This window comes from Coregonus lavaretus, assembly GCF_964263955.1.
Source record: "Coregonus lavaretus genome assembly, chromosome: 19".
NCBI lineage: Eukaryota > Metazoa > Chordata > Actinopteri > Salmoniformes > Salmonidae > Coregonus > Coregonus lavaretus.
The window spans coordinates 26,069,669-26,141,757 of NC_140006.1; the positions used below are offsets into that span (position 1 = coordinate 26,069,669).

At 41.6% G+C, this 72,089-nt stretch overlaps 1 protein-coding gene across 1 annotated transcript; it reads left to right on the forward strand.

Moving 5' to 3' along the window:
- Nucleotides 1-18,246: 18,246 nt before the first annotated feature.
- Nucleotides 18,247-43,717, forward strand: LOC311147099 (cadherin-10-like; the record flags this gene model as incomplete). The annotated part of the gene is made up of 11 exons (XM_084183724.1): nt 18,247-18,474; nt 32,716-33,010; nt 33,241-33,360; nt 34,252-34,425; nt 35,615-35,802; nt 37,392-37,648; nt 38,373-38,509; nt 38,696-38,817; nt 39,494-39,611; nt 39,922-40,173; nt 41,669-43,717. 11 exons carry the CDS (start codon nt 18,247-18,249, stop codon nt 42,166-42,168), a joined length of 2,391 nt encoding a protein of 796 aa, XP_084039850.1. The 3' UTR covers nt 42,169-43,717.
- Between the last annotated feature and the right edge of the window lie 28,372 nt (nt 43,718-72,089).

A 72,089-nucleotide genomic window follows, 5' to 3' on the forward strand; every position in this document is an offset into this window, starting at 1 on the left:
TTTAATGTTTTATTGCTAAGTTAGTTTAGCGGCCAGCTTGCTAAACGAATTACCGGCTGGGGGGCCCCCAAGTCTCACTCAGATATATTAAAACTGCAAACATTTCTCTCCACCCTATGGAAAAATGTGTAGAATTGCAGGAAACTAGCTGTAAAACATCAACAGATGATGATGATGTGTGAAAATATCACGGTGTAACTAATCAGCTGGACACCAAATGCGCACACATCAAGTATTATGCATAATTATTGAAGAACCATGTTAATGACAATATCAAGGTAAGGTGACTCTTTCGGTTAGAAGCATTAGATTTTGCGTTGGCATACATCATTTTGGATTTGTGTGCCGATGATAACTGTTTTCCCTCTGTAGCATAAGGAGACACAAAATGTTGCATATTACACTGCATATCTGAGATCTCTATACAAAAACTGTCTGACAGCTAGATCCAGGATTATTACAGGGTTCAAGATCAATCTCAAATTTAACTGAGTAATGCTTAATACATGATATAACGACAACTTACACTGCCATAAATGCAAGGACAGAAAAGTATTGTTTTATGTCACACGATTTTGGACAAATCCGTCAAGAGACCAACCATGATAAAGGGTTAAACATAGGTTTTAAATCAACTTGTGAATTTGATTGAATATAGCTACACGTGCCCTGTCTTGTTGTGTTTGGACCATGATAGTTTGTTGGTGACGTGGACACCAAGGAACTTGAATCTCTCGACCTGCTCAACTACAGCCCCGTCGATGTTAATGGGGGCCTGCTAGACTCGCCTTTTCCTGTAGTCCACGATCAGCTCCTTTGTCTTGCTCACATTGAGGGAGAGGTTGTTGTCCTGGCACCACACTGCCAGGTCTCTGAACTCCTCCCTATAGGATGTCTCATCATTGTCGGTGATCAGGCCTACCACTGTTGTGTCGTCAGCAAACTTAATGATGGTGTTGGAGTCGTGTTTGGCCATGCAGTCATAGGTGACCAGAGAGTACAGGAGGGGACTAAGCACAGGGCGGCCTGTCAGGAAGTCCAGTTGTAGAAGGAGGTGTTTAGTCCCAGGGTCCTTAGCTTAGTGATGAGCTTTGTGGGCACTATGGTGTTGAACACTGGGCTTTAGTCAATGAACAGCATTCTCACATAGGTGTTCCTTTTGTCCAGGTGGGAAAGGGCAGTGTGGAGTGCGGTTGAGATTGCGTCATCTGTGGATCTGTTGGGGCGGTATGCGAATTGGAGTGGGTCTAGGGTATCCGGGACGATGCTGTTAACGTGAGCCATGACCAGCCTTTCAAAGCACTTCATGGCTACCGACGTGAGTGCTACAGGCGGTAATCATTTAGGCAGGTTTCCTTCACTTCCTTGGGCACAGGGACTGTGGTGGACTGCTTGAAACATGTAGGTATTACGGACTCGGTCAGGGAGAGGTTGAAAATGTCAGTGAAGACACTTGCCAGTTGGTCCGCTTTGAGTAAACGTCCTGGTAATCCGTCTGGCCCTGCGGCTTTGTGAATGTTGACCTGTTTAAATGTCTTGCTCACATCGGCTACCGAGAGCGTTATCACACAGTTGGTGCTCTGATGCACGCTTCAGTGTTGCTTGCCTCGAAGAAAGCATAGAAGGCATTTAGCTCGTCTGGTATGCTCGCATCACTGGGCGGCTCGTGGCTGGGTTTCCCTTTGTAGTCCGTAATAGTTTTCAAGCCCTGCCACATCCGACAAGCGTCAGAGCTGGTGTAGTAGGATTCAATCTTAATCCTGTATTGACGCTTTACCTGTTTGATGGTTCATCTGAGGGTGTAGCGGGATTTCTTATTAGCGTCCAGATTAGTGTCCTGCTCCTTGAAAGAGGCAGCTCTAGTCTTTAGCTCGATGCGGATATTGCCTGTAATCCATGGCTTCTGGTTGGGAAATGTACGTACGGTCACTGTGGGGGGGACATCGTCGATGCACTTATTGATGAATCCGATGACTGAGGTGGTATAGTCCTCAATGCCATTGGATGAATCCCAGAACATATTCCAGTCTGTGCTAGCAAAACAGTCCTGTAGCGTAGCATCCGCGTCATTTGACCACTTCCGTATTGAGCGAGTCACTGGTACTACCTGCTTTAGTTTTCGCTTGTAAGCAGGAATCAGGAGGATATAATTATGGTCAGATTTGCCAAATGGAGGGCGAGGGAGAGCTTTGTATGTATCTCTGTGTGTGGAGTAAAGGTGGTCTAGAGTTTTTTCCCTCTGGTTGCACATGTGACAATCTGGTAGAAATTAGATAAAATGGATTTAAGTTTGCCTGCATTAAGTCCCTGGCCGCTAGGAGTGCCGCTTTTGGATGAGCATTTTCTTGTTTGCTTATGGCCTTATACAGCTCGTTGAGTGCGGTCTTATTGCCAGCGTCGGTTTGTGGTGGTAAATAGATGGCTACGAATAATATAGATGAGAGCTCTCTTGGTAGATAGTGTGGTCTACAGCTTATCATAAGGTACTCTACCTCGAGACTTCTTTAATATTAGACATCGCGCTCCAGCTGTTACTGACAAATAGACACACACCCCCGCCCCTCGTTTTACCAGACGTAGCTTCTCTGTCCTGCCGATGCGTGAAAAATTCCTCCAGCTCTATATTATCCGTGACGTCATTCAGCCACGACTCGGTGAAACATAAGGTATTACAGTTTTTAATGTCCCGTTGGTAGGATATTCTTGATCGTAGATCATCCTTTTTGTTTTCCAATGATTGCACATTGGCCAATAGAACGGATGGTAGTGGAGGTTTACTCACTCGCCTACGAATTCTCAGAAGGCAGCCCGACCTCCGCCCCCTTTTTCGCCATATTTTCTTCACGCAAATGACGGGGATTTGGGCCCGTTCCCGAGAAAGCAGTATATCCTTCGAGTCGGACTCGTTAAATATTTTTGTCCAGTTCGAGTTGAGTAATCTCTGTTCTGATGTCCAGAAGTTATTTTTGGTCATAAGAAACGGTAGCTGCAACATTATGTACACAATAAGATAAAAAAATAAATTACAAACAACACGAAAAAACTAATAAAATAGCACAGTTGGTTAGGAGGCCGAAAAAAGGCAGCCATCCCCTCCGGCGCCATTATATCCTGAATGCCATTCTATCCTGAATGCTGATTGGTTAAAACCACATTCCAGCCAGTGTCTATTCCACAAGTTACCATCGGCTAACTCTATGATGTTAAAATGCCTTTACTTTGTTCCATCTGACTGCGCAATCCACTGTCTCATCAGACCAGCCAGGCACTTTATAAACTTGATCTCCACTATAAAAAGCATCTAGACATTCTCACATTTCTTTTAGACTAACATTTAGATTTCAACAGTGGAGATTTGTATAAACCTTGCTGTCTGTCGCTCTGACATTTGCAACATTGTTTCAATATTCAAATTCTCAGCCAGTCTAAATCATGAATCAGCTGGCATCATTTTTATGGATATATACAAAGAAATGTCAATAATATATATTTTTTGCAAAAGTGCAGCTAGTTTGCAGTCTTTCCAGCTTCAGTTTGAAGTGATTGTGTTAGCTGTGTTGTTGGCTAGCTCCTCTGAAAAACAGTGTCCTGGCAGGCGAAATCGCACCTCATTAGCTCATTGTTATGGATGTGTCCAAGTAAATGTCACTAGAAAACAGCTTAAATAAATGAAAATGCAGCTACTGTTGTTATTCTGGCTGCACTGTTTGACGTGACTATAAGTTAGCCGTTGTTGGCTAGCTAGCAAGCAAGGGATAAAAACGTTGCCAGCCAGTATGGCAATGGAACATTTAGAACGAACGACTGGTACATCCATAAGTACAGAACAAAAAGACTGAACGACTGGGTCGCGTCTCTGGCAAACGAACCGATAGAACGACCGATCAGCCGGCTTGGGTAGCAACCCTAGATTTGTGTTTGGACTATATCTGGTGGAAGGATTAAATAGTATGAATAAATCCATCAAAACAACGTTTTTCAATGAAAATATGTCTATCATTATTTGAATATGTTTTAATAACCCGTTGTATAAAAGTGATAATGCCCTCGCACCAGTGCCAATATATCCTCCAAACACCGGCTTCTCTGGCATTACCACGTAAGTGGAAATGTCTAGGAGCAACAACGGCTCAGCCGCGAAGTGGTAGCCACACAAGCTCACAGAACGGGACCGCAGAGTGCTGAAGTGTGTAAAAATCATCTGTCCTCGGTTGCAACACTCACTACCGAGTTCCAAACTGCCTCTGGAAGCAACATCAGCACAAGAACTGTACAAGAACAGCCGCACAAAAGCCTAAGATCACCATGTGCAATGCCAAGCATCGGCTGGAATGGTGTAAAGCTCGCCGCCATTCGACTCTGGAGCAGTGGAAACGCGTTCTCAGGAGTGATGAATCACGCTTCACCGTCTGGCAGTCCGACAGATGAATCTGGCGGATGCCAGGAGAACGCTACCTACCCGAATGCATAGTGCCAACTGTAAGGTTTGGTGGAGGAGGAATAATGGCCTGGGGCTGTTTTTCATTGTTCGGGCTAGACCACTTAGTTCAAGTGAAGGGAAATCTTAATGCTACAGCAAACAATGACATTCTAGATGATTCTGTGCTTCCAACTTTGTGGCAACAATTTGGGGAAGGCCCTTTCCTGTTTCAGCATGACAATGCCCCCCTGTTCACAAAGCGAGGTCCATACAGAAATGGTTTGTCGAGATCGGTGTGGAAGAACTTGACTGGCCTGCACAGAGCCCTGACCTCAACCCCATCAAACACTTTTGGGATTAATTGGAACGCCGACTGCGAGCCAGGCCTAATCGCCCAACATCAGTGCCTGACCTCACTAATGATCTTGTGGCTGAATGGAAGCAAGTCCCCGCAGCAATGTTCCAACATCTATTGGAAAGCCTTCCCAGAAGAGTGGAGGATGTTATAGCAGCAAAGGGTGGACCAACTCCATATTAATGGCCATGATTTTGGAATGAGATTTTGGAATGAGCTTTTCGACAAGCAGGTGTCCACATACTTTTGGTTATGTAGTGTCCTTAGGACACAACTTAGAGGAGATACATATCTGTGATTACCTAATGATTACCTGTATAATGTGTATATCCTTAATTAGTTAGGATATACTGGCTGATGGCTTAATTGAGACTGTAATATGCTGTTTTGTGAATTCATTGATATACATTTGAAATCAACTCAAGCCGTTCAACATACTTTCGAGTTTATAAATGCATGAGATGGCTCTGGTCTAGCCAGTATGCATCTATTAACTTTCCACCAGCCCAACTGTTGTTCAGCCATCCATGTGTCTGTGTGTGTGTGTGGTGTAACAGTTCAAGGGCCAGTGACTCCCACTTTTAGGGCTTAAAAAAATATTTTGGTACATGCAGCTTTTCTGAACTGAACTCACCCACCACACTGACTTCTTTGATTTAAGAAATTATGTGTCATCATAAGCAGTGGAGTAGAATGTACCTCAGGCATGTCAAATAATGCATTTAGGTCATGTCAGGATTAAATCACATACAAAAAAATCAACTTAGTTTAAGTTTAAGCATCAGCCAATTAAAAGTAGTACACGTGATCAAAGGCTAGATATTACCTGGCACATTTAGCCCTATGCTAACCTCACCAGGTGGCAGTGATTATTTCCTGTAACAAATTCTGCATCAGACTATCAATGATCTTAAACTTTTTATCCACAAACCAATGGCTTTTGTTTTATGGTCAACTTGGCCACCAGAAGGATATATTTTAAACTTCCAAATTCAAGATTTACTTTTGTTTCCCTTCACTTGGTCTGTTTCAAGTGTAGAGTGCCAATATTGCATGATCATCACATCCTTGACTAGGCTACTTACTAACGTTACGTTAGACAAAGCTCGTTTTCGCATATAAGACAAAATCCATAGTTTTTGCTTATCCTTTTCACATACACTTTAACTACGGGTTCGACACCCCTCCTGTCAAGGCTTTTTGTTAAAGAACTGTTCACCACCGATCATCAATGCGATGCTCGATTCAAATTACGCATATGTGACGAAGTGGATGATTATAATAATGCATATAAGGGTGTTTTCACACTTGGTCCCTTTCAGACAATGTTTTTGAACTCAGTGCTGTTGGCTTAATTGTTTGTGCAGTGTGAACACTCCAAATGAACTCAGACCCCTCAAAAGAGCCGAACTGATACCATGTCGAGAGGTGGTCTGAGTTCGGTTCGCTTGAATTTCGCGGTCTGGTTCCCTTTTTTAGGGCAATGTGAACACAAAGCTCCCCAGGTTCGCTTGTCATTATTCCCGTACCACACACTAGAATACTGCAACACAACACCGCTTCCCCTGCCATAACCCCTCACATTGGTGCCACAAAAGAGAAAAGATGATGATGTGCAGGTTCGAGGAAAAAACGTGTGCTGTTTTTTGATATTGATTAGCGAATGTCAAGGTTGCACAGAAATTCAAAAATATGTGTGTAGTTTATAGCTCAAGATTATTTGTTTGCAATATGTGATCTATAGGCTAAGAAAGCTTCATAAGCTGTTCATTCGATTGTGGGGTTTGAATAGTGTGAGAAGACGACATATTTGGTGAGAATCACAACATAGGGTACAAAATCTATTCTAGCTCTTAAGGGGCAGCAGCCTAGACGGGGTGTACAATTTTTAATTACAGCATTATTTCATCTGCAGTTATTCTTCTGCTATTTATTCTTTTACCAATTATATTTACATGTTAATATTATCTTCTAATTACAATTATTATGTCTCATCTTTTAACTAAATGCAATCTATTAGCTTCCAAAATGTAAGTAGGTATATCTAGCTGTCCGACAACACATTCTGATAAAATGGCTTGTCCTGCACTGTTAAAACCCTGTTAAAACCCAGAGTGCATTGAGGGAATGTTGAAAAGAGATCTTGGTTTCTTTCTAAACATAGCAATGTGAATGCAAAGAGGACTCAGACCACAAAATAGGTGAAGTGAATTGGCAAAAGAGTTGAGTCCTCATTCAAAGGCAAGGGCAGTGTGAACACAAAGGAGAACTGAGTTATTTTGCTTTTTTTAACCGAGAGTTCACTTTAAAAGAGGACTGAGATCGGTTCTTCTAAAGAGGACTATATGTGAAACCACCTTAAAACGTTGTACATGTAATTGTAGCCTACATAAGAAATTAAGTGATGTTTTTGGTCTAACAGTAACATTATACTATTATATTATGGTATGTTAGTCCTATGTAAAATACTAATACATCAATAAGTGATCTTGCGAGAAATGGATTCGGCTTTGATCCAAACTTTATTAAACGAACACCATTCTGAAAAGTGGTGGAGCGTGGCTCTGGCATCGGCAGCACTTCACTTCTCTTAAGGACGCTTGAACAAGTGAACAAGTCACAACAAGTGTTGGATCATGTCCAACTACGTCAACAATTTTAATAAGCTGGTGAAGTTAGCATAATGGCTAAATGTGCCAGGTTATGTAATGGGAACAGCTAACATGTAGCCTTTGATCACGTGCAACTATGTCGACGATTTTAGTTTGATGATGCTAAACTTAAACACAAACTTAAACTTTTTCTAATATTCCCTAATATGGCCACGCTATGTTTAGTCTACTGCTACTGCCATTCCCTGTTGAGGCGATAACTGTAGATTCTCCACAGTGCACTGGGGTATGGACCAGAGAGGGGTTTTGAAGAGCCAGTCAGTGGGCCTGGGGGTAGGGATCAGTAGGGGTGTGCTCTGACTTCAGACTGTCCATTCAACATTGTAATAAATGAGCCTGGCTCTGCCGGAGCTTGTGGTGGGCATCCTAATTAGAAAGACATTTGTGCATCCCAAATAGCACCCTATTCCTTATATAGTGCAATACTTTTGACCAGGGAATATGTTGCCATTTGGGACTCAACCATTGGGTCAGCTAGCTGGAAGGGAATTGCTATATCAACTGGGTTATGTGTATTATTATTATTATCGATCTGCTACATGATCATTGTGTACATGTGTGACTGTTGAACCACCTGCATTAACTGGGCAATAAAATGTTTACTTTGTTTTAGATGGATTTATTTTACAAGTTATCCAGGCATGGTCATTGTGAGGTTGTGCCTCCTATCTCTGCATTCACCTCACATGTCACACTTTTAACATATTCTCAGATAACACTAGGTAACATATTCTCAGGTAACACTACATTCCGTTGTTCTCATACCTGTGTAGTAACACTGTAATAACAAAAGTAACATTGTATTACCAGGTGGTTACATCTTGATTGTTTGGTGTGTGTATAATGATATATTAATCAAATATTTCAGGGAAAAGGTTAATGTGAAAACAGGAATGTGTGTCTAGGTCACCAGAGAGAATCCTTCCTCCTCAAATATTAACAGAGTTACAGAGCTTGATACCCCTCTTTAAAACAAGTGATACCCCTCTCTAAAACAATGGCTGTCAAAGCCCAGAGCCCCAGAGCTCACACAACACACTGATGAGACTTCATAGGACATCACATGGAAGCTGTGATGAAGTCGCTGTCAGAGTGAGAAGCACATCCCTATGACCCTTTAGCCATTCTAACCATCAGGCAGTGACAGTGCTCAGGTGCCTTCCTCAACCACCCACCCAGTGTCTCAGAAATGCTGACATTTTCCTCTCATTACAAAATGCCTCCTGCATTATTTCATAAACAACAACCCCAGTCTATGTGGATCAAGACAGCTTGATTAAGGGCAGGTGGAAAATAGTGCATAGTGTGGGATATCTGACATTTACATGGCTAAACTCAGTGGTAGCAGCTGTATAGCTATAGGCTACAGAAGGACATTTTGTCCAATGCAATAACAAACTTCATTATTGAAATGCTCTCAAAACATTATCAAAGCATTGTCAAACTATCTTTGTATCTTTAATTGTTTCAGTGCTTGTGGAATATTAGCTTATTTTCAGATGTTAATCAGCTTTGAAAGGCAGGAGAACAACAGTATCCTGTTAGAATGGCTCAGAGGGAAAATATGTGCCCCTGTTGGAAATAGGTTGGAAAAACCCCTCATAAATATTGGTGATAAATTCGTAATTTTCACCTCAGCCTGTCCTTTAATCGTGGACCAGCGCGTGACACCCAATCAGAAGCAGCTAAGGTCCGATAACTTCCAGAGGGAGGGATGCTCATCATGAGCGAGAGAGAGAGAGAGAGAGAGAGAGAGAGAGAGAGAGAGAGAGAGAGAAAGAAAGAGAGAGCTCACTTCGCGTTCAGTGTGTCAGTCGCATACAACCGATTCACACAGGCGCACATTGATTGAACTTTCTGCTACGTCAAACCGTGGTAAGTGTCAATGGGTGTTTTATTTAGCTGTGGATGCCGAAATAGCGGTCTTGAAATATTGTCGTTTTGACGGTCTTTTACACTTTAAAGCATTCAATTGTTCGGTAGGCTGCGCTTCCTTCAGTTAGTTAAAAATAGCTGATAACTTCAACAAAGTTGCTTTCATTGGGTAATTTAGAGTTAAACTATCTCATAAATTGGTCGTAATTGATCTTTTCACGCTACAACCTGATTTCATGTAAATAATGAATGTTTTCTCGAAAATAAAAATGCACTTGCCATGCTTGGAAAAAGCTGCATATTTTCATGTTCCCTGAATAGTCTGTCATGATAAACTCAGACCCCTTAACTTAATTTAACCAGACTTAATGTTATCTATTTTATTTGTATCTTTAGTGGCAGTTATGTCTTTAGTGGTAGTGTTGGTGGCTCAAGGTGTGGGTTCCCGTTTTCATGTCGGGGAATTAAATCAAGGCTCCCTTGTAAAATATAATTGTTTTTTAGATTAAATGGATTATGATGACCATGTTTGTTGAATGGTCATGGAAGGTCTCATGATATAGTAGACTACTGTAGGTTACTGTTTATATTGGCATTGTATTAGTGGTAAAGCACTCATAGCCAACAGTGTAAACTTGTTGTATGTCCTATTAGAAATGCTTGGTGTGTATTGTTTTATTTATTGTTTAGACACTGGCACTCTATTGCTGTGGGCCTGGACATACTCTAATGTAGATGTGGGTGTTACCCTAAATGCAAGTCTAGTCCACCGGTTAGTACAGAGCTGAGGCAAGACTCCTGTAACTTACCATTCTCAGACTGCTACATCCATATGTGCAGTGCATGCCCAAGGAGTTTGTGAATTATAAATTATGTTTAAAAAAATGAAAATACAGGCAAAACATTTACCTTTATTTTCCACAGCAATAATCATCATCTATTTAACCCATGAATTCCAGGTGGTTGCTAAAGAGCATTTTTAATGACTGAAAAAAAAAAATCATTGTGTTAAAGAAACAATAAGCCTGTTCAAATTTGTCAAATATTTGTAAGTGTTTATTTCGGTAAAACATGACTGATTATTAACATACCTTCTTGAGCATATAGTACTGCATAGCCTACTGTACCAAGACAGGCAATGGGTCAAAAACAATTTCTCTGAATGTTAGAAGCCTGAAATACTGAAATGCTGTTGTAAGAAGCTTGCAATACTATTGGTTGATGATAATTATATTATCTTATAAATGACTGTTGTATGGATGTTGTAAATATACCCAACATTCTGAGTGTCTCCAGTACTATAGAAAGCCCAGCTCTACTCTAGTTTCCCACTACCCACCCAGGTCACTGTGACCTTTGGAACAAACTGCTTTCCACTGATTACTCCAGTAGAAAAGTATTGGTTATCCTACTGTCTTAAAGCTAGATTTTTTTTTAAATGATGTGAACCTTCACTTTAGGGAATTATGATTCATTTCTATGTCCACTATGTGGGGTGTTCCAATTTAGTCTAATTTGGAAAATTCACACCTCTTTAATTGTGCCCTCATGTGGTCACAGAGGAACATGCACACAGGAATGGATGTTCTTATATGGGTATATTGATCACACAGTTACGTTTTCACACCTATGTGTCTCTTGGAATAGCCCTTTTCTTAACGATCTTCATCTTACATATCTAAAAGTGTTATTGAGAGTGAGTGTGAATAGTAAATGCCATCCACTGTATTCTCAGAAGACCTATTCTTTATTCATATCATCCATCAGCAGTTTTATTTTACCATGACGTAATCCGAGTGCACTCACATTTGTCAAACAGCATAATCAAACAGAATTATATGAGGTCTGTATTCAAATGTGCCTAGAGTTTGTAAATAGTTTTGTATGCTAATTAGCTTGTGTGTTACCTCATTTGACAATGGGCCATTGTCCCGTGTGTTTGTCAAGCTAGCGAGGGGTTGGATTGCATTGACTAGCACAGGTGTGTTATCAGTTTCACAGGAACTTACCTATAAAGGTGTTTGTGATATTTTTATAGCTCAAACTCCTGAAATGTTGGATCACACCATGAATACTGGTCTTCTGAGAGAACAATGTACTATATCCAAGCCATTGAATAGCATAGGCAGAGCTATAATGAGTTGCAGAATTGTTACATTCAAATTAACAATTACTTTTGACAACAAAATCCGCTCTTCTGTCTGGAATAGAAGTATTAAATTATTTCGAAGACAACTTATGCCCCTTTTCAAACATTTTCATGCACTGTTTGACAGCCATGGCAATTATAGCTTACTTGAGAGGGAGCCTTATTTGCAGTCAGCATGTCTATAACAAGGCCTAATGTTGTCATTGAATCTCTTTGTTTTTTAACACTACTGTACCTGGAATGACAAGGAAAAAATGGTCTAAAATAACAACTTACATTCCCATGATAACATATCAATGGACTGAAAAAACCCACTACTGTACATTTAACACAACAAAAAGACAATAAATTGTCTGCTAAGATCAGTGAAGGCAAGGGAATGGATGTATTATTTTCAGATATGTTGGTGTACTACCAACAATGAAAACAAGCCCATCGATTTGTTGTAGATTGAGAGTTGCAACCTCTAGTACGAGTGTTATTTGCCACAGGCCTTATTTTGTATCATTGAAGGATTGGTTGTAAATGCGAGTTTGGTGTTTGAAATAGAGAGGAGCTCTTTCCCTGTTAAAGCTAATAGATAGTTTATTTCCTCCCAGTGCAGAATCCCCACCCAGAGTCTAACACACACCCTGGTGTTATACCCACACACAATCTCTTCTTTCCATTATAAATATTAGCTTTATTTGTTTGGTTTGTTCTCAGGCTTTGTCAAGCTTAATTGAAGGTGTAAATACTTCACAGAAAGAGATTTGAAAAGAGGGCATTGATGTAGGAAAGCTAGTTTGAAACAGAATTTCTAATGGCACCAGTCGCTCTATTAGAACGGCAGCTTAGTTTTCAGAAACACTCTTTGTGTCTGCCATTTCAATTATTGAATTTAAGAAGTGTGGAAAAGAATGAGAATTGGTTGGTAAAAATGAAAAGTAACATTTAAATGTTTATTTTGTGCTATAGCTTAACCCTTGTAACCATCAGCTGCATTGTGTTAACTGAGACAATATAGGTATTTGCTCTCCTATTGACCATTTGCAGGACATTTAGCTGTGTATACTGTTAGGCCTAACATCAAGTAGTTTATTGACCAAGCCTGTGGCATAACTCAAGATGGCCAGTGCTTCTTTCACATACATCTTAACCATGATGACACATGTTGACCTCTGGGGGTTATCCAGTGCTTGACCTGCCCTCCTCCCACTGCATTGCTTTCTCCCAGGGGATTCATCTTAATGCTGCTCCCTCTTCGGATGTGTGGGTGTTTACTGTTAACATGGAACAGGGAGTGGAAGGTCAAACATTTTAGACTTGAAATATTGAATATCCATTCGGCCCAACTCCCAGGCAAATTATTCTCTTGCATGAGGACAGTAGGAGTCGGTTGAATATGGACATGGTTTTGGCCATAGAATTAGATTATATTATATCATTATATTTATATGGTTTTGGCAATGGCTAGGAGTGTCGTGATTCCTTTATGGTTCATTATAGAAGCTGGAACACGGCCATAGAACAAGCCTACAGGGCACAGACGTCAATTCAACATCTATTCCACGTTGGTTCAATGTAATTTGAAATATTGAAATGACTTGGAAACAACGTTGATTCAGCCAGTGTGTGCGCAGTGGGAGACTCTCTTATACACACACACACACACACACACACACACACACACACACACACACACACACACACACACACACACACACACACACACACACACACACACACACACACACACACACACACACACACACACACACACACACACACACACACACACACACACACACACACACACACACACACACAAACAGTAGCTCCACCAGACGCTGGCACATTTGCATTGTAATAGAGAGGCAGCCACGTTCCAGTGCCTGGCCACAATGGCAGAGGGAAAGCTCTGACCTGAAGACTCCTGCTGGGTCTTTGCCCAAGCAGACCATAAAGCTGCCGTTCTCACGCTTTCTCCTCCTCCAAGGAGGAACCCCAAACAACCACCCACAACACACAAACACTGGGAGACACTGGGTTACACAGGAAGCCCCATTGACGAAGACGCCATAAATGAAAGACACACACAGGTTAAGAAGGTGTCATCTTCTTTAGTATCCAACACTAAAGCAATGAACCACTACACACGCATGGATGATTGAGGAAACAAAACAGCTTTGCGGGGTCTAAACAACACAAACACACACAAACGTATTTATTTATCTATGTTTGGGCGGAATTTATTTGTCCTCAAAATGCAATCATGTAAGAAGAGTTTCTGTAGGTGCAATGGTGTAGAACTGACATGCATGCCGCAATTCAAAGACTGACGGAAACGGGACCAATACATACAGAATCAGAGGTGGCACAATGTAATGTACGTTGCCTCCAAATCACATCATGCCTCTTTTCTGGTTACGTAATTAAGAGGTCCCATCTGGTATGAGCGTGACAGCGACCGACGCTCCCTGACGGTAATTGTGTTGATGCACATGGCAGTTCCATTCAGGAAAACGCACTCACTCAACATCTATTATATCCTCTTGTTAAGATTAGTGCACACATTTTGCTGGGGAGATTATAGTGGGAGTGGAGAGGGACTGGGACCCTTGTAAGTGATGGGAGATGAGAGGGGGGAGATGGGAGCAGGGATTAGCACCCATGTTGTGTAACAGTCTTCTCTACTCAGAGAATGAGCACTATAATAGTTGAACAAGCTCAAATCAGACTGCTCAATGCAAATGGAGTGTTTTTGTTTTTTTCCCGAAGGGAGGATTGCTATATTGAATAAGATATGTCAGGTTATCATTCATCATTTGATTTGCCTCATTGATTTGTTTTCAATGGTACAAAACAAAGAAACAACAGATGTTACATGAGAGGAGGACATCTTTATCACTTAGAGCAGACAAGTCAAAGAGTGTTGCAAGCAGAGCCAAGCAAAGTGATAGATAATATGGCATCCTGAAGTCTATAGTCTAGACAGACTCCCCTCCCTAAACAGACAGAACAATAGGCAATTCCCCTGGGGAATGACAGTCAGCTGCTTGGATGCCTATCGAGTGGTGGCAACCTGATAGCAGGCCCCCTCCTAACATCCACCACCCAAATGCAATTTACCTTCCAGACGCCTTTTTTAATAGGTAAGTTGAATACTGTGGAATAGATATAGTTTTTCTGGCATTGGGTGCTTTTAGTGTGCTTCTATTATATTATATCAGCCTTAGCTGCTGTACCATACCAAATTCATACGCTTTTGAAATACAGTACATATTAAAACTGTTCCAAAGTTAGTCAACAGCTGATAGTTCCACCTCCATGACTTATTCATTAGCAGTCTGCAGACAGTGTGCATGTTTCTGTGACACAGGAACCCATTAGGTGCCTTCATAAGACTGCTCTGCCCTGTTGTTGTAGCAGTTCTTACACCTGTTGACCGCCTACCCCCTCTCCCTCCTCACACACACACAGCCCAGGGCTGACATTCTCCTTTCTTCACCTCTAATTGCTCCTGTGTGACTCATTAGGCCCACTGTGGCTGTGGCTGAGGCGGAGGCAGTGGCTGAGGCAGTCTCATCAGGCTCGCTGTGGTTGATGCTGTCTGCAGGGTAGCAGAACAGGGGGGTCTGAGATGCTGCGTTGGGTTCTCACCACCACCACATGACACAACGCAAATACAGTCTCTGAAATAAATACGATGTGTCATTAATATAATCATTATTCAGCTTAATGTTTAATAATATTGAGCAGCCTTTGGATGGTTTTAATGTGTTATTTTATTAACGTACAGAGGTAGGCTCCAGTGAATCTTAACCACTGGCTTGTTCGTTCGTCTCACACGAATTTCAAGTTGAAATTCAGGCTTCACTACACGGACCCTGTCTCTCAGCAGGAGCTGTGAATGAATTAGTAGACATTTTCTAGCAGGAATGGATGGGAAGCTGTATGGCTGTATCCTCTGATATATAGTCGTGGTCAAAAGTTTTGAGAATGACACAAGTATTGGTCTTCACAAAGTTCGCTGCTTCAGTGTTATGAGATATTTTTGTCAGATGTTACTATGGTATACTGAAGTATAATTACAAGCATTCCATAAGTCTCAAAGGCTTTTATTGACAATTACATTAAGTTTATGCAAAGAGTCAATATTTGCAGTGTTGACCCTTCTTTTTCAAGACCTCTGCAATCTGCCCTGGCAGGCTGTCAATTAAATTCTGGGCCACATCCTGACTGATGGCAGCTCATTCTTGCATAATCAATGCTTGAAGTTTGTCATAATTTGTGGGTTTTTGTTTGTCCACCCGCCTCTTGAGGATCGACCACAAGTTCTCAATGGGATTAAGGTCTGGGGAGTTTCCTGGCCATGGACCCAAAATGTCGATGTTATGTTCCCCGAGCCACTTAGTTATCACTTTTGCCTTATGGCAAGGTGCTCCATCATGCTGGAAAAGGCATTGGTCGTCACCAAACTGTTCTTGGATGGTTGGGAGAAGTTGCTCTCGGAGGATGTGTTGGTACCATTCTTTATTCATGGCTGTGTTCTTAGCGCTCACCTTGTCTTCTCCGGACAAGGTGTTTTCCGGATGCCCCAAACAATCGGAAAGGGGATTCATCAGAGAAAATGACTTTACCCCAGTCCTCAGCAGTCCAATCCCTGTACCTTTTGCAGAATATCAGTCTGTCCCTGGGGTTATTCCTAGAGAGAAGTGGCTTCTTTGCTGCCCTTCTTGACACCATGCCATCCTCCAAAAGTATTCGCCTCACTGTGCGTGCAGATGCACTCACACCTACCTGCTTCCATTCCTGAGCAAGCTCTGAACTGGCGGTGCCCCGATTCCGCAGCTGAATCAACTTTAGGAGACGGTCCTGGCGCTTGCTGGACTTTCTTGGGCGCCCTGACGCCTTCTTCACAACAATTGCACCTCTCTCCTTGAAGTTCTTGATGATCCGATAAATGGTTGATTTAGGTGCAATCTTACTAGCAGCAGTATCCTTGCCTGTGAAGCATTTTTGTGCAAAGCAATGATGACGACACGTGTTTCCTTGCAGGTAACCATGGTTAACAGTGGAAGAACAATGATTTCAAGCACCCCCCTCCTTTTAAAGCTTCCAGTCTGTTATTTTAACTCAATCAGCATGACAGAGTGATCTCCAGCCTTGTCCTCGTCAACACTGTCACCTGTGTTAATGAGAGAATCACTGACATGATGGCAGCTGGTCCTTTTGTGGCAGGGCTGAAATGCAGTGGAAATGTTTTTTGGGGATTAAGTTCATTTTCATGGCAAAGAGGGACTTTGCAATTAATTGCAATTCATCTGATCACTCTTCATAACATTCTGGAGTATATGCAAATTGCCATCATCAAAACTGAGGCAGCAGACTTTGTGAAAATTAGTATTTGTGTCATTCTCAAAACTTTTGACCACGACTGTAGTATGTAACAAAACCATTCTACATCCAGGTGACTTCCACCAGCGAGAGACTATCAGGTGATTTAACAGGTCACAAAGCTGAGGGAAATGGCTCCCGGCTGGGCTGGGACTTTGACTAATGTGCTTCACTAGGCTAGCTCCCAGTCCCACTACTCTACTTTGCAGCTTTCTAGGCCTCACTTGCACACTGATATACACAGGGATTAGTCCCCTCAACTGAACATATAGTAAGAACCCCCAGCACACAGTCCCCAGTCCCCTAGCACACAATTACAACCCCCTGTTGTCCTTTCAACCTGACTGATTCTGACTGCAAATCAATACACTTTAGTATCTGTTGGTACCTTATTCAATTAGTCTAATTCATAAAGCAGGCATAATGGCCCTAATGGAGGACAGGTTGAGAGGTCGAATGGCAGCAGTAGAAAAGCAACGACATGATTGCAGGAGTCAATCCGCCCATCTTAATTATGTCTTTTAACTGATTCATGGCCTCTCCATCCACCCCTCTCACCATCAGTGAAGCTGTGTTGACCCTTAGCTTTCTATGCTGATGAGTAGGCACACATGTAATGCCAGCACCGACACTGTAGATCACACGTTGTAGAGGGGGAAACAGAAATGCACTGAGTAGAAAATACATCTGCACTACCCTCCCCTTTCCACTGCAATCATTTTGGCAATTTCCTTGATAAGTAGAAAAGGGGCAGAGGTATGGCTAGACGAGTGAAGCAGCTGATGATTGCTGGAGATGATGTTGGTGGCAGGATGCTTCTGTGTGTGGTTTATATTTCATCTGGTCAGCATGGCATGTTAATAGGCTGCATAACACCAATGCAGATATTGTTCACAGTAGATACAGAAAAGGATATTGCCATAAGTGACATATTGGCTCTGTAAGTGTTCTGTTCTCTAAAATAGAGCAGTTCATGTGGATGTGGACTATTGATTAATGTATTAGTGTTTTAAGTGCAAATCCTTTTTAGCCTTTTCTGGGTTAAAGGCTTATTGAAATCAAAGGCATTCCAGTTTTTTTTCAATTAAGGTTTTCAATACCATTATTCGATTGTCTGTTTGTTTTCATGTATTGTTTGTATTATCTGTATTCAGATCATGATACACCCTACTTTTCAATATGGATGGAAATTGAAGGGGAAAAAACGCAATGCGAAACAAAATGATCGCCTGAGTGAAAATGTGTCCCTATAAATGTTTCTGATCTTCCCCTCTGCAAGGTTTCTACACAGCCATCAAGGAAGAGGACTATGAAGGTGAAGCCCAGCTCCCTTATAGGACGTTAAAACCAGTGCAGATAGAGGATTGGCGTTCTGTGCAAATACAACAGTTCCACCATGAGGACTTGCTTGCTGACCCTGCTATGGGCGTTCTTGTCCCTCTATGTGAACGCCATGTCTATTACCAGAAAGACTATGTTGGAGATGGGAGAGATGGGAGGAGAGGAGGACAGAGATGGAGCAAAGGGAGGGAAGCTACTGAAGCGTTTCAAACGAGGATGGATGTGGAACCAGTTCTTTCTACAGGAGGAGTACACTGGGAGTGATAAACAGTACATTGGCAAGGTATGTCCATTAGCCTCCTTTTGTCTTATTGCTGCAATGCACTTCAGTGTGTGGGGAAAACCCCACTGTCTGCAACTGTTGAATTCCGGCCTTGACACGAAGATGATATGAATATTGAGAAATCTCCCAGAGCATCAAATGTAAATTAGGCTTGGGCGGTATACCGTATATAACGTATACCGGGGTATTTTGAAATACCGACGGTAAGATTTTCAAAACCGTACCAAAAAAGTCAATGTATTTTACAATTATGGGGGGTTGGGGGCCCACTAAAGCTCGGCTGTGGGGGTGTGTGCTACACCACTGCTTATAACTATAAGTTAACGGTAACACTTTATTTGGATAGTACATCTGTAGATGCTCTACAGACTATCAGTAACATTTCAACTAACTAACTAACTAACTAACTAACTATCGACTAACCCTAGCTCTAACCCTTACCCTAACTTTACATGCTTACCAACAGATAGTTTGTTGATGGTCATACTATCTGTAGAGCATCTAGAGATGGAAAATCCAGACTATCCAAATAAACATTGACCAAGTTAACTATCTATGATGTGCCAAATAAATGATCTCCAACTCAGGGCTCCTGCTATGCATTTGGTTTGCTAACTTGCTAGCTAATTGGCTAGCTTGCAAGATCAAGCTTCTTGGTTACAGCAGAGACAATCAATCCCCTCTTGGATCAAGATCCCTGCTGCCTACATTTGTTTTGTGCGTAAAAAACAACAACATATTAAAATAGCACCCCTTGTGTGCACTGCCGGTAATACCATATACCCCGGGATGGTACAGGAACGGTATGAAAATCTGGAGACCACCCAACCCTAATGTCAATGTCTCTGGCCAGATAGACTTGAGAGTACAGTGGGGAAAAAAACTATTTAGTCAGCCACCAATTGTGCAAGTTCTCCCACTTAAAAAGATGAGAGAGGCCTGTAATTTTCATCATAGGTACACGTCAACTATGACAGACAAATTGAGATTTTTTTTCTCCAGAAAATCACATTGTAGGATTTTTTATGAATTTATTTGCAAATTATGGTGGAAAATAAGTATTTGGTCACCTACAAACAAGCAAGATTTCTGGCTCTCACAGACCTGTAACTTCTTATTTAAGAGGCTCCTCTGTCCTCCACTCATTACCTGTATTAATGGCACCTGTTTGAACTTGTTATCAGTATAAAAGACACCTGTCCACAACCTCAAACAGTCACACTCCAAACTCCACTATGGCCAAGACCAAAGAGCTGTCAAAGGACACCAGAAAAAAATTTGTAGACCTGCACCAGGCTGGGAAGACTGAATCTGCAATAGGTAAGCAGCTTGGTTTGAAGAAATCAACTGTGGGAGCAATTATTAGGAAATGGAAGACATACAAGACCACTGATAATCTCCCCCGATCTGGGGCTCCACGCAAGATCTCACCCCGTGGGGTCAAAATGATCACAAGAATGGTGAGCTAAAATCCCAGAACCACACGGGGGGACCTAGTGAATGACCTGCAGAGAGCTGGGACCAAAGTAACAAAGCCTACCATCAGTAACACACTACGCCGCCAGGGACTCAAATCCTGCAGTGCCAGACGTGTCCCCCTGCTTAAGCCTGTACATGTCCAGGCCCATCTGAAGTTTGCTAGAGTGCATTTGGATGATCCAGAAGAGGATTGGGAGAATGTCATATGGTCAGATGAAACCAAAATAGAACTTTTTGGTAAAAACTCAACTCGTCGTGTTTGGAGGACAAAGAATGCTGAGTTGCATCCAAAGAACACCATACCTACTGTGAAGCATGGGGGTGGAAACATCATGCGTTGGGGCTGTTTTTCTGCAAAGGGACCAGGACAACTGATCCGTGTAAAGGAAAGAATGAATGGGGCCATGTATCGTGAGATTTTGAGTGAAAACCTCCTTCCATCAGCAAGGGCATTGAAGATGAAACGTGGCTGGGTCTTTCAGCATGACAATGATTCCAAACACACCGCCCGGGCAACGAAGGAGTGGCTTCGTAAGAAGCATTTCAAGGTCCTGGAGTGGCCTAGCCAGTCTCCAGATCTCAACCCCATAGAAAATCTTTGGAGGGAGTTGAAAGTCCGTGTTGCCCAGCGACAGCCCCAAAACATCACTGCTCTAGAGGAGATCTGCATGGAGGAATGGGCCAAAATACCAGCAACAGTGTGTGAAAACCTTGTGAAGACTTACAGAAAACATTTGACCTGTGTCATTGCCAACAAAGGGTATATCACAAAGTATTGAGAAACTTTTGTTATTGACCAAATACTTTTTTTCCACCATAATTTGCAAATAAATTCATAAAAAATCCTACAATGTGATTTTCAGGATTTTTTTTCCTCATTTTGTCTGTCATAGTTGACGTGTACCTATGATGAAAATTACAGGCCTCTCTCATCTTTTTAAGTGGGAGAACTTGCACAATTGGTGGCTGACTTTTTTTCCCCACTGTATATCCCCCCACAAGGATTGGGATTTTCTGATGTACCACAACAGCATGAATTGCCACCATTACCTCAGATCTCAGAGCACAATAGATAGAGCAATGAATCAGAAGTAGCATTGTGGAGTAGCTAGATGTGGAGCTGCCTGCAGTACAGCAGGGGGACTGTTTTAGAAGTCTAGAGATAGAATCAATACTGGAGCTACTGAGGACCTGTACCCTGTAGTACCCTGTAACCCTCCAGGCTCTTACAGCGAGACCCTGCTTCACAGAGCAGGGAGAGGATCAAGGATTGAGAGAAAAAAGGGCAAACGAGAAAGAGAGAGAGAGAGGGAGAGAGACGGAGAGAAAGTTATTCTGGAGCCACCACCACCAGTCTTGCATTACGTTACTCTGTCGAGCCCTGGGGAGTGGAGCAACGCTGTGCGGTGGATTATTTTCATATGCCTTGTAGAAAATAATTAACCTTGTCAGGTCCCTCATTTTTTTTCTCCACCAAGCCTGGCTCTGTGCTGCCATGCATATAATGAGATGTTATCTATAACATGTGATGTTGACTGTTCTGTTCTCTCTGATGTGACTGAACAGCCTTGTTGTGTGTTAGATGTTTAGGCAAAGACGGCGTGTGAGTCACCATAAAAATTCACCTTTATAATAAAGCATTCCATGCATCATCGCATTTGCAGACTTATGTAAGATAGCTTACTATTACTAATGTGATGAGTCAATTGGATAGTCATAATTTAGGCTAATAATATAACTAAATCACTGTTCGCAAAAAAGACAATTCAATGCAGCGCGTAGTGGAGTAGGCCTAGGCTACATTTGCATTCGGAAAGTATTCAGACCCCTTGACTTTTTCCACATTGTTACTTTACAACCTTATTCTAAAATTGATTAAATACACATTTTTCCTTATCAATCTACGCACAATACCGTATAACGACAAAGCAAAAACAGGTTTTTAGAATAAAAAAACAAACAGAAATACCTTATTTACATAAGTATTCAGTATTCGAAATTGAGCTCAGGTGCATCCTGTTTCCATTGATCATCCTTGATATGTTTCTACAACTTGATTGGAGTCCACCTGTGGTAAATTCAATTGATTGGACATGATTTGGAAAGGCACACACCTGTCTAATAAAGGTCCCACAGTTGACAGTGCATGTCAGAGCAAAAACCAAGACTTGAGGTTGAAGGAATTGTCCGTAGAGCTCCGAGACAGGATTGTGTAGAGGCACAGATCTGGAGAAGGGTACCAAAAAATGTCTGAAGCATTGAAGGTCCCCAAGAACACAGTGGCCTCCATCATTCTTAAATGGAAGAAGTTTGGAACCACCAAGACTCTTCCTAGAGCTGGCCGCCCGGCCAAACTGAGCAATCGGAGGAGAAGGGCCTTGGTCAGGGAGGTGACCAAGAACCCGATGGTCACTCTGACAGAGCTCCAGAGTTTCTCTGTGGAAATGGGAGAACCTTCCAGAAGGACAACCATATCTGCAGTACTCCACCAATCAGACCTTTATGGTAGAGGGACCAGACGGAAGACACTCCTCAGTAAAAGACACATGACAGGAGTTTGCCAAAAGGCACCTAAAGAACTCTCAGACCATGAGAAACAAAATTGTCTGGTCTGATGAATCCAAGATTGAACTCTTTGGCCTGAATGCCAAGCATCACGTCTGGAGGAAACCTGGCGCCATCCCTACGGTGAAACATGGTGGTGGCAGCATCATGCTGTGAGGCTGTTTTTCAGTGGCAGGGACTGGGCAACTAGTCAGGATTGAGGGAAAGATCAATGGAGCAAAGTACAGAGAGATCCTTGATGAAAACCTGCTCCAGAGCGCTCAGGACCTCAGACTGGGGTGAAGGTTCACCTTCCAACAGGACAACGATCCTAAGCACACAGCCAAGACAACACAGGAGTGGCTTCGGGACAAGTCTCTGAACGTCCATGAGTGGCCCAGCCAGAGCCCGGACTTGAGCACGATCGAACATCTCTGGAGAGACCTGAAATAGCTGTGCAGCGACGCTCCCCATTCAACCTGACAGAGCTTGAGAGGATCTGCAGAGAAGAATGGGAGAAACTCCCCAAATACAGGTTTGCCAAACTTGTAGCGTCATACCCAAGAAAACTCAAGGCTGTAATCGCTGCCAAAGGTGCTTATAATAATAATAATAATAATATGCCATTTAGCAGACGCTTTTATCCAAAGCGACTTACAGTCATGCGTGCATACATTTTTGTGTATGGGTGGTCCCGGGAATCGAACCCACTACCTTGGCGTTACAAGCGCCGTGCTCTACCAGCTGAGCTACAGAGGACCTGAGCTGAGCAACAAAGTACTGAGTAAAGGATCTGAATGCTTATGTAAATGTGATATTTAAGTTTTGTATTTGTTATATATTAGCAAACATTTCTAAAAACCTGTTTTTGCTTTGTCATTATGGGGTATTGTGTGTAGATTGATTTAATCCATTTTAGAATAAGGCTGTAACGTAACAAAATGTGGAAAAAGTCAAGGGGTCTGAATACAGTCCGAATGCACTGTATATCAGAGACCTTGGTGTCAGCATTGACTCTCTATCAAAATAAAGGTTAAATAAAATGTATATGACTGGAGACGTTAGCAGAATCTTTTTAATTACAGGGTAGCCTATACTCTGCTGAAACTGACAAACAGATTAATAAGAACGACGTTGTCTGCAACTATCTAGTAGGCCTACAGAAAGGGGAGACACAAATAAAAGATGACGTCCATCTAACCTGGAGGAGGAAATTATTGTCCAAGAACAAACTTTGAAATGGCACTGATCCAATGATAAAGACAGTGAATAAGCGCACTCACCGGGGATATGGCCAATGCTCCACTGGTGCCAATAAGATAGGCTACTGTTCACTCAATTAAGTTGATAATTTTGATAACTAAATGACAGATTAGAGTATTTTCATGGTCTTCTCTTTACAGCAATAGCCATTTGCTTTACAAACTATGTTTTCCTACGATTGTATTTTTAAAATGTTGCGATATGCCTGGCTGGGCCTCTCTTTCACTGATATTCACAACTCAACAATCATCTACTGTATTTGGTATTTGCCAGCCCTTCCAATAGGCTTATGCTATTGAAAACAAATTGACAGTTTATATTTTTAAAAAATGAAAATAATGATCCTCTGATCTTCCAAATCATGCTTTCTGGTGTAGTAGCCTATTTTGAATGATTGGATTTATTTCTGTATAGACAAGAGTAGGCTAATTAGGATATATCATTTTGGCATAGAAGCCATATTTTTTGGGGGGGATAGGTCAGCTTTAATATTGCAGATAGATTGTGGTTTCTATCAATGTAATTGTCTGCATAATTTCCAATCCCCCATATATAGATGTTTATAAATATTATATTAAAATATTTTCTTTTAAAATATATTTTCCTTCATTATTATTTCCCCCTAACATTAAAAACCCTCCCCTAATTAGAGTAAACTAATTAAATATATTTTCCTTCTTTAATATTTTCCCCTAACCCTACCACCCCTCCCCGAATTGGAGTCATCTAATGGACAACAATACTTAGGCTTCCACTTCCAGTTTATACATACAGTGGGGAAAAAAAGTATTTAGTCAGCCACCAATTGTGCAGGTTCTCCCACTTAAAAAGATGAGAGAGGCCTGTAATTTTCATCATAGGTACACGTCAACTATGACAGACAAAATGAGGAAAAAAAATCCAGAAAATCACATTGTAGGATTTTTTATGAATTTATTTGCAAATTATGGTGGAAAAAAAGTATTTGGTCAATAACAAAAGTTTCTCAATACTTTGTTATATACCCTTTGTTGGCAATGACACAGGCCAAACGTTTTCTGTAAGTCTTCACAAGGTTTTCACACACTGTTGCTGGTATTTTGGCCCATTCCTCCATGCAGATCTCCTCTAGAGCTGTGATGTTTTGGGGCTGTCGCTGGGCAACACGGACTTTCAACTCCCTCCAAAGATTTTCTATGGGGTTGAGGTCTGGAGACTGGCTAGGCCACTCCAGGACCTTGAAATGCTTCTTACGAAGCCACTCCTTCGTTGCCCGGGCGGTGTGTTTGGGATCATTGTCATGCTGAAAGACCCAGCCACGTTTCATCTTCAATGCCCTTGCTGATGGAAGGAGGTTTTCACTCAAAATCTCAAGATACATGGCCCCATTCATTCTTTCCTTTACACGGATCAGTCGTCCTGGTCCCTTTGCAGAAAAACAGCCCCAAAGCATGATGTTTCCACCCCCATGCTTCACAGTAGGTATGGTGTTCTTTGGATGCAACTCAGCATTCTTTGTCCTCCAAACACGACGAGTTGAGTTTTTACCAAAACGTTCTATTTTGGTTTCATCTGACCATATGACATTCTCCCAATCCTCTTCTGGATCATCCAAATGCACTCTAGCAAACTTCAGACGGGCCTGGACATGTACTGGCTTAAGCAGGGGGACACGTCTGCCACTGCAGGATTTGAGTCCCTGGCAGCGTAGTGTGTTACTGATGGTAGGCTTTGTTACTTTGGTCCCAGCTCTCTGCAGGTCATTCACTAGGTCCCCCCGTGTGGTTCTGGGATTTTAGCTCACCGTTCTTGTGATCATTTTGACCCCACGGGGTGAGATCTTGCGTGGAGTCCCAGATCAAGGGAGATTATCAGTGGTCTTGTATGTCTTCCATTTCCTAATAATTGCTCCCACGGTTGATTTCTTCAAACCAAGCTGCTTACCTATTGCAGATTCAGTCTTCCCAGCCTGGTGCAGGTCTACAATTTGGTTTCTGGTGTCCTTTGACAGCTCTTTGGTCTTGGCCATAGTGGAGTTTGGAGTGTGACTGTTTGAGGTTGTGGACAGGTGTCTTTTATACTGATAACAAGTTCAAACAAGTGCCATTAATACAGGTAACGAGTGGAGGACAGAGGAGCCTCTTAAAGAAGAAGTTACAGGTCTGTGAGAGCCAGAAGTCTTGCTTGTTTGTAGGTGACCAAATACTTATTTTCCACCATAATTTGCAAATAAATTCATAAAAAATCCTACAATGTGATTTTCTGGATTTTTTTTCTCAATTTGTCTGTCATAGTTGACGTGTACCTATGATGAAAATTACAGGCCTCTCTCATCTTTTTAAGTGGGAGAACTTGCACAATTGGTGGCTGACTAAATACTTTTTTTCCCCACTGTACTACATACATTTCACATTATATTTTACACTAGTTATCTTTTGTTTGTTTTTAGTCCAAGCCTTCAGCTACCCTCAACCCCTCCCTTCTGTCTCTGAAGACCATCCAGTTTTGATTTCTAGCTGCCATATACAGTGGGGGAAAAAGTATTTAGTCAGCCACCAATTGTGCAAGTGCTCCCACTTAAAAAGATGAGAGAGGCCTGTAATTTTCATCATAGGTACACGTCAACTATGACAGATAAATTGAGAAAAAAAATCCAGAAAATCACATTGTAGGATTTTTAATGAATTTATTTGCAAATTATGGTGGAAAATAAGTATTTGGTCACCTACAAACAAGCAAGATTTCTGGCTCTCACAGACCTGTAACTTCTTCTTTAAGAGGCTCCTCTGTCCTCCACTCGTTACCTGTATTAATGGCACCTGTTTGAACTTGTTATCAGTATAAAAGACACCTGTCCACAACCTCAAACAGTCACACTCCAAACTCCACTATGGCCAAGACCAAAGAGCTGTCAAAGGACACCAGAAAAAAATTTGTAGACCTGCACCAGGCTGGGAAGACTGAATCTGCAATAGGTAAGCAGCTTGGTTTGAAGAAATCAACTGTGGGAGCAATTATTAGGAAATGGAAGACATACAAGACCACTGATAATCTCCCTCGATCTGGGGCTCCACGCAAGATCTCACCCCGTGGGGTCAAAATGATCACAAGAACGGTGAGCTAAAATCCCAGAACCACACGGGGGGACCTAGTGAATGACCTGCAGAGAGCTGGGACCAAAGTAACAAAGCCTACCATCAGTAACACACTACGCCGCCAGGGACTCAAATCCTGCAGTGCAAGACGTGTCCCCCTGCTTAAGCCAGTACATGTCCAGGCCCGTCTGAAGTTTGCTAGAGTGCATTTGTATGATCCAGAAGAGGATTGGGAGAATGTCATATGGTCAGATGAAACCAAAATAGAACTTTTTGGTAAAAACTCAACTCGTCGTGTTTGGAGGACAAAGAATGCTGAGTTGCATCCAAAGAACACCATACCTACTGTGAAGCATGGGGGTGGAAACATCATGCTTTGGGGCTGTTTTTCTGCAAAGGGACCAGGACGACTGATCCGTGTAAAGGAAAGAATGAATGGGGCCATGTATCGTGAGATTTTGAGTGAAAACCTCCTTCCATCAGCAAGGGCATTGAAGATGAAACGTAGCTGGGTCTTTCAGCATGACAATGATCCCAAACACACCGCCCGGGCAACGAAGGAGTGGCTTCGTAAGAAGCATTTCAAGGTCCTGGAGTGGCCTAGCCAGTCTCCAGATCTCAACCCCATAGAAAATCTTTGGAGTGAGTTGAAAGTCCGTGTTGCCCAGCAACAGCCCCAAAACATCACTGCTCTAGAGGAGATCTGCATGGAGGAATGGGCCAAAATACCATCAACAGTGTGTGAAAACCTTGTGAAGACTTACAGAAAACGTTTGACCTGTGTCATTGCCAACAAAGGGTATATAACAAAGTATTGAGACACTTTTGTTATTGACCAAATACTTATTTTCCACCATAATTTGCAAATAAATTCAATTGGATTCAGGTCTGGGGAACGGGCGGGCCAGTCCATAGCATCAATGCCTTCCTCTTGCAGGAACTTCTGACACACTACAGACACATGAGGTCTAGCATTGTCTTGCATTAGGAGGAACCCAGGGCCAACCGCACCAGCATATGGTCTCACAGGGGGTCTGAGGATCTCATCTCGGAACCTAATGGCAGTCAGGCTACCTCTGGCGAGCACATGGAGGGCTGTGCGGCCCCCCAAAGAAATGCCACCCCACACCATGACTGACCCACCGCCAAACCGGTCATGCTGGAGGATGTTGCAGGCAGCAGAACGTTCTCCACGGCGTCTCCAGACTCTGTCACGTCTGTCACGTTGCTCAGTGTGAACCTGCTTTCATCTGTGAAGAGCACAGGGCGCCAGTGGTGAATTTGCCAATCTTGGTGTTCTCTGGCAAATGCCAAACGTCCTGCACATGGGGGTTGCACGTGGGGGTTGTGCTTACAGCCCAACACCGTGGGCTGTAAGCACAACCCCCACCTGTGGACGTCGGGCCCTCATAACACCCTCATGGAGTCTGTTTCTGACCGTTTGAGCAGACACATGCACATTTGTGGCCTGCTGGAGGTCATTTTGTAGGGCTCTGGCAGTGCTCCCCCTGCTCCTCCTTGCACAAAGGCGGAGGTAGCGGTCCTGCTGCTAGGTTGTTGCCCTCCTACGGCCTCCTCCACGTCTCCTGATGTACTGGCCTGTCTCCTGGTAGCGCCTCCATGCTCTGGACACTACGCTGACAGACACAGCAAACCTTCTTGCCACAGCTTGCATTGATGTGCCATCCTGGATGAGCTGCACTACCTGAGCCACTTGTGTGGGTTGTAGACTCTGTCTCATGCTACCACTAGAGTGAAAGCACTGCCAGCATTCAAAAGTGACCAAAACATCAGCCAGGAAGCATAGGAACTGAGAAGTGGTCTGTGGTCACCACCTGCAAAACCCATCCTTTATTGGGGGTGTCTTGCTAATTGCCTATAATTTCCACCTGTTGTCTATTCCATTTGCACAACAGCATGTGAAATGTATTGTCAATCAGTGTTGCTTCCTAAGTGGACAGTTTGATTTCACAGAAGTGTGATTGACTTGGAGTTACATTGTGTTGTTTAAGTGTTCCCTTTATTTTTTTGAGCAGTGTACATGATTCCATATGTGTCATTTCATAGTTTTGATGTCTTCACTATTATTCTACAATGTAAAAAATAGTAAAAATAAAGAAAAACCCTTGAATGAGTAGGTGTGTCCAAACTTTTGACTGGTAGTGTATAACATTATATTGGTTGCAAGAATTTTGTATAATCATTTTAATTGAAAAACTCTGTTTTGAATCCGGCGTCGTTTTATGGATCAGTTCATAAACCATGTGCCATGGAATCAGTACATCGCAAATCTCTTCCCAACTATGTTGCAACCTGTATGGTGCAGCTGTAAATGTTTTGGTCCTTAAATGAAACTGGTATACTTTTTTATTCATCACAATTTTCTTTAGCGAATTTTGGTCTTTCAGTTTGGCAATTTAAATTTACATTAGGAGAGACTTAGCTTCCATTAGCCTTATGGAACGCCGCCTATGTGCTTAGGTGTACCACCAACATCAACACATCACGGTTGAAGTGCATATAAGTGTGATGTAGTAAAGATGGGACACACACTGAGCATGATAGAGGATAAAAAAACATTCTATGCCCATTGCTCAGAGTTGCATAATGTCTATTTAGAGGCATGGGAATAAGAGATGAGATGAGACAGAAACATGTGCTCAGAGGGGAATTGCAGGTATTATGTGTTACATGTTGGATTTAGGTGATTTTCTAAGACATCTGTGGGAGGCTTCAATCATTCATCCTTTGTTATGTCAAGGCTTCATACCATCTTGGCTTTTTCGTTTTCAAAGACTCTCTCCTTTCTTTCCCTCAATCATTGTCAACTCCCGTTTCATTCAAGTGTGCATGTTCTGAGACGGCCTTGTACTTTGACAATTACCTGGCTTGCTGTGTGTTTTCAATGACAGTGATAAGAGGGCATTTAGAGGGCACGGGGATGTTCACTGATTCATTCAGTGAATCTCTGTTTGGACTGGTGTAGTAGTAGGCTACTGTATAATCTCTAGCAGTGTAGATAGACAAAAGGTAGATCATACAGTGGGGAAAAAAAGTATTTAGTCAGCCACCAATTGTGCAAGTTCTCCCACTTAAAAAGATGAGAGAGGCCTGTAATTTTTATCATAGGTACACGTCAACTATGACAGACAAATTGAGATTTTTTTTTCCAGAAAATCACATTGTAGGATTTTTAATGAATTTATTTGCAAATTATGGTGGAAAATAAGTATTTGGTCACCTACAAACAAGAAAGATTTCTGGCTCTCACAGACCTGTAACTTCTCCTAATCTCAATTTGTTATCTTTATAAAAGACACCTGGGAGCCAGAAATCTTTCTGATTGAGAGGGGGTCAAATACTTATTTCCCTCATTAAAATGCAAAATAATTTACAAAAAATTTTACATGCGTTTTTCTGGATTTTGTTGTTGTTATTCTGTCTCTCACTGTTCAAATAAACCTACCACTAAAATTATAGACTGATCATTTCTTTGTCAGTGGGCAAACGTACAAAATCAGCAGGGGATCAAATACTTTTTTCCCTCACTGTAACCTTTACAAGCCAATTATGGCGGTACAGAGAAACCGGAGCGTTACTTTTTAGATTTTTTGTCCTAATACAAATCAAGGTATTGTCAGCAAAGCAAGACCATATTATAGAAAGACAGAATGAGTCACTCACCATCAGAACCCGTCACCTGCCGTACCTGTCACTCACACTCCTCCTCACAACCCATCAACTGTCACACCATCTAATGCAAACTGTAAATCTGTTGGTGTTTTGCTAGCTGACCTCCAGAGTTGGGGTCAAGTCCATTTTTATTTTAAATTAGATAGGGAATTTCCCCATTGCGTGCTAGTCCAATCCCTAAATGGACTGGAGTGTATATATATATATATGGAATAAACCCCAGGTCTGTTGAACGCAGTTATTGTATAGTAGATACAGATGTAGGATCTTAATTTGAGCCAGTTTGCTACAGCAGGAATATAATCCTGCAGCAACAGGAAATGTTAATTATTATGTGGATTATAATTAATTAAACATTTGGGTAGAGGTTGATACATTTTTCATTAGGCTAAATCAAGTCTCACATTTTAAAGTGGAAATTAGACTTTAGAAGCCTTTTAAAACCTTGAATACACTACAAGTTTGCATTTCCTGCCGTGCAGGAAAATTCTCAGCAACAAAAGTGATCAAATTAAGATCCTACAGGGGCTTGCGAAAGTATTCACCCCCCTTGGCATTTTTCCTATTTTGTTGCCTTACAACCTGGAATTAAAATTGATTTTTATCATTTGATTTACACAACACACTTTGAAGATGCAAAATATTTTTTGGGGTGAAACAAACAAGAAATAAGACAAAAAAAACATAACTATTCACCCCTCTACTTTGTAGAGGCATCTTTTGCAGCAATTACAGCTGCAAGTCTCTTGGGGTATGTCTCTATAAGCTTGGCAGATCTAGCCACTGGGATTTTTGCCCATTCTTCAAGGCAAAACTGCTCCAGCTCCTAAAAGTTGGATGGGTTCCGCTGGTGTACAGCAATCTTTAAGTCATACCACAGATTCTCAATTGGATTGAGGTCTGGGCTTTGACTAGGCCATTCCAAGTCATTTAAATGTTTCCCCTTAAACCACTCGAGTGTCGCTTTAGCAGTATGCTTAGGGTCATCGTCCTGCCGGAAGGTGAACCTCCGTCCCAGTCTCAAATCTCTGGAACACTGAAACAGGTTTCCCTCAAGAATTTCCCTGTATTTAGCGCCATCCATCATTCCTTCAATTTTGACCAGTTTTCCAGTCCCTGCCGATGAAAAACATCCCCACAGCATGATGCTGCCACCACCATGCTTCACTGTGGGGATGGTGTTCTCGGGGTGATGAGAGGTGTTGGGTTTACGCCAGACATAAAGTTTTCCTTGATGGCCAAAAAGCTAAATTTTAGTCTCATCTGACCAGAGTACCTTCTTCCATATGTTTGGGGAGTCTCCCACATGCCTTTTGGCGAACACCAAACGTGTTTGCTTATTTTTTTCTTTAAGCAATGGCTTTTTTCTGGCCACTCTTCCGTGAAGCACAGCTCTGTGGAGTGTACGGCTTAAAGTGGTCCTATGGACAGATACTCCAATCTCTGCTGTGGAGCTTTGCAGCTCCTTCAGGGTTATCTTTGGTCTCTTTGTTGCCTCTCTGATTAATGTCCTCCTTGCCTGGTCCGTGAGTTTTGGTGGGCGGCCCTCTCTTGGCAGGTTTGTTGTGGTGCCATATTCTTTCCATTTGGATTTAATGGTGCTCTGTGGGATGTTAAAAGTTTCTGATATTTTTTATAACCCAACCCTGATCTGTACTTCTCCACAACTTTGTCCCTGACCTGTTTGGATAGCTCCTTGGTCTTCATAGTGCCGCTTGCTTGGTGGTGCCCCTTGCTTAGTGGTGTTGCAGACTCTGGGGCCTTTCAGAACAGGTGTATATATACTGAGATCATGTGACAGATCATGTGACACTTAGATTGCACACAGGTGGACTTAATTTAACTAATTATGTGACTTCTGAAGGTAATTGGTTGCACCAGATCTTATTTAGGGGCTTCATAGGAAAGGGGGTGGATACATATGCACCCACCACTTTTCCGTTATTTCTTTCTTTCATTTCACCAATTTGGACTATTTTGTGTGTGTCCATTACATGAAATCCAAATAAAAATCCATTTAAATTACAGGGTGTAATGCAACAAAATAGGAAATACGCCAAGGGGGATGAATACTTTTGCAAGGCACTGTACATCTGTAGTTTACATCTGGTATTTGCCTTGCTGACTTCAGGCCCCATTTCTCCAAGGAGACAAATATTTTGACTATGCTTTTGATTTTCTACGGCAGCTCCAATCCGACATGGACAAGGGGGATGGAACCCTGAAGTACATTCTAACCGGGGACGGGGCTGGAGACATATTTACCATTGATGAAAACAATGGTGACCTCCATGCCAATAAGAGACTGGACAGAGAGGAGAAGGCCTTCTATTCCCTCCGAGCCACAGTAGTCAACAAGAACACAGGCCTGAAACTGGAGCCAGAGACAGAGTTCATCGTTAAACTTCACGATATCAATGACAATGAGCCTAAATTCGGCAAGGAACTTTACACTGCCAGTGTACCTGAGAGGTCCAATAAAGGTATGTGCTCTTTCACTTTAATTTGACTTTTGACATGTCAAGGTCATGACCTTTCAATTTACGTTTTAACCTTTGATGATTAAAGATCAGTAAGATTTCAAGGTCAGTGGTGCCTTAAAGTGTCAAATATTTTGTTTGCTTTGTTTTTTAACCATGAATGGATTTGACAGTTGATGTGAGTTCATATTCATCCTCAGCTATTAACAAATCCTTTTATCTTCCATTCTCAGGTACTTCAGTCACCCAGGTAACAGCCACGGATGCAGATGACAGCATGTACGGGAACAGCGCTAAACTGCGATACAGCATCAGCCAGGGGCATCCATACTTCTCAGTGGACCCAAGCACAGGTCTGTCTGTCCATCTGTTTTTGTGTTTGTTTGAACCACCAGCAATACTCTTTCATTCCTCAAAGCAATTATTACTACAATGAAGAGAGAGAGGAGACGGTAATGTCATGTTCAGAGTCAGACTGCCAGAGCCATTGCTATTCTCTCAGTCCCCTGTGCATTTTCCAAAGTACACTGAAACATTTCTAATGTGCACTCTGGGACATCCCATTGCTGGTTCTGTGTTTAAACAAATGGAAACAATAAAAAGCCTCCAACTGGCAGATTATTGTGTGGCTTAACAACGATATGGTTTATCCCTGATGTGACATGGAAGATGATGTCCCAGTCACACCAGAGAACATGAAATCCTAAGAGCTTTGGAAAAAATAGATGTTTCTGAGGGTTTATCTGAAAACAGTCATATTTTAGATGATAGAACCCATTCACAGAAGCAAAACAAGCAAGGCCAGATGGTATTGTGTGCTATATTATGGAAGGTCAGTCATTTTTTACTGTTCCATAAAAATAATTAGGTTACATACCAGTATTAAATGTTTCTCGTTAAATCCAAGCATGTGGTCTTAGCAATGTGAAACTGTTTTTATTTTCTGATGTGGTGACCATTTCTTTGCAAGAGGTGCTTCTTTCTTAGAACAGTTATTAGTTACATTATTCCCATTGGTAGTTGTAACTATAGTAGTTGCTGATACAGTATTTAAATAAAGGACACGTACATAAATTAGGTCACTCTAACTATACCCACATCACTTAAATATGTTTGACATGGTGGCACCATGAGCAATCCCTACAGGTACAGAGAAGGAGAAATGTGCTTAGCTAACTCATTAACTATACATCTCATTATATTATATGACACATTAATATTGTATTCCTCTGGTTTGTCCTCAGGCATCATCAGGACAGCCCTGGGGCCTGGAGAGATGGACCGGGAGAAGCGGGAGCACTACCAGGTGGTGATTGAGGCCAAGGACATGGCGGGCCAGAGGGGAGGCTTAACCGGGACCACCACGGTCAATATCACCCTGACCGACGTCAACGACAACCCCCCACGCTTCTCCCAGAGTGAGTAGAAGGCTAAGAGTGAGGTTCAATGACTGGTATTATACTGGTAGTTGAAGTATTCATAGTAGTCCTAGTATAAGTGCTAGTGTCAGTGTACTGTGTGTGTGAGTGTGTCCATCTTATATAGGGTTAGCTGTGATTAAACTGCAATGCCGGGTCCCACAAAGTGAATCAGCTTGATAATCCTGATTAGATGAGCAGCGTAATACTGAGTGTCTCTCTCACACGCTCTCAGACGCTGTCACGTTCTCACGCTCTCACACACAAATGAGAAACATCCCGGAATCTGTTTGACTTTGACAGATTGCTTTAGTCATTACTATTCTGTTGAAGTCCTGTGGTTGGATGATGGAAACTAAAGGGGGAAAAAAACTTCTGATCCACTCCACAAACACAGTGTGACATATGCCTTCTCACATCTCTCTCGCCACCTTGTCAGTTGATGACACCTTACAGCAGGAGGCTTACACCACCAGTCAGCACCATGCTAGGTGGAAACAGACACTGTTTAATTGGTCACCATGAGCACAAGGTTAATTCACCACTAGCACTGCTGCAGGGCAATGATACAGGCTCACAGGCTCCCTAACAATCTGAATTGTTAAATGTGTTAGCATCAGAAACATGGAAGTGTTGAGGAGAAGCTGGCACAGAAAAACACTCACTCACCGTGCCAGAGGAAGACAAACAACCTCTTCTATTTGTGACAAGCTTATGCAATTCTGTCTCATGTTTCCAGGCAGGTTCCCTCGACTAACCGGTGCCCCCGCACATTAACTCGGTACCGGTACCCACTGTATATAGCCTCGCTATTGTTATTTTTACTGCTGCTCTTTAATTATTTGTTACTTTTATTTCGTATTTTTTATATTGTATTTTTTTGTGTGATTTCTTTTGGTATTCTTTCTAAAAACTGCATTGTTGGTTAAGGGCTTGTAAGTAAGCATTTCACTGTAAGGTCTACACCTGTTGTATTCAGCGCATGTGACAAATACATTGATTTGATTTTGTCCTGGCTCCGTTTCTTTAAAACACTTTCCTTATACTTTCCAACATAATTAGTAACACAAATGGTGAAATGGGAGTGAATGCTACAAATAGAAATAGTCTAATATGAAGTATCTCAAAGTTCATTTGATAGAACATCCATTGATTTAAATACAGTATGTGTGTCTGTTTGTGATTCCAGGTATATATCAGCTCAGCGTTCCAGAGTCTATAATTACTGGAACCCCAGTTGGGAGAATCACAGCAGTGGATAAAGACCTTGGGAAGAATGCAGAGATGTACTACAACATTGTCAGCGGGGACGGCTTGGACATGTTCAACATCATCACGGACAAAGACTCACAGGAAGGCATCATTACTGTTCTAAAGGTAACATCCATTATTCCTGTGAATGACAAAGATAGTCAGCCAAAACTATAGGGCATATACAGTGCATTCGGAAAGTATTCAGACCCCTTGACTTTTTCCACATTTTGTTACATTACAACCTTATTCTGAAATGGATAAAATAGTTTTTTCCCCTCATCAATCTGCACACAATACCCCATTATGACAAAGCAAAAATAGGTTTTTAGAAATTTTTGCAAATGTATAAAATTAAAAAAAACGTCAAAATACATTTACATAAATGTTCAGACCCTTTGTCAGCGATTACAGCCTCGAGTCTTCTTGGGTATGACGCTACAAGCTTGGCAAACCTGTATTTGGGGAGTTTTTCCATTCTTCTCAACAGATCCTCTCACGCTCTGTCAGGTTAGATGGGGAGCGTCGCTGCACAGCTATCTTCAGGTCTATCCTGAGATGTTTGATCGTGTTCAAGTCTGGGCTCTGGCAGGGCCACTCAAAGACATTCAGAGACTTGTCCCGAAGCCACTCCTGCATTGTCTTGGCTGTGTGCTTAGGGTCGTTGTCCTGTTGGAAGGTGAACCTTCGCCCCAGTCTGAGGTCCCGAGTGCTCTGAAGCAAGTTTTCATCAAGGATCTCTCTGTACTTTGCTCCGTTCATCTTTCCCTCAATCATGACTAGTCTCCCAGTCCCTACCGCTGAAAAACATCCCCACAGCATGATGCTGCCACCACCATGCTTCACCGTAGGGATGGTGCCATGATTCCTCCAGATGTGACGCTTGGCATTCAGGCCAAAGAGTTCAATCTTGGTTTCATCAGACCAGAGCATCTTGTTTCTTATGGTCTGAGATTCTTTAGGTGCCTTTTGTCAAACCCCAAGCGGGCTGTCATGTGCCTTTTACTGAGGGGTGGCTTCCGTCTGGCCACTCTACAATAAAGGCCTGATTGGTGGAGTGCTGCAGAGATGGTTGTCCTTCTGGAAGGTTCTCCCATCTCCACAGAGGAACTCTGGAACTCTTTCAGAGTGACCATCGGGTTCTTGGTCCCTGACCAAGGCCCTTCTTCCCCGATTGCTCAGTTTGGCCGGGCAGCCAGCTTTAGGAAGGGTCTTGGTGGTTCCAAACTTCTTCCATTTAAGAATGATGGAGGCCACTGTGTTCTTGGGGACCTTCAATGCTGCAGAAATGTTTTGGTACCCTTCCCCAGATCTGTGCCTCGACACAATCCTGTCTTGGGAATTGTTACTGAAAACGTATGTAAATTAGGTATTTCTGTTTTTTATATTTAATAAATTAGCAAAAAAATCTAAAAGCCTGTTTTCGCTTTGTCATTATGGGGTACTGTGTGTAGATTGATGCGAAAAAATAACAATTTAATTCATTTTAGAATATGGCTGTAATTTAACAAAATGTGGAAAATGTGAAGGGGTCTGAATACATAATAAGGCACTGTATACCCTATTATCAGCTCCTGATAGACCTGAGGTCATTAGACCATCAGAAACAATATTATCTTCCATTGTATGAAGGCAATACTTCAAAATACATTGGTACTGCATCAGTACAGAACATGAGCCATCTACTATGTTCTATTGTGTCCCTGTCCCTGCAGCCGTTGGACTATGAAAAGACCCGATCCTACACACTGGAGATCCAGGTACAGAACACTCAGACCTTGGACACTCGCTTCCTTGGGTACCTACCCACCAAGGACATGGCCACAGTCAGGATCGGTATAGAGGATGTGGATGAACCTCCTCTGTTTGAGAGAGCCAGCTACGTGATCGAGGTGAAGGAGGACGCAGCCATGGGTACTGCGGTAGGGTCTGTCAGGGCTATGGACCCGGATGGATACAACAGTCCAGTCAGGTTAGTTATAGCACTGCTTTGCTTTCCCTCCAGCCCACCCACTCAGTTCTCCTGTTCCTACCACCCACACCAAGGTTATGGGGAGATTGGTTATAATAATAATTTGTATGAGGGGTCATTTTGTTAGTGTTAAAGGTTGTGTTACAGTATTTTTTTTAATGTAGAATGATTAGAGTTGAATCGGCCATCTCATTAAATTTGGAGTCGAGAATACGTTGTGTCCATAGAAAGACTAAGGTGTGAAGGACAAGGTGTGTGTTTTGCTCATCTCCACACACACGCACAAACTTTTTAGTGAGTTCTTATCAATGTCCAAAGTCCCTTAATTACCACTCCTCATGGAAATACACTGAAAGGGCATTCCAGGATACATTTAATTAGATCATTGCGTAATCCGCTGGATGATCAAACTGATAGGGCTGGTCTGTTCTGTTCTGTGCCTCTGTTCAGGGTTGTTTTCCCTCCAGGCCAGTCAGGGTAAAGAAGAGAGGAATGAAAATAGAGTGATATAAGTCCCATTGTCTGTTTAGGGCAGATCCTCAGAGTGTGCAGTATTCAGATTAATCTCGTGAATACACAGAGAGGGCAGGAAAGCTATGAATGGATTTAAAAAGTATGAGACTAATTCCGTGCAAAAGGGTTGTCAAGTACAGCAATAGAGGTTGTAGGGGAATGGAAGAAAATAGTCCATGCTTTTATTCGATCTTATATCAATATTTTACAGGTACTCCATTGATCGTCGTACTGATCTAGACAGGCTTTTCAACGTGCATTCTGGGAATGGGTCCATATTTATCATAAGACCTCTTGACCGAGAAGAAGCTGCCTGGCACAACATTTCTGTTATCGCAACAGAGTTCAGTAAGTCTTTCTCAGGCAACTTTATCATGCACATGAATTCACAATACCAACAATTCTACCAAGGCTATGGAGTTCAATGATTATATTCTGTCCTTTGTTAAAACATCAAAAAACTAAAATTACACATAATTATTTATTACAGTTATTATACATAATTGTTGTGATGTGTATGTTTTCTACACACAGACAAACCTCTGCAGACCAGTCGGGTGCCTGTTTATATCCGTCTTCTAGATGTCAACGACAACGCACCCACGTTCGCCTCTTTCTACGAGACATTTGTTTGTGAAAAGACCAAGGCTGGACAGGTACAGAACACGGATCCTCCACTTACGTCCAATGATAGATAGTGATTGCCATGAATTCATTATTCTCGCTGCTATAATTACGTCCATATTCTAGTAACATCTAGAGGTGCTACAATAGGTTACAATATATGCCCAGGAATACCACATGTATGCAAATGGTGATAAAGCATTATGATGAGTACTGCAGTCCTCTGGGGTCTACTTGGGTGGCGGCTGATGAGATAATCTATCATGGCAGCACAAGGCAGGTGACAGTAGCTGTCACACATCAAAGGCATGTTTAAATAGGTGCCCACCCTACGTCTGCTCCTCTACTCCCTCGCCTTTCATCCCTCCGTCATCCCTCTGTCATTATTCATAATCATAATTTCACTGAGGTGTTTGTGTTTGCTGCGCTCCTGTTTACCACGCAAGGTCCCTTGAGAGGACTCAATAAAATCATCCACAATAGATCTTCCACAATGGTTATTTATTTATGCCATCGATTAAATAAACAAATCAATCTGTTTGGTCTATATAGATGGTCTATATCCTAGAAGTTTAGCCTCCAATTTGTCCTCCAATGTCACAAGCCTGGGGAACCAAAGAGCACCTTACCATATGAACTGTTATTACTAATCAGAGAACACAGATTATTATTTGTTTTCATCAATTTGTTTGTTTATCCCGTTAACAGAAGATCCAGACGGTGAGTGCTGTGGATGTGGATGACCCAGTGGGTGGACACAAGTTCTTTTTCAGTCTGGCTATGGAGGGGGCTTACAGAGGCAACTTCACAGTCAAAGACAATGGAGGTGAGTACTGTACTGTAGGATATTTTGGGGTCTCTATCACACCAGTAATAGCCTGATATTATAGTGAATTAGTTATAATACCTAGTCGCATACATGTTTACGGCACCTTATGGTTAATCTAATGAACCAGGCTGGAAGACAGTAAAGCATGTGATGAACAAAGGAACATACTTTCAGTTCTTCAGTCGGTGTTTAAACAATCACCCATGCTGACTACATATAATAGCCATAACATACTGTATATATTATAATGTGGCTGTTACATCAGTCTTTAACATGTACGTTAAATGTATGTTTTTTCCCTCTCTAGATAACACAGCTGGGGTCCTAACCCGGCGCTCCAGCTACAGCCAACTGCACAAGAGCGTCTACCTGGTTCCTGTGGTGATCACGGACGGGGACTTCCCCATTCAGAGCAGCACGGAGACGCTGACGGTGCGCGTGTGCACCTGCGACCGCGAGGGCAACATGGAGCTGTGCAACGCCGAGGCCCAGACCAGCTCAGCTGGACTCAGCACCGGGGCCCTGGTGGCTATCCTGCTGTGTGTCATCATCCTCCTCAGTGAGTATAGCTTGTCTGTGTGTCTGTCCGTCCATCAGTGTCTGTCCGTCCATCAGTCTCTGACCCATCTCCATCTCCAACTTAGTCATTCATATTATTGTGTGGAAACTGTATGGAAAATATGTATTTAATAAGAAATTCCACAGGTTATAGTGTAGTTCAATTTGCCCCTTCTGTATATTACCTGAAGGCACACAACACACACACACACACACACACACAGGCGCATCTAAGAAAAGCCCTACATTTCCCAGTAGATAGCCTATTTCACTCTTGGCTGTCTACAGTAAAAGTGTTTATATAGAGAGGATCAAAACAAGTCTGAGGGGATTGAGATTGTGGACAAGATAGTAATTCAACAGGACTGGCAGTAAAATTAACCTCTTATACACCAGGAGTTACTTTAATAAAATATGTCATGCAATTACCCCAATATATATTACGTCAGCACCGTTAACTACATATAATGGGAATACATTTATTAAAAGGTGCAATATGCAGAAATCCCTCCAACATTTCCTAGTTTCTAAAATACTAATAGTTCGCCTAATTTCAGTTTATGTGCCAAAATAAGCAAATTATAGTGTAGAGAATCATTGTACCATCTAAACCGCTCTGAAATATATTTACAATAAACAAAAATATTGTATTTTCAGCTGTTTGAAGCTGGTGTACAAAACCAAAAGTAAAAGAATGGGAAGCATAGAAATAGCTGTCACGTACGTTAAGGAACGGGATGGACCAAGGTGCAGCGTGAACGGCGAACATGTTTATTAACTAATAAACACACGAAACAGTAACCAAAACAACAAACTTAACCGTGACGGTCCAAAGGCTAACACACAAGCCTAAACATGAACATAACAAAATCCCACAATGCAGGCAGGAAAACTGGCTGCCTAAGTATGATCCCCAATCAGAGACAACGAGCGACAGCTGCCTCTGATTGGGAACCACACCCGGCCAAACATAGAAATACAAAACCTAGAATATATTCACACCCTGACCAAACTAGCTAGAGTTCTATAGGCCAGGGCGTGACAATAGCACACATAGAACAGATCTACCACTTCTTAGACTTACATTCAATGAGTGACAGATCTATAACTCCCATTTCCGTGAATTTGGTCGGGTCGCCCAAAAAGTTACATATTGTAGCTTTAAACGTGGCACCATTCTTGGTTATTTATAACTTAGTAGTTGCAATCTCATTGCGATGTTGGAATTGAAACATTTTTCAGCATCTCTACTGCAGTCGTTTCTAAATTGTTACTGGGCTGTGGATGCATGAAGCAGGTCGTGTTCTAATGCAGTGTTCACTGCAGCATGAGCAGCGAGATAATATGAAATCAACCAGCCCTGAACAGCAAACCTCTCTCTAGCGCTGACTCTCTCTCTCCGACTCTCTCTATCCCCATCTCTCTCTCTCCCTCTCTCTCTGTGTCCATCTGTCTCGCTCTCCCTGTCTGTCTCTCTCGCCCTGTTTGTCTCTCAGTGATCATAGTGCTGTTTGCTGCTCTAAAGAGACAGAAGAAGAAGGAGCCTCTGATCATCTCTAAAGAGGATGTGCGAGACAACGTGGTCAGCTACAATGACGAGGGGGGTGGAGAGGAGGACACCCAGGCTTTCGACATCGGGGCTCTGCGTAACCCAGAGGCCATCGAGGATAGCAAGCAGAGGCGGGACATCATCCCTTCGGACACTCTGTACCCCCCTATCAGACGGACAGCCATCCCGTCGCGGGACAACGAAGACGTACGGGACTTCATAAACCAGCGGGTGCAGGATAACGACAGTAACCCCACTGCCCCCCCTTATGACTCTCTGGCCACATATGCCTATGAGGGAACCAGCTCAGTGGCAGAGTCTCTCAGCTCCCTGGGGTCAGCTTCCTCTGAAGGGGACCAGGACTACAACTACCTCAGTGACTGGGGGCCCCGCTTTAGGAAACTGGCTGACATGTATGGGGCTGAGGACAGCGACCGTGAATCCTAACACACCACCTGAACTGTTTCTGGGTGGGAGCTAGGAGGATGACCTATGAACTCTGACTGTAATCTGTCTTCTCAGAAAAGAGGATGTTGCAGCTGTGTTTTTTACAAAGTGCCCTTTTATTCCTTCTAACTCAATAGGCCATAGTTCTTTCTGATGGCCAGACCAGACAGAAACTATGCAGCTGTGTGGATAAAAAAAAAACAGTTTTACTGCAAAGCTGACCATTGAAGAGATGGTGAACTTCAGTCTCTGAGTTGAAGTTAAGATCTGAAGTTCAATGTCAAAACAAACTATAAATAGATACATTTATTTCTGTTTACGTCTGTGTTTCTATGCTGCATTGGAAGGACACACTGATTACACATTTCTCTGAATACTTCCGTGTATTCTTAAGTGATATCTCCTGTAGTTCCTCTGTACTGTTACTGAAGTGCAGTATGTTGTACTTGGTATATCTGAGTGTTTTAGTGAAATGGAACTTTGCTTTTCCAGGAACAAGGAACTGGAATTGAACATCTCTTAAGATATTCTTCACACCTTCTTTTGAAATGTCCAAATTCTTCGAAAGGAAGGAAAGCCCAGCACCAAAATAAAACATTGCTTCATGAATGTTTACAGAACTGAAGAATGGGCAGCCACTCTGTACTTATACTCTATTCCTCTATCAAGCTTTCTGTTACACAGACAGTTCACTATCCAAAAGCAACTCTCTGAAGACATGATTTGACACAAGGACTGTATGTATCTATCTCTGTACATGATGACTGAAGAAATGGATGGAAATGAGGAACGATGCTCCAAGATTTACAGTGAATTTCAGCAACATCTGACAACATCAACATAATCCATCATCAGTCATTCAATCATAGTCATACTAGATGTGATTGTTCCAACAATATACACACATATGGCTTACTTACACCAAGTCTGCACAAAAAGCCTTCAAGGTGAATGAACATACCATTCGTATTATCTTACATAATAGTACTTACCAAGGAAAACAATCATTCATAAACACAATATCTGAGTCATGTATTTGGTTAGCTAAAACAACATGTAGATTCAGCATTGGATATGAAGTGCCGTCACAAAGTACTTATTCAACAGCTTTTGAAAGGACGACTAAATACAGTATGTCTCATACGGAGAGTTAAGGGAGTTACAATTGAAGTCGGAAGTTTACATACACTTAGGTTGGAGTCATTAAAACTCGTTTTTCAACCACTCCACAAATTTCTTGTTAACAAACTATAGTTTTGGCAAGTCGGTTAGGACATCTACTTTGTGCATGACACAACTCATTTTCCCAACAATTGTTTACAGACAGATTATTTCACTTATAATTCACTGTATCACAATTCCAGTGGGTCAGAAGTTTACATACACTAAGTTGTCTGTGCCTTTAAACAGCTTGGGAAATTCCAGAAAATTATGTCATGGCTTTAGAAGCTTCTGATAGGCTAATTGACATCATTTGAGTCAATTGGAGGTGTACCTATGGATGTATTTCAAGGCCTACCTTCAAAGTCAGTGCCTCTTTGCTTAACATCATGGGAAAATCAAAAGAAATCAGAAGACCTCAGAAAAAAATTTGTAGACCTCCACAAGTCTGGTTCATCCTTGGGAGCAATTTCCGAACGCCTGAAGGTACCACGTTCATCTGTACAAACAATAGTACGCAAGTATAAACACCATGGGACCACGCAGCCGTCATACCGCTCAGGAAGGAGACGCATTCTGTCTCCTGGAGATGAACGTACTTTGGTGCAACAAGTGCAAATCAATCCCAGAACAACGGCAAAGGACCTTGTGAAGATGCTGGAGGAAACAGGTACAAAAGTATCTATATCCACAGTAAAACGAGTCCTATATCGACATAACCTGAAATGCCGCTCAGCAAGGAAGAAGCCACTGCTCCAAAACCGCCATAAAAAAAGCCAGACTACGGTTTGCAACTGCACATGGGGACAAAGATTGTACTTTTTGGAGAAATGTCTTCTGGTCTGATGAAACAAAAATAGAACTGTTTGGCCATAATGACCATCGTTATGTTTGGAGGAAAAAGGGGGTAGCTTGCAAGCCGAAGAACACCATCCCAACCGTGAAGCACGGGGGTGGCAGCATCATGCTGTGGGGGTGCTTTGCTGCAGGAGGGACTGGTGCACTTCACAAAATAGATGGCATCATGAGGAAGGAAAATTATGTGGATATATTGAAGCAACATCTCAAGACATCAGTCAGGAAGTTAAAGCTTGGTCGTAAATGGGTCTTCCAAATGGACAATGACCCCAAGCATACCTGACTCAGTTACACCAGCTCTGTCAGGAGGAATGGGCCAAAAGTCACCCAACTTATTGTGGGAAGCTTGTGGAAGGCTACCTGAAACGTTTGACCCAAGTTAAACAATTTAAAGGCAATGCTACCAAAAACGAATTGAGTGTATGTAAACTTCTGACCCACTGGGAATGTGATGAAAGAAATAAAAGCTGAAATAAATCATTCTCTCTACTATTATTCTGACATTTCACATTCTTAATATAAAGTGGTGATCCTAACTGATCTAAGACAGGGAATTTTTACTAGGATTAATTGTGAAAAACTGAGTTTAAATGTATTTGGCTAAGGTGTATGTAAACTTCCGACTTCAACTGCATATCTTTAGGTGGGGAGAGATTACTTCATGTTATTATTAGATATGGATCTTAAAAAGCCATTGAAAAGGTCATTTTGGAGCAATAGCAGAGAAGGAGATTGATTGACATGGAAAGGCAGACAGTTTACCTTTCCGTGTTCATAGTATAGCTTATACCTACAGACAAAAAGCGTTTACATTAAGAATTAACTAACACCTTTGAAATGAACCAAAACTATAAAAAGCATCTGACGTAAATATTTCATTTAGCCATAATATGTTGGCTAATTGTTCTCTCTGTGCCAATATTGGATGATGATGCTTTTCACTCTCTGAACTCATCACACTTAGTAGCTAAGCGAACATAAGCAGTCACTCCAAAACAACTTTAACATTAAAGACGTTAAGATGGGATACAAAAGGATCAATTCCAGCTGATCTGTGTTTCAACATTAAAAGTTTGGCGGATATTTTTATTTTTTTGGGAGGGGGTACATCATTCTGATTTGACATTAGAACTTTTCTCAGTAAAATTGTTTGACTAAATAATGGTAAATACTGTGGTTGAAACAGTGCTTTGTTGCAGTGATTTTGGAGCGTAGCTGATGTTCATGCTTTGCTTTTTATATTGTGATTTAAAAATATATATATATATTTATAGGACATGCTGAATTAATATTCTTGAAACACAAGCGTCCAACCAATATCACTGTTTTTTATGTCTTTTGAAGGTGTACAATTGTATGTTGGCACTACAGGCTACAGTACATGTCATACTATGATGTATTAACAATTGTCACATTTTATCATAATAAACTTTTCCAGTAAACCACAAAAGAAATGTTAATCTTATTTCATTAACACCTCTTAGCTGTAAAGTTCCCTGTTTAGGGGTGAGTGGTTCTGGTACCGGTTTCGACCAACATTTTCGCTTATAAATCGATCTGTGGACACCGTAGATCGAAATGGATAGCCCTGGTTCCCACGGACACAGTAGTATATTTGTTGTGCCTGTGTGATGTAGGATGTGAAATCTGCAACCACTTGAAGCTGGGATGTCCCTCCTACCATTTCAATCGCTCTTCCAACTGTCAATCAACTCCTGGCTGACCCCTACATAAAGCACATGCCTGCAATCCTTACATCGTAGCGCAGCAGGGGAGAGTGGTTTCATCACTGTAGCACATTCAGAGATTGATTTATAGCCATTAATTTAAAATAATTTAAAACAAAAAACACTTTGTCATAGATGGACAAGATTAATATGATGGGGGGGGGACAGATGTTTTGATCAAGAGAGACCTTCAGAAAATATGCACATTATCACTAACACTAAACATACAAATATGTATTTTACAGGTATAAGGAAGGTGAAATCTTCTAGTTAGTGGTTTTATAATTTGATTATACTATATTTAGAAAGCGTATGTCATTTTAAGCATTATTCATACAGTTTTGTTTAATAGGAAATGCATAATAAAATGTAATGTTTTAATATTTGTATCATATTTGTACTGTGTACTTGAGCTTGTGTCCTCAAAAGTGACTACATCTCAGGAATTTATAATAAAATGTAACAGAAAGGTGAGATTTTAACCTTTCTTGTAGTATGCAGCATTAGTTATTGTTTATGGTCCTCTCGTGATAAATAATTACTTTTGTGGATTACATTTTAGATTACATGTAGTTATATTTAAGAGGGAACCCAGCGACAACACTATAGCCTGCAGGAATCAGCCTGATCACTTTCACAATTCTGTTTTATGGCTGGATTCAATCAGTAGAGCCGAAGATCAGCGTTATAGAGTGATTGAAATTTAAAGGCAATGTTTCCGCATTCGCAGAGACTGCATTCACGGTAAACGCTGCATATGTCGGCTCAATCGAGAATTACTGTTACATTTTAACCGCGCTACAATGCAGATGTTCAGCACTATGGATTGAATCCAGCCCTTACTGCACATACAATTAAACAGAATGATAAGCCCAGTGTGGAATGGTGAATACAGCAATCAGGCTGGTTCCACCAGGCTAACAATACTATCTTTCTCAGACTGGCTACATTTCAGTACCGATGGCCTACTCTACTGTAATCTTGCCAAATGACTCACTCTGGCTCTGTCCCAGCATTACCTAGTTAGGACAGTCTGGGATTGAGATCTGGAGATATCTCAGGACTGGAAATCTGATTTAGAGAGAAGGGATTCATTTCTAAATGGATATACAGTGGGTAGAACAAGTATTTGATACACTGCCGATTTTGCAGGTTTTCCTACTTACAAAGCATGTAGAGGTCTGTAATGTTCATCATAGGTACACTTTAACTGTGAAAGACGGAATCTAAAACAAAAATCCAGAAAATCACATTGTATGATTTTTAAGTAATACATTTGCATTTTATTGCATGACATAAGTATTTGATCACCTACCAACCAGTAAGAATTCCGTCTGTCACAGACCTGTTAGTTTTTCTTTAAGAAGCTCTCCTGTTCTCCACTCATTACCTGTATTAACTTCACCTGTTTGAACTCGTTCCCTGTATAAAAGACACCTGTCCACACACTCAATCAAACAGACTTCAACCTCTCCACAATGGCCAAGACCAGAGAGCTGTGTAAGGACATCAGGGATAAAATTGTAGACCTGCACAAGGCTGGGATGGGCTACAGGACAATAGGCAAGCAGCTTGGTGAGAAGGCAACAACTGTTGGCGCAATTATTAGAAAATGGAAGAAGTTCAAGATGACGGTCAATCACCCTCGGTCTGGGGCTCCATGCAAGATCTCACCTCGTGGGGCATCAATGATCATGAGGAAGGTGAGGGATCAGCCCAGAACTACACGGCAGGACCTGGTCAATTACCTGAAGAGTGGTGGGACCACAGTCTCAAAGAAAACCATTAGTAACACACTACGCCGTCATGGATTAAAATCCTGCAGCTTACGCAAAGTCCCCCTGCTCAAGCCAGCGCATGTCCAGGCCCGTCTGAAGTTTGCCAATGACCATCTGGATGATCCAGAGGAGGAATGGGAGAAGGTCATGTGGTCTGGTGAGTCAAAAATAGAGCTTTTTGGTCTACACTTCACTCGCCGTGTTTGGAGGAAGAAGAATGATGAGTACAACCCCAAGAACACCATCCCAACCATGAAGCATGGAGGTGGAAACATCATTCTTTGGGGATGCTTTTCTGCAAAGGGGACAGGACGACTGCACCGTATTGAGGGGAGGATGGATGGGGCCATGTATCGTGAGATCTTGGCCAACAACCTCCTTCCCTCAGTAAGAGCATTGAAGATGGGTCGTGGCTGGGTCTTCCAGCATGACAACGACCCGAAACACACAGCCAGGGCAACTAATGAGTGGCTCCGTAAGAAGCATCTCAAGATCCTGGAGTTGCCTAGCCAGTCTCCAGACCTGAACCCAATAGAACATCTTTGGAGGGAGCTGAAAGTCCGTATTGCCCAGCGACAGCCCTGAAACCTGAAGGATCTGGAAAAGGTCTGTATGGAGGAGTGGGCCAAAAATCCTTGCTGCAGTGTGTGCAAACCTGGTCAAGACCTACAGGAAACGTCTGATCTCTGTAATTGCAAACAAAGGTTTCTGTACCAAATATTAAGTTCTGCTTTTCTGATGTATCAAAAACGTATGTCATGCAATAAAATGCAAATTAATTGCTTAAAAATCATACAATGTGATTTTCTGGATTTTTGTTTTAGATTCCGTCTCTCACAGTTGAAGTGTACCTATGATAAAAATTACAGACCTCTACATGCTTTGTAAGTAGGAAAACCTGCAAAATCGGCAGTGTATCAAATACTTGTTCTCCCCACTGTCGGTTCAGCAGATTCGATGTGAGGCAGAAAGTGACATTTAAGACAATGCCTGTTCATTGAATTGTACAAGCAATCTCTCTCCCATTCGGTAAATACTTGTGACAGCACCTCATTTGATGGTGTTGGCTAAATTTGCCTCATCCAATTGTAGATGAACAACCAATGCTGAAAATGTTACCATTGGCAGTTAGTCTGCCAGTTCCATTGTTGAAAATATCACAATGGATTAAAGCATAATTTTATTCAACCGAGAACCATATGTTGCTCATGTGCTGCTCATGTTTTAATTATTGTTGCTAGTTGTCATTCAGGAACAGGGTTGGGTAGGTTATTTTCTATATGTAATCCGTTACAGTTACTAGTTACCTGTCCAAAATTGTAATCGGTAACATACATTTACAATTTAGCAGACGCTCTTATACAGAGCGACTTACAGTTAGTGAGTGCATACATTTTTCATACTGGCACCCCGTGGGAATCAAACCCACAACCCTGGCGTTGCAAGCGCCATGCTCTACCAACTGAGCTACACGGGATTACCCAAACTCAGTAACATAACCTGATTACTTTCAGATACTTTTGGATTACTTTCCCCTTAAGAGGCATTAGAAGAAGACAAAATGGATCCATCAAACATATTTGGTTTGTCATCGTAGTCATCTCTGACTTGTGGTCGGACTCGCTCAGGTGGATCAAACTTAAACTTGTGCCTTTTTCCATGTCAAGGTGCTGATGTGGATGCGGTGGTGAAGTCAAGCGCAGGACACAGAGGAATAAGTCAGGACGACTTTACTAATCACCTCTATAGGTACACACAAAAAAACGACCTCAAAAACACAAGAGGCGAAACAAATACGCGAGTGCGTAAAATCACACGAAATGCCAAGGTACCGAACCTATACATTCATGACAGGCGGACAATAACACACAAAATACAAACATAACATAGGGGAACTTATAGGTGACATAATCAATACAGAATACGAAACAGGTGCACTAACTAGACATGACAAAACAAACATCGAAAACATCAAACGGTAGTAGCTAGTACTCCGGGGACGACGAACGCCGAAGCCTGCCCGAGCAAGGAGGAGGAGCAGCCTCGGCGGCATCCGTGACATTCCAATGCTGAATGGAATGTCATTGAGAACACAGAAAGGTATTATTTTCCGCAAACATCCTTTCTTGAATTGAAAAGTAATCCAAGAAGTAATCTAGTTTTTCAAAAGTATCTGTAATCTGATTACAATATTTTTGCTGGTAACGTAACAGATTAGTTGTTTTTTTGTAATTCGTTACATGTAACTGATTCAATGTAATCAGTTATTTTTTTTATTTTTTTATTTTTTTATTTTTTTTGTTTTTGTTTTTTTTGGGGGGGAAGGATCAGCTTAATATTGCAGATAGATTGTATCTTCTATCAATGTAATTGTCTGCATCACTTCCAATCCCCCATATTTTATTTTTATTTTTTATATATATATATATATATTCCCCTTTATTACTTTTCAACCCCACCATCCTTTCCCTACTTGGAGTAAATTAGTGAACAACAATGCCCAGGCCTCTACTTCCGGTCCATACTCACTATCTACACCTTATGGACAGAGTTAATTTTACAATAATTCTATATCTATATATATATATATATATATATATATACATACATACACACACACACACATATACATATATATATATATATATATATATATATATATATATATATATATATATATATATATACATACATATACATATACACATCTATTTATTTATTTTTTTCCCCTGAACTTCTTCTACTCTCAACCTCTCCGATCATCTTCATGATGTCCATCCGGTTTGCCTCTAAATGCCATATCTTTCTAACTGTGCTCCTTCCCAAAAGCTCCCAACATACAACCTATATACTTATTATGGACACAGTATGCTTACATTATTAGCTATCTTTGTTATTATTTGTTGTTATTTGTTATTAGTCCCATCCTTCAACTCTATTCAATACCTCCCATCTATCTCTTAACACCATCCATATAGGATTTCTATTTGCCATATATATTTCAACCATACTGTGATGTTTTACAAAAGTTCTGAACCTTTCTATTCTCATTGCTTCTACAGATTGTGAATTAAAAATAAACATTTTTGCTAAAAGTATTATTATATTATTGATTGATTGACTATGACTTTTCAGATCACCCAGTAATGCTATCTGCAAGGTTAGTTCCAGGTAAATATTGCAATCCTTTAGCCATTCCTGGACCTGTGTCCAAAAACAAGCTACAAATGGACAGAACCAAAACAAATGATCTAATGATTCTATCTCTTCACAGCAAAATCTGCAGAGCTGGGAAGATTGTATCCCCCATATAAATAACATTCAATGTAATCAGTTACTCCCAAACCCTGTTCAGGAATTGGGTTCAAATTCAGAAGTCTAAAAAACAGAAGATAACATGGCATGTCAATGGCATCAGCAACTACAAAGAAGCCAACCATAGTCATCATACATGTTGTGTGATGCGTTAATAGAAATCTCTTAAACCCATTTTCCATACCCATAGGAGCTCCAGACATTTGCAACATCTGCCAGGAACTAAAAGGAGAAAGAGACCCACATCAGTTTCCACCAGCTAAATACCATGCAACACAATGAGCTGGCCAAAAGCACATCAACTCTAGCCAACATATCACATTAGTACCAGCATTAGTGATAAGAGATGTAATTGTGTGTTGCTAAAAGAACAGTGCATTGCCAGGAGAGTTTTATTAGGCCTAGCCATTTCTTCTCCGTTAATCATTAATGGGACTGTCATGTGAGGATAAATCCTGAACAACCCTCCCTCTCTCTCTCTCTCTCATGCCTCTCTGATTTGTGACCTGAATGCATTTCATCTCACTGGCATTATAGCAGTATACCTATTTTTATTTATGTGGAGAATCACCTTGGATGTGTGTTTTTTCCTGACAGCTAGATATCTATATACAGTGCCTTCGGAAAGTATTCAGACCCCTTGACTTATTTAACATTTTGTTACGTTACAGCCTTATACTAGAATGGATTAAATAAATAAAAATCTAAGCAATATACACACAATACCCCATAATGACAAAGCGAAAGCAGGTGTTTAGACATTTTTGCAAATATATTAGAAATAAAAAACGGAAATACCTTATTTACATAAGTATTCAGACCCTTTGCTCTGAGACTCGAAATTGAGTTAAGGTGCATCCTGTTTCCATTGATCATCCTTTAGATATTTCTACAACTTGATTGGAGTCAACGTGTGGTAAATTCAATTGATTGGACATGATTTGGAAAGGCACACACCTGTTTACAGTGGGGGAAAAAAGTATTTAGTCAGCCACCAATTGTGCAAGTTCTCCCACTTAAAAAGATGAGAGAGGCCTGTAATTTTCATCATAGGTACACTTCAACTATGACAGACAAAATGAGAAGAAAAAAAATCCAGAGAATCACATTGTAGGATTTTTAATGAATTTAATTGCAAATTATGGTGGAAAAAAAGTATTTGGTCAATAACAAAAGTGTCTCAATACTTTGTTATATACCCTTTGTTGGCAATGACACAGGTCAAACGTTTTCTGTAAGTCTTCACAAGGTTTTCACACACTGTTGCTGGTATTTTGGCCCATTCCTCCATGCAGATCTCCTCTAGAGCAGTGATGTTTTGGGGCTGTCGCTGGGCAACACGGACTTTCAACTCCCTCCAAAGATTTTCTATGGGGTTGAGATCTGGAGACTGGCTAGGCCACTCCAGGACCTTGAAATGCTTCTTACAAAGCCACTCCTTCGTTTCCCGGGCGGTGTGTTTGAGATCATTGTCATGCTGAAAGACCCAGCCACGTTTCATCTTCAATGCCCTTGCTGATGGAAGGAGGTTTTCACTCAAAATCTCACGATACATGGCCCCATTCATTCTTTCCTTTACATGGATCAGTCGTCCTGGTCCCTTTGCAGAAAAACAGCTCCAAAGCATGATGTTTCCACCCCCATGATTCACAGTAGGGATGGTGTTCTTTGGATGCAACTCAGCATTCTTTGTCCTCCAAACACGACGAGTTGAGTTTTTACCAAAAAGTTCTATTTTGGTTTCATCTGACCATATGACATTCTCCCAATCCTCTTCTGGATCATCCAAATGCACTCTAGCAAACTTCAGACGGGCCTGGACATGTACTGGCTTAAGCAGGGGGACACGTCTGGCACTGCAGGATTTGAGTCCCTGGCGGCGTAGTGTGTTTCTGATGGTAGGCTTTGTTACTTTGGTCCCAGCTCTCTGCAGGTCATTCACTAGGTCCCCCCGTGTGGTTCTGGGATTTTTGCTCACCGTTCTTGTGATCATTTTGACCCCACAGGGTGAGATCTTGCGTGGAGCCCCAGATCGAGGGAGATTATCAGTGGTCTTGTATGTCTTCCATTTCCTAATAATTGCTCCCACAGTTGATTTCTTCAAACCAAGCTGCTTACCTATTGCAGATTCAGTCTTCCCAGCCTGGTGCAGGTCTACAATTTTGTTTCTGGTGTCCTTTGACAGCTCTTTGGTCTTGGCCATAGTGGAGTTTGGAGTGTGACTGTTTGAGGTTGTGGACAGGTGTCTTTTATACTGATAACAAGTTCAAACAGGTGCCATTAATACAGGTAACAAGTGGAGGACAGAGGAGCCTCTTAAAGAAGAAGTTACAGGTCTGTGAGAGCCAGAAATCTTGCTTGTTTGTAGGTGACCAAATACTTATTTTCCACCATAATTTGCAAATAAATTCATTAAAAATCCTACAATGTGATTTTCTGGAATTTCATTTCTCATTTTGTCTGTCATAGTGTACCTATGATGAAAATTACAGGCCTCGCTCATCTTTTTAAGTGGGAGAACTTGCACAAATGGTGGCTGACTAAATACTTTTTTCCCCACTGTATATAAGGTCCCACAGTTGACAGTGCATGTCAGAGCAAAAAACCAAGCCATTAGGTCAAAGGAATTGTCTGGGGAAGGGTACCAAAACATTTCTGCAGCATTGAAGGTCCCCAAGAACACAGTGGCCTCCATCATTCTTAAATGGAAGAAGTTTGGAATCAGCAAGACTCTTCCTAGAGCTGTCAGCTCGGCCAAATTGAGCAATCGGGGGAGAAGGGCCTTGGTCAGGGAGGTGACAAAGAACCCGATGGTCACTCTGACAGAGCTCTAGAGTTCCTCTGTGGAGATGGGAGAACCTTCCAGAAGGACAACCATCTCTGCAGCACTCCACCAATCAGGCCTTTATGGTAGAGTGGCCAGACGGAAGCCACTCCTCAGTAAAAGGCACATGACAGCCCGCTTGGTGTTTGCCAAAAGGCACCTAAAGACTCTCAGACCATAAGAAACAAAATTCTCTGGTCTACTGAAACCAAGATTGAACTCTTTGACCTGAATGCCAAGCATCACGTTTGGAGGTAACCTGGCACCATACCTAAGGTGAAGCATGGTGGTGGCAGCATCCTGCTTTGGGGATGTTTTACAGTGGCAGGGACTGGGAGACTAGTCAGGATCGAGGGAAAGATGAAAGGAGCAAAGTACAGATGAAAACCTGCCCCAGAGCGCTCAGGACCTCAGACTGGGGTGAAGGTCCACCTTCCAACAGGACAACGACCCTTAGCACACAGCCAAGACAATGCAGGAGTGGCTTCGGGACAAGTCTCTGAATGTCTTTGAGTGGCCCAGCCAGAGCCCGGAATTGAACCCGATCTAACATCTCTGGAAGACCTGAAAATAGCTGTGCAGCAACGCTCCCTATCCAATCTGACAGAGCTTGAGAGGATCTGCAGAGAAGAATGGGAGAAACTCCCCAAATACAGGTGTGCCAAGCTTGTAGCGTCATACCCAAGAAGACTCAAGGCTGTAATCGCTGCCAAAGGTGCTTCAACAAAGTACAGAGTAAAGGGTCTGAATACTTACAGTGCGATGAAAAAGTATTTGCCCCCTTTCTAATTTTCTCTACTTTTGCATATTTGTGATACTGAATGTTATCAGATCTTCAACCAAAACCTAATATTAGATAAAGGGAACATAAGTGAACAAATAACACAACAATTACATATTTATTTCATAAACAAAGTTATGCAACACCCAATTCCCCTGTGTGAAAAAGTAAAGTAAAAACATTTTTTTTTACTTTTTAGTCATTTAGCAGACGCTCTTATCCAGAGCGACTTACAGTTAGTGAGTGCATACATTTTCATACATGACATTTGAACATGAACAATTGCCTGATCACTAGACTTTGCAAGTTCACTTTGCATAATTCTCTTCAGAACTCCAGGAGGAGCCATCACCTTACACCAAATTGTTCATTTCAAATGTATTAACAAAGTAGTCAAGTGTTTAAGTGCTTGATTTTATTATGCAAAAGTCCTCAGATCCTCACACACATACGGTCAATGGTTTGCCATCGAATTCTTTATTTTTTCTTGAAAGAAAGGAGACTACTATTGAAGTGACTTCTATGTGGTTGCAAACTATGGGTTCCAACATTGTTCTCTATCAATCGCCAGTCTCAATAGGATTGGCAGAAGGTTTTGGTTCCAATGGGCCTTTTGAAACATGGAAAAATAAACTAATACCGTACAGTGAGGTTTTACACAGTTGGGGGGTTATTTTGGGGGGTTTAAATAGTGATAAAGTGCTATGACTGTTGGTAGAGTGTTATTTTTGTCTTCAAAAAGCTATTTAGAATGTATTTTAAGTGTGTTCAGCATGGTTGCACTGTTCATATTTTGGCTTTGTTAGGGAGACTGAAACATTAAAAAAGCTGAGATCTATTTTGCATTTATAACACATCTAGTTCACATTCAATTTTGACAGGCTGAGTGGCCAGAGAAAGCTGTATATGTTTTGGTGTTCACTCTCATCCCAGTGAGCCTCAGATTAAGCTGCCTGTGACTAGCTTAGCTTTTAAACAACTCACAATGAAATCCATTATGCATTGTATTGTCACAGCTGCAAAAGAATGACGTGACTTTGCAAAGATAAATAGAAATAGGACTCAGGGAGAGGAGAGACGAGCATTTCAATTCTATGACTGACACAGTTATCACTCGCCAGGAGCTTATGGATGGAAGCTCATCCAAGGAGAGGGATTGTTAGGCACTGTCATGTTGGCTACATTTGATGGATTACTTTAATTAATATTGGTTATGCCTTTCTTTCTCTAAAACACCACTGTCTCAACAGTCTTTCTCCTCAATTTCACACAGCTTTTTATTTTACTTAGCTTTGAAATGAGATCAAATCAAATCTGTCTGTGCATTCTGATTAAATGAAGCAAGTAAGGTTTGGTAATTACACCAAATTGAAGAGCAGGGTGGCTTGTCACGTTTGATAAAGGATTGGGTCTCCTAGATGTTACTGAATTTGTCAAAACATTCAAAGTAGTTACAAAACAGCTTTGACTGGTATGAATTTCCATTGTGTTTTGGTAAACATAACATACTGATTAAGTTCCAAATAGAGAGCTGTGGTAAAATCCTATTTTGTTGACATTCAGACTTTCAAACTTTGACATACAGTCAATCATAGGGAAGCTGGATTAGGGTTACTGGGACCCAAATCTATGTGGAATAAGATGATAAACTCCCAGGGTTGGACGTATGGCATTTGGCTCTCAAAATCATGTCTGGCATGGGTTGTCTAGCACTTTGCAGTGGTTCTTTTCTCATTTGTGTACATGTAGTGGCATGACAAGAATACTGTCAAGGCTTAGCACTTGTTTAGCCGAACACGCAGCCACTGACTGCAATGTGTTAACATCCAGGGAACACTGATACACTGAGTGTATTTGTCTACACCATTTTAAGAAGTGGCACACACTCCATCTTGGGCTCATTTTGAAGTTCATATGTGTTTGAGAGCAGGCTGGTGGCCATGTATTGTGTTGTGAATGTGTACTGGAGCATACAGTAAATGGGTAAAACAGGGACAAATCAATATAAACATGGTTTGGTGTGTGTGGACTGACCACAGAAGTGCCATATGAGGTGCTTCTTCAACTTTTGAACTCTTTCAAGATCACTGAGCAAACACAATTTTCTGTCTGAACAGATCAGGGTTCTCCATCAAACTAAACACATTGAATGTGCTAACATCTTTCTCCAATGGGTTGGAAGATGGACTTTCCACATAGACCAATCCTAAAACAAATAATTGCCATGTTTGCCTCTGACCATCTTTCACAAAGGTAACCTTGTTGGCCTCAGTACAAATATTATTTAGTCATAAAAATTAATTCATTTGATGATACAAGAGAAAAGTGTCCTCAGAATTGATTCATCATTGTGTCTTTGTTTTTCTCTTCATGTTCCATTTAGTCTGCAGAGAACATTCTCTCTCTATGATAATACAGAGATATTGCCAAACAAAACCAGAATGTGGCACTGTAAAATGTATTTTCGGTCTTAACAGTCCTGTCAAAACAACACTAATGCTATTGATATTTTAGGTCAGTACAGCAATGGCACAGATGACACACACATACTGTATATGTATAATTCAATGAAGCGAAGGGGATGAGCACAGATCACAGGGTACGTAGAGGAGATATGGAAGGGGTCACAGTCTCAAAAGGCATCCACACGAATAGCGAGCAGCCCACTTTGTATTCCAGAGGGATATCTAAAAGCTGAGACTCCATCTCCATTAGTTATTCCTCAAGTTGGAAGCTGCTCTTTCCTTTTCATACTTATGGTTTTGAAATGTGTTTTTATTCTATTCTTGACTATGTTTCATTGATAAAATAATGTTGATCAATTAGCAGATGAATGACATTTCTAATCAATGAATCAATATGTGGAAACACACTGTTGATTGAATTACTTTTGTTTTCGCTTAATGTGTAAATCTAAAACACAGCATCTTAAGTACATAAAATGAAATTTTAACCCCATTTACTGTAACATAGTTATTTTGTAATTGGATTCTCAATTCTGAGAAAGGAAGGAGAGAAAGTGTCACATTTTCTGCATGGTTGGTCTACAAATAGAACCCTCTCTCTCTCGATGGGAGAACAATTCTAAAAAACATATTGAACGTCGGGTACAAACAGGATTGCTAATCTTTTTCAGGAGACACGGCCCTTTTAAGTTAGAGCATGTGTGGCCATTAGGGCCACTTAACTGATCTTCACGACGAGAGCTTCATTGATTAAGCTGGAGGGGCCCACTTTGACCTGCCTAGCAACCTATTTATACTTTATCCTCCATTTCTTAAAGGAGGCAAATATTAATGTAGCAATCCATTACAACCATCTTTAGGCTTCTACCATGAACTATTGGCTGTAAGGGTAATACAAAAAAAATTAATTTGCTAATTTGTTTTGCATCCACATGACGCTCTCGGCTTTTCTAGTGTTAAAGCTTAATTTAGCCAGATTAGTTGTTGGGAACAAAATGTATTACACTTACTTGAGACCCAGTATAAACAGACTAGCAATCATATATTCCAACTGAATGTCGCTCACTCTCAACATAAATTTGACATAAGCTTTAGTGTGAGATGGAAATTGATCATAATTGGCATACTGTGGTACGACACTTTCTGCATTAAAATAACACCGGATTTAATGGCAAGTGACACCAGTCGCATAGCAATGTTGTTTTCTTTTGTTGGTTATAAATATTCAAACAAACCAAACTAGTATAATCTGGATAGGAGAGAAACATATTCACTGGAGGATTATAATTAACTTCGCAAGATGCCCACATGGTGGTAACATGCATGCTAAGGCCCCAAGTCAGAGCACATTTCTCCCTCTCACTGCGTGCACTCTCTGAGAAAGCAGCAGACAACTAATGGCACTCCAAACTAAAGTCCCTCTTTGTCCGTCCTTTAAGAATTCTTCTAGGTACTTCAACCAAACCACCACACCGAACATAGCTCTTCTCTGTCTCAAAACTCTGGAGAGCTGATGACCTCCTTAGCCTCCTCAGTCAGTGTCTTCCTTGAGGACCCTCAACGTGGGGCGCTGAGGGCTTTATTCAGCTGCTTCAGAAGATGCCTGTGTTCTTACCTTTAAAGGCTGTCGAGAGTAGGCCATCGGGTACTTCCTGACCAGCGGCATTATGGGTAACTCTCAAGAACATAATCCTTTGGCCGCCTCTTCAACTGTTGACAAGATGGGGGTAAGAAGGGCCTCAGAATCTAGACTTCTTTCTTTCTGGCTAATCCTGATGTCATGTGATGACTTTAGAATTCATATAACTTTTAATGTATCTCTACCCCTCTCTGTGGGTGTTGATTTAACATAGTTGGTTTGCCACCATGACCAACAAGGAAATAAAACCTTTCATCAATATGACTGTCCCATATTCACTAATGAAATCTAGTTGAATAAGGCAGTATATTCAAATGTGCCCTCTCCAAAGACGAACAAGATCATTAGGAGTGATGTGATGCAACAGAGAGAATAATAGATTTAAAAAAACATAACATGAAAACTCCCCAGATGAAAGAGATATCATTAAAAATGTGAGCCAAAAATGAATGAATATGAACATTTAAAAAATAACCACGTTTTTCTCTGAGCTGTGGGGAGGTAGAGTAGAACACAGAGAAAAATAAATATGTGTTTGTTGTTTTTGGAGAATGACGCAAACGCTAAACCCAATCTTTGGGATGAGGCAAGGTCCAGGTCCAGGAGGGAGTGTGGGTTGGGAGGTTATAATGGGAGAGAAGTGGAACCATAGTCTTAATTCCTGGGTGACTTTGATCTAGAATACCTCTCCTAGCCTCTGGGATAGGATAGGGGAGTCGTAGGAGTTATTGGATAGGTTCCATGTTATGATGCTTTTCAGCTGCAGGTCCCACTTATGGAGAAATATAAGATGTTGCACTGAACATTTTTAGTCTGATTAATCCAAGCCCTTTTACCATGAAAAAGCCCTCTCTATTCTCGTTTGCCCATCTATTCAGTTTTGAGAGACGGGTGATTGATAAGCACAGAGTACCTGCTTGGAGAATAAAAGGTGAATGAATAACCCTATTCAAAAATCTACAATACAGACATTCATTCAGGTCTTTCTAATGGATATTACAAATAGAATGAGAGATGAGAGAGGTTGAACTACAGAATGATGAATGAAAAGAGACTAGTAGGCCTATTAATTTATAAAGGGGTAGTCATACTCTAGCTTGCTAGTTATGAATGCACAGTAAATACTATTGCTTTACGTTGTTTCCACCAAGCGGGTAAACACAACTAAGTATAATTTACACTAAATGTGCTATTTAGATAATGTTGTCAATTTGATAATGTTGTTTCCTTGAAATCTACAAATTCCTCTTTTCAGGCATTTTGTATAGCAACAAGCCAACTCATAGAGGTTGAAGTTAAAAAGAGAGAGAGTGTTGTGAAATGCACCTCTGTTCTCATAGGAGCCACCAATTCTCACCTATGGAGGCCGAGTGAAGATGAGTAGGCCGTTCCTCCTCCAGCAAAAAAACATAAAGAATATGGATGTGAGGGATATAGAGAGATCAACCTGGGGGGGGAGCAGGAGCAGAATGCCAATTTCTCATCACAACCTAGCCTATTCTAAGTTTTATCGGACTCTGGAGAGCTTTTACCATTCACCTCTATTCTACTCCTGCTCATTTCATTCCTCCCTCTATACTACTATAATGCATAGCTGGCTCACTCTTCACTTCTCCTCCCTCTACTCTGGAAGGGATGTTGTCATCTACTATTGTCTGTGCCGTTAACAGGGAATAGATCAAAGTGTGGATGGAGTCTCAGGAGCAAGCAGATCAAAGTTAGGATATATTCTCATCTGGAATGATAGGCAGCCTGATCAAGGTTTCAGGAAGGGGGGTCTGATCTTAGAGGGACATTCAACCATCAAACACCAAGGGAGATCAATGCAAAGGGATTTGAGGCATAGTGCCACACACAACACATTCTAGTTCACAAAGTGAAACTCACAATTTTTTTCTACAATTTAGAATAACAGTTGAAGTCTGCCGTCTTGCCACAAACTCTTCTACAGATGTTCAACTGCATGCTGTTCATAATATCCCAAACTTGCTACAGGGCAGTGTGATCTGCTGGTCTAAGAAGAAGTGCTGCAGAGAAGAGAGGAGATAAAGGACTGGGAGATCTAGAGAGAGGATGGTTATCTTAATATACCATTTAGCAGACGCTTTTATCCAAAGCGACTTACAGTCATATGTGCATACATTTTTACGTATGGGTGGTCCCAGGGATTGAACCCACTACCCTGGCGTTACAAGCGCCATGCTCTACCAATTGAGCTACAGAGGACCATGATTAACATTTCTGTTTGTATGTATAATTCACAGTAAAATATGTTTTTTTGAGCTACACAGGGACTACTCCAGAGTTCCAAGATGGAACGTTCCATTAACATGGTGCCTGTGCCTTTCACTATTAGTTTAGACTGATTGGTCATATTTGTTGCATGTATATGTTTGCATATTTGTAATATAATATAAAAATACATTTCGAGTCTAGTGGCTTGGAATGGTAAAGCGTCCACTGAAGGGTCCCCTTTGACAAGAAATGTGCTTCAGATAGATGCAAATGATGGATTTCTATGTGATGTGTGATGATGGGCTTGGTCGGCTGCCTGGAAAACTGTTCTGAATATGCTTTAGAATAGAAATGGTTGCAACATGAATTGCAATTTTATTTAATGGGTGAGTGCAAGCACTCAACACAGTCTCAGTAAGAGAGAGTGGGTAGTGGGTGGCGGATTGGGGAGTAGAAGTGGAGTCTGGAGTGTTGAGGCAGTATGTACAGGTGTAGCATCTTAATTTGACCTATTTTGTCACAGCAAAATAATCCTGCAGCAACAGGATTTGAATGTTTAGTCCATAATGTTGCTTGATTGTGGTTAGGGCAAGGGGGATATCTAGTCAGTTGCACAACTGAATGCATTCAACCGAAATGTGTCTCCCACATTTAACCCAACCCCTCTGAATCAGAGAGGTACTGGGGGCTGCCTTAACCGACGTCATCGGTGCCCGGGGAGTTGTTGGGGGTTAACGGCTTTGCTCAAGGGAAGAACAGCAGATTTTTCCAACTTGCCGGCTCGGGGATTCAAACCAGCGTCCCTTCGTTTACTGGTCCAATGCTCTTAACAACCAGCCTATTAGCTGGCTGAAAGCGTGCTTCATTAAAAGTGAAATACTGTTAATATGCAGTAACCATGTTTAAGCGTGAGCTTAGTGAATTTATGTAAATTATGAAGCTCATCTGCATTTCCTCCCATGCAAGAAAATTCTCAGCAACAAAAGAGTGATCTAATGATGATCGTACACCTGTATTATAGTCAATCACAGACTTCCTTTCCCTCTGACCATGACTGTCTGCATCAGAAGAAAAACTAGGACAAAAAACTAGAACTACATGTCTGACTTTGATCCTCAGACACACTAAATCTGAAAAATTGATTTCATATTGTTTGGTAGGCAGTGAAAAATGTCTGTGTTCAAATCCTGTCCATCCATGGTCTAAAGATTAGGATGAAGTGTTTGATTGACGATACAGGAGAGAGCTCCACAGGCAGCTCAAATGTGAACAACATGGGGTAGGGAACAGAGAAATGGAAGGGGGACAAATCTATCTGTCTGGGAGCCAACATGGCACTGACAGACAGAGAGAGAGAGAGAGAGAGAGAGAGAGAGAGAGAGAGAGAGAGAGAGAGAGAGAGAGAGAGAGAGAGAGAGAGAGAGAGAGAGAGAGAGAGAGAGAGAGAGAGAAATACAATTACAAAGAGAGAGAAAGAGAGTCCACCAGATTATGTTAGAGAGAGAGATAAAAACAAAGATTACCACCCAGCTGTTCCCTGTGAGAGCCCTGCCCTGGTCTTTGAACACCTTAATCATGCTTCAGTTGAAGGGGATCTGATGGGTCAATACTGTAGGTGTAAATGATGTCCTGTGTGTTATGTATTTGCTCTGTCACCTGAGCAGAGCAGGGGGTGTATCTGCTCCAGCTGGCCAGCTAGGTATCTATCAATCTTCAGTGAGTTGGGAGGGAGGTGGGTAGGGAGTGGGGCTAATAACAATGCATCTTTACAGTTCTACTGTACACATACAGTACAGTATAAACACAAAGACTAAGAAAGAGACACCAACAAAGACAGACACAGGCACACACACACATACACACACCTATGCATCCACTCCAATGTGACATAAATCACAACCTGTCTTAGTGTGGCATTTCGCTGTGCCGCCCCGCGTCCCTCAGGGACCAAACTGGCACCAGGCAACATGCTCCACTGTTTTCATCTTTTTACAATCGATCATCTCGTCACACTAACACACAGCATGGAAACAGCTGGCCTAGCTGCAGGGAGAATGAGAGAAATTGTGGTCTGAACTTTCATGTGTAGTTGAGGGAGGGTAGGTACGGAAAACCCCTGAGACTATATGATGAAGGGCAGCCATCTTGATGAAAATGTCTTGTTCAAGGACATTATCACAAATACTGTTTTAACTTGGTATAACCATTCCAGGACAGTTGTGCTGTATAAAAAATATGATTGAATATGAATATTTCCTAAAGACGGTTTCAACGGCCGTCTATATTGAGCTCTTAGCTAGAGAGATCACCAGAGAGCACTTGATCAATATAGGCCTAACATAACTTGAACAGGAATGAATAAGAGCTCATATGGTCAAAAATATAGCCTATCTACCACATCTTGTGTAGTACCACTACCATCTAAAGCACTTACTAGTATTCCCAAGAATCTATTTGAAAATGAATAATGCAGCCTAGACTACTGCAGGAGCAGAATTCAACAGTTTAGCTCTCTGCACATACAGAGAATAGAAATAGCTTCCACCATAGCAGATAGCCAAGGGTGATGTAGCCAGAGGCTAAACAGCTGTTTGCAAGGGTGTGATGTCTCCAATCTTCCCCACCGCATGACTTAACGATGCTTTAAAGACATGGCCGGACTACCTTTGGGAACCTACCCCGGGGGGTGACATTATGTTGAGATTGCAGGCTCACCCTTCCTCTGCACATATTGATACTGTAGTATGGATGCAATTTATGTTGGTGATACTGTACACTATAGTGACAGAAGCATCTTAAGGCACATTTTTCCTCTGAAATTATATTAAGCTCTTGGATATCCTCAGAAAATTCAGGCCATGACAGGTCAACTAGCAGTGATTCATTATAATTTTTCTAGAATTATGTTTATCTCAGAAAAATATGCCATATTAGCCTTTTATTACTTTGCATTTAATGATGTTGAAATACACTTGCTCTTTTCTCATATCCCACCATCACACGGCCTACTGTTGCTTTGACTAGGCCTACCACTGAGGGCAGTTGGGTTGTAACTAATACATTTGTTTCTTTCATTAATTTCAAATACTCATAGTATTGAAATGTCCATTTAACATACAGCATGATGACGAAGTGGGTGCATTGTGTTTGTGAGGGTTTATTAAACCAGCTGACAGGATGTGTCCTCACCAAGAGTGTCCTTCAGCAGATAATTGAATGTTCTGTGGTGGAGAGATTATTGAATGTTCTGTGACGCTGTATCCTGTCAAATTACCCACCAAGGATGACCCAAGTACACTTCTATATGCTGCAATTTCAACAACTGAGTCCAGGAGAACGCACATGACTGAACTGTAGAACTCAAGCCTTTTATCCACTTTCTGATAAAAGCATTAGTCCACCACATAGCCGATATATGAGCACTGTTCACAGAGCACTGAATACCTTCTAAGAAAATAATAACATTAATTGAATCAAATAATGCTTTTTCTGCTCTCTTTATTAGAGAAAAGCTTAGAATGGCACACAGAACACCTCCATCTGCTGCATGAGAGCGCATAGCACACCATAATCCGTACATCAACCGCATATGGAAATTAGGGACATACAAAATAAGAATTGACTTTTTCCTGCTTTCATGTTCTATACAGTAATTGAAATTAATTACTTAGCAGAGTAGAATGTAGTGAATATGCTTTCGCAGAGAACAAAGGTCTATAAAAGGTTCAGCAGTTCAGATAAGTGTGGAGGAGAAAGCGTTCGAGCGAGGATAAGAGGAAACAGACCCCCTAGAGAGAGCTTCTTAGTGCCACGAGAAGTTGCCCAGCTAGCACATAGAGCTTGGTGAGAGCGTGGTTGTCCTAGTGTTCTTTTGCATACAACCTTCCCACTATGTTGTGTGAATGGTACAGGATACCAAGCTAGCATATAATATTCTGAGTTTCTTAGGTGGGAATTTCAGTACTTCAGCATAATGTTTTCTGCAGGGTTCAATTTCAAGTCATGTTCTCAGAACGTTCAGAAAATATCAACAAACAATGTTCTTCTGTGGGAATTTCAGTACAGGAGCATATTTTCTGCAGGTTTCCTCATGGTTCTATTTAAGTGTGTTCAGGTGTGTTGGCCGTGCCCACTAATTGGCCACACCTGATCTTAATGAGTGCTTGTTTCCTTTGAAATGGGGTTTGTTTGAATAGACTAAAATGAACACCTTTGCATGAGTTAAAAAACCATGGCATGCTAGCTCCATCCTGGTGGTGCAGTGGACTAATTTCATGGTTAGATAACAAAAGAGCATAGGTTCTAGTCTCACTGACACTGTGCCACAATAAAAAAGAAATGTTTTTGCATGATTAATTAAAGATCTGTCATTCTCATTGAAAGCAAGTCTAAGAAGCTGTAGATCTGTTCTATGTGTGCTATTTCTATGCTTCCCGTTCTTAAGTGTTGTTTTTACGTCTTTTACTTTCGGTTCTATACACCAGCTTCAAACAGCTGAAAATACAATATTTTGGGATATTGCAAATATATTTCACAGCGGTTTATAGTACAATGATTCTCTGCACTTGCTTGTTTTGTCACATAAAGTGAAATTAGGCAAACTATTCAAATATTAGCAAATGGGAAATGGCAGAGCGATTTCTGCATATTGCACCTTTCACCAAAACTAAGCTAGCAGTGTTATTGAAAGTCTTACTGAAACATTCAGTGAAAGTTAAGAAACGTATTTTTAAAAAATCAAAATAACCTATAATTTCCGTTCACAGAACGTTAATAAAATCTCCCAGGAAAATTTAAAGAGAACCATACTAAAACGTTCTCAGAACCTCTCTGCAACCTAAAAATGTTCATTCCCAGAACAGGTGAAATGTTCACTTCCGTTCTCAGAACATTTAGAAAATGTTCAGTTCTACCGGTCAGGAAATGTATGGCTTCGTTCACAGAACCAATGGGAAACGAAAAACTTACATTCCCACAACTTCCAAGGAACCAAATGTGCTAGCTGGGTGACAAACACTGTCTCACGTTTAGATTTGCCACTGAATTATACCCTTCAGCAGGTATGGTACTGAGACTGTATGGATGATGAGAGGACACGGAGTCCTCCCTGGAATTCAATGTTAAGAGGGGAAGCTTAGTGTTTTACAACTTTAATGTTAGATGTTTCCTCACCCTGAAAGTAGTCTATGGGCCAGGAGAAACTATCTTTATTTTTATTTTTATATTTTTTACAGCCAACTTACCAACTTCAGCTAACTTTAGCCACTGCTAGATGAAATCGCAAGCTGCATTGCAAAAATAAATTATAGCCCCTACTGTTTCAGGAGTACAGAGCATTCGGAAAGTATTCAGACCCCTAGACCTTTTCAAAATGTTGTTACGTTACAGCCATATTCTAAAATGGATTTTTTTTTAAATTATCCTCATCAATCTACACACAATACCCCACAATGACAAAGTGAAAACAGGTTTTTAAAACAGAAATGCCTTATTTACATAAGAATTCAGACCCTTTGCTATGAGACTCGAAATTGAGCTCAGTTGCATCCTGTTTCCATTGATCATCCATGAGATGTTTCTACAACTTGATTGGAGTCCACCTGTGGTAAAATCAATTGATTGGACATGATTTGGAAAGGCAAACACCTGTCTATATAAAGTCCCACAGTTGACAGTGCATGTCAGAGCAAAAACCAAGCCATGAGGTCGAAGGAATTTACCGTAGAGCTCCGAGACAGGATTGTGTCGAGGCACAGATCTGCGGAACGTTACCAAAATATGTCTGCCGCATTGAAGGTCCCCAAGAACACAGTGGCCTCCATCAATCTTAAATGGAAGAAGTTTGGAACCACCAAGACTCTTCCTAGAGCTGTCCGCCCAGCCAAACTGAGCAATCGGGGGAGAAGGGCCTTGGTCAGGGATGTGACCAAGAACCTGATGGTCACTCTGACAGAGCTCAGAAAAAGGCACGACAGCCCGCTTGGTGTTTGCCAAAAGGCACCTAAAGACTCTCAGACCATGAGAAACAAGATTCTCTGGTCTGACGAAACCAATATTAAACTATTTTGCCTGAATGCCAAGCGTCACGTCTGGAGGCAGCATCATGCTGTGGGGATGTTATTTAGCGGCAGGGACTGGGAGACTAGTCAGGATCGAGGGAAAGATGAATGGAGCAAAGTACAGAGAGATCCCTGATGAAAACCTGCTCCAAAGCGCTCAGGACCTCAGACTGGGGTGAAGATTCACCTTCCAACAAGACAACCACGCTAAGCACACAGCCAAGACAATGCAGGAGTTGCTTCGGTACAAGTCTCTGAATATCCATGAGTGGCCCACCCAGAGCCCGGACTTGAGCCCGATCGAACATCTCTGGAGAGACCTGAAAAAAGCTGTGCAGCGACACTTCACATCCAACCTGACAGAGCTTGAGAGGATCTGCAGAGAAGAATGGGAGAAACTCCCCAAATACAGGTGTGCCAAGCATGTAGCGTCATACGCAAGAAGACTCGAGGCTGTAATCGCTGCCAAAGGTGCTTCAACAAAGTACTGAGTAAAGGGTCTGAATACTTATGTAAATGTGATTTCTGTTATTTTTAATACCTTTGCAAACGTTTCTAGAAAGCTGTTTTTGCTTTGTCATTATTGGGTATTGTGTGTAGCTTGATGAAGAAAAAATACAATTTAAATCAATTTTAGAATAAGGCTGTAATAAAACAAAATGTGGAAAAAGTCAAAGTTTCTGAATACTTTCCGAATGCGCTGTGTATGTATGTATAGTACCAGTCAAAAGTTTGGACACACCTACTCATTCAAGGGTTTTTCATTATTTTTACTATTTTCTACATTGTAGAATAATAGTGAATACATCAAAACTATGAAATAACACATATGGAATCATGTAGTAACCAAAAACTGTTAAACAAATTAAAATATATTTTATATTTGAGATTCTTCAAATAGCCACCATTTGCCTTGATGACAGCTTTGCACACTCTTGGCATTCTCTCAACCAGCTTCATGAGGTAGTCACCTGGAATGCATTTCAATTAACAGGTGTGCCTTCTTAAAAGTTAATTTGTGGAATTTATTTCCTTCTTAATGTGTTTGAGCCAATCAGTTGTGTTGTGACAAGGTAGGGGGGGGTATACAGAACATAGCCCTATTTGGTAAAAGACCAAGTCCATATTATGGCAAGAACAGCTCAAATAAGCAAAGAGAAACGACAGTCCATCATTACTTTAAGACATGAAGGTCAGTCAATACGGAACATTTCAAGAACTTTTAACGTTTCTTCAAGTGCAGTCGCAAAAACCATCAAGCGCTATGATGAAACAGGCTCTCATGAGGACCGCCACAGGAAAGGATGACCCAGAGTTACCTCTGCTGCAGAGGACAAGTTCATCAGCGTTAACTGCACCTCAGATTGCAGCCCAAATAAATTATTCACATGGTTCAAGTAACAGACATATCTCAACATCAACTGTTCAGATGAGACTGCGTGAAACAGGCTTTCATGGTCGAATTGCTGCAAAGAAACCACTACTAAAGGACACCAATTGTATTTATTTTTATTTTATTTTATTTATTTCACCTTTATTTAACCAGGTAAGTCAGTTGAGAACAAGTTCTCATTTACAACTGCGACCTGGCCAAGATAAAGCAAAGTGTGCGATAAAAACAACAACACAGAGTTACATATGGGGTAAACAAAACTTAAAGTCAAAAATATAACAGAAAATATATATACAGTGTGTGCGAATGTAGTAAGTTATGGAGGTAAGGCAATAAATAGGCCATAGTGCAAAATAGTTACAATTTCGTATTAACACTGGAATGATAGATGTGCAAAAGATGATGTGCAAATAGAGATACTGGGGTGCAAATTAGCAAAATAAATAACAATATGGGGATGAGGTAGTTGGGTGGCTAATTTCAGAATGGCTGTGTACAGGTGCAGTGATCGGTAAACTGCTCTGACAACTGACGCTTAAAGTTAGTGAGGGAGATACGAGTCTCCAGCTTCAGAGATTTTTGCAGTTCGTTCCAGTCATTGGCAGCAGAGAACTGGAAGGAATGGCGGCCAAAGGAGGTGTTGGCTTTGGGGATGACCAGTGAAATATACCTGCTGGAGCGCAGACTACGGGTGGGTGTTGCTATGGTGACCAGTGAGCTAAGATAAGACGGGGATTTGCCTAGCAGTGATTTATAGATGACCTGGAGCCAGTGGGTTAGGCGACAAATATGTAGTGAGGGCCAGCCAACAAGAGCGTACGGGTCACAATGGTGGGTAGTATATGGGGCTTTGGTGACAAAACGGATGGCACTGTGATAGACTACATCCAATTTGCTGAGTAGAGTGTTGGAGGCTATTTTGTAAATGACATCGCCGAAGTCAAGTATCGGTAGGATAGTCAGTTTTACAAGGGCATGTGGCAGCATGAGTGAAGGAGGCTTTGTTTTGCGAAATAGGAAGCCGATTCTAGATCTAACTTTTGATTGGATATGCTTAATGTGAGTCTGGAAGGAGAGTTTACAGTCTAACCAGACACCTAGGTATATGTAGTTGTCCACATACTCTAGGTCAGACCGGGTGCAAGCAGCGTAAGGTTGAAGAGCATGCATTTAGTTTTACTAGTGTTTAAGAGCAGTTGGAGGCTACGGAAGGAGTGTTGTATGGCGTTGAAGCTCGTTTGGAGGTTTGTTAACACAGTGTCCAATGAAGGGCCAGATGTATACAAAATGGTGTCATCTGCATAGAGGTGGATCCGAGCGTCACCAGCAGCAAGAGCAACATCATTGATATACACAGAGAATAGAGTCGGCCCGAGAATTGATCCCTGTGGCACCCCAAAGAGACGGCCAGAAGTCCAGACAACAGGCCCTCCGATTTGACACATTGAACTCTATCTGAGAAGTAGTAGGCGAGGCAGTCATTAGAGAACCAAGGCTATTTAGTCTGCTAATAAGAATGCGGTGGTTGACAGAGTCGAAAGCCTTGGCCAGGTCGATGAAGACGGCTGCGCAGTACTGCCTATTATCGATCGCGGTTATAATATCGTTTAGGACCTTCAGCGTGGCTGAGGTGCACCCATGACCAGCTCGGAAACCGGATTGCATAGCGGAGAAGGTACGGTGGGATTCGAAATGGTCGGTGATCTGTTTGTTAACTTGGCTTTCAAATACTTTCGAAGGGCAGGGCAGGATGGATATAGGTCTGTAACAGTTTGGATCTAGAGTGTCACCCCCTTTGAAGAGGGGGATGACCGCGGCAGCTTTCCAATCTCTGGGGATCTCAGACGTTACGAAAGAGAGGTTGAACAGGTTAGTAATAGGGGTTGCGACAATTTCGGCGGCTAATTTTAGAAAGAAAGGGTCCAGATTGTCTAGCCCAGCTGATTTGTAGGGGTCCAGATTTTTCTGCTCTTTCAGAACATCAGCTGTCTGAATTTGTGTGAAGGAGAATCGGGGGGGGGCATGGGCAAGTTGCAGCGGAGGGTGCAGAGCTGGTGGCCGGGGTAGTGGTAGCCAGGTGGAAAGCTTGGCCAGCCGTAGCAAAATGCAAATTCTCGATTATTGTAGATTTATCTTTGGTGACAGTGTTTCCTAGCCTCAGTGCAGTGGGCAGTTGGGAAGAGGTGCTCTTATTCTCCATGGACTTTACAGTGTCCCAAAACTTTTTGGAGTCAGTGCTACAGGATGCAAATTTCTGTTTGAAAAAGCTAGCCTTTGATTTCCTAACTGATTGTGTATATTGGTTCCTGACATCCCTAAAAAGTTGCATATCGCGGGGGCTGTTCGATGCTAATGCAGTACGCCACAGGATGTTTTTGTGCTGGTCAAGGGCAGTCAAGTCTGAGGAGAAACAGGGGCTATATCAGTTCTTAGTTTGAATTTTTTGAATGGGGCATGATTATTTAAGATTGAGAGGAAAGCAATTTTAAAGAACAACCAGGCATCCTCTACTGACGGAATGAGGTCAATATCCATCCAGGATACCCAGGCCAGGTCAAATAAAAAGGCCTGCTCGCTAAAGTGTTTTAGGGAGCGTTTGACAGTGATGAGGGGTGGTCGTTTGACCGCGGACCCATTACGGACGCAGGCAATAAGGCAGTGATCGCTGAGATCCTGGTTGAAGACAGCGGAGTTGTATTTAGAGGGTAAATTTGTCAGGATGATATCTATGAGGGTGCCCATGTTTACTGATTTAGGGTTGTACCTGGTAGGTTCGTTGATAATTTGTGTGAGATTGAGGGTATCTAGTTCAGATTGTAGGTTGGCTGGGGTGTTAAGCATATCCCAGTTTAGGTCACCAAGCAGTACGAACTCTGAGGATAGATGGGAGGCAATCAGTTAACATATGGTGTCCAGGGCATAGCACGAGGCTGAGGGGGGTCTGTAGCAAGCGGCAACAGTGAGAGACCTATTTCTGGAAAGGTGGATTTTTAGAAGTAGAAGCTCAAACTGTTTGGGCACAGACCTGGATAGTATGATAGAGCTCTGCAGGCTATCTCTACAGTAGATTGCAACCCCACCCCCTTTGGCAGTTCTATCGAGACGGAAAATGTTGTAGTTGGGGATGGAAATGTCTGCATTTTTGGTGGCCTTCCTAAGCCAGGATTCAGACACTGAACATCAGGGTTGGCGGAGTGTGCTAACGCAGTGAAGAACTCAAACTTAGGGAGGAGGATTTGGATGTTAACGTGCAAGAAACCAAGGCTTTTACGGTTACAGAAGTCAACAAATGATAACGCCTGGGGAGTAGGAGTGATACTGGGGGCTACAGGGCCTGGGTTAACCTTTACATCACCAGAGGAACAGAGGAGGAGTAGAATAAGGATACGGCTAAAGGCTTTAAGTACTGGTCTTCTAGTGCGTTGGGTACAGAGAAAAAAAGGGGCAGATTTCCGGGCGTTGTAGAATAGATTCAGGGCATTATGTACAGACAAGGATATGGAAGGATATGAGTACAGTGGAGGTAAACCTAAGCGTTGGGTAACGATGAAAGAGATAGCATCACTGGAGGCACCGATTGAGTCGTTCTCCGCGTGTATGGGGGGTGGGACAAAGGAGCTGTCTAAGGCAGGTTGAGCTGGGCTGGGGGATCTACAATGAAATAGTACAATAAGAAATAACCGAAA